Source organism: Acomys minous, assembly GCF_964271855.1.
Source record: "Acomys minous genome assembly, chromosome: 5".
Classification (NCBI taxonomy): domain Eukaryota; kingdom Metazoa; phylum Chordata; class Mammalia; order Rodentia; family Muridae; genus Acomys; species Acomys minous.
In genome coordinates, this window is record NC_140494.1 from 87262329 (window position 1) to 87334417 (window position 72089).

Here is a 72089-nt window from a genome sequence, read left to right on the forward strand (position 1 = left end):
AGAGAGACAGAGACAGAGAAAGAAAGACAGACAAAGAGAGAGAGAGAGAGAGAGAGAGAGAGAGAGAGAGAGAGAGCGCTACTTCCACCCATTTTTAAAATGGAAACTTTTATTGTCACATCCTGAGGCAGCTGTGAGATCGGAAGAGATGACAGAAGGGATCCACAGGCTAAGACCTTATTCTTATTTTGTTCCGGGCAGGTAAAATGACTCCTGAGGCCTGGCCTTTGAATGGCAGGGAATTCCCAGAGGAAGGAGGCTGATCAGAAGGTTCCAAATGTTTCTCAGGCCACTTGTCTCCTTCCTGGAGGACCCCTGAGTGTCTAGATGTCTGGAGCCTTGTTCGCTGGCCCTGTCAAGTCTGACTGGAGTCTGCGAGCCAGTGCGGCAGTGTTTGTGGAGCCAAAGTGCAGATTAAGTCATGTTTCAGAGGTGACCTCTGTCCACCCCTCCCCTTCGGGCCTCCCTCTCCAGCAGATCCCACCTACAAGCTACTGCCCTTAGCGAGCCCACCCCTACCCCTCAAGACCAACAGTCACCCTACCCCCATCCATCCTGTGTCACTTTCTTCTCAAATGGACCTGGTCTTTGTTGTTCTAATTAGATTATCTGGCCTTGGGGACCTAACGGACAGTCCCTAGCAGCCTGGGCTGGAAAGGCAGGTCACATAATCCCTGTTATCAAGAGCCTTGTCATTTAGCATGTAGATCAACTAATTCTTTCGATACCAGGGGAGCAATTGTGCATCTTAATATCGATTTTTTTTCCTGAGATACAATCGCCCGCAATCCTGAGTCAGACTCACTTACGGAAGCTAAAAGGCTCTGCTGACTATATAATGCAGCCGCCCTTCCCCCATCACACTTGCCACTTGGATGTAATGGTACATCGCTGGACAAGCCCAAAGGCCTTTGTGTTTTTCCACTTGGTCTAATTTCAGAGTAAGCCTCCAGTTGATGAGAAACAGGAAAACAACGGTGGCTATTTTCAGAGCAAGGGCATCCACCAAACCTGCCCACACTTCTCCTTCCCCTGCCCCCATGACCCATGCTGCAGAACTCAGTGGAATTGGACTCCTGATTGAATGAGTCCAGCCTATGAGCTTTGTAAATTTTGTGATGAGTGAGTAGCTTGGGCTTTCGATTCAGGCCAGGGTTATTTTCTTATCAAACAAACTTAATGGGAGTGGGAGGCAGAAGAGTAAACATTTGAACTCTGGCAATAAGACAAAAATAAAAGCGGGGTGGATTCAGAGTAAAAATACATTGAGTTCTGGGTCAGGCAGAGGTGGTAGTTCTGTATTCATGATGGCTGGACACAAGAACAAACTCCCATTCTCCTCGCTTTTCTCCGTATTAGCCAACAGAACGCTGTGCTCTTTTCTGAGAATGTGCCATGTTTGGCACCAGGGGAAGAGCATTTGTTCAGTCCTTACACGCATTGCTGTCTGCTCCTCACAGTCAGTCATGTTCTGTTCATGATTCCTACTTGACAGGCAAAACTGCAAGGCCCAGAGAAATTGTAGGTTTGCTATCATCTCAAGGCAGGAAGTTGCTGGGCTTTTCCCAGCATCCCTCGGTTCCTACCTGCTGCAGAGCATGGCTGGTATACCCTGCCCCTTATCCTGAACTTTCCAGTGCAGGGGTAGGGGCTTCCACTCCCTTCTTTCACTATATACAATCTAGACGTTTTTGCGTCCCCTCTCTTTCTTTCTGTGCATGCTTCTCCATACACATCCTCTGCCTCCCCTACACCCCCACCATGGTAGCCAAGAGCTGCTTCCAATAAACCTGCATTTATGTACTTTAACCTGGTAATTCATATTGCTGCTTCAGAAGGTTTATCATCTGGTGCCTGTGACTCAGTGGAGTTGAGCCTTGCCCAGCCCTGCAGGCCAGGCCAATCCAGACACACGGGGCCACTCCTGGACCTCATCTTTCTCTCTGCTTGGACTTGCTCTGCCAAGTGGTGGCCACACCAGAGCCAGCCCATCTGGAAGAAAGAATGGGTCTTTGTACTGGGGGAGCCTTTCGATACAGAACCATCTCTTCAGAGGTAACCCTTCAAAAACTGTCCAATCCCAGAGTATTGAGTGGGATTCCACTTCCATATCCTTGAGATCTCTGGCAAAGGCTGAGAAGATGAGTGTCACTGGGTCTAAACCTCAGTTCTCAGACATCCTCAGCGTGTCTGCCAGAATCTTTCCAAAATACATTTGTCCAAGTTTTTTTGGAACTTCTCTCTTGCCTCTTCCCCTTCTCCACTTCAGCAGCTGCCCTCTATACGCAAAGCTCCAATTCCTGCCTAGTTCCATCCTCTCTACTCCACCTCCTTCCCATCTGTGCATGGGCACTGCCAGCAGCACTGGGGTGACAGTGTTTTAAATCACCCACTGCAGATCCTTAGAACGCATGGGTGGTCACCATGTTGACTTTGGGATGAAGAGGGTGGAAACATACTTTCACTGCCATCTTGACTAAGGACAGTCACATGACTGGCAGCCATCTTTGTTGTGCCATCTTAACTAAGGGCTACCAAATGACATTCGGTACCTTGCTGACTGACCATCAAATATATCGTCCGTCTTTTAAGCTTTGGCTGTGTGGACACACCAGGCCATGCAGAAAACTACAATAATCTGCAATGATCCAATATGGTAGGATCAGCAGGTTGCCAGTTTCTCTATGAACTGTATCTAGGATTTACCATTTTGCTTTGATACAAGTATGATCAAATTCTTTAATATGTTCATGTACTCCTGTTTTATATTTTCAATTTGGAGCAGATAACTAGACCCACGCAAGGATTGCTTAACTCAGATATGCTTAATAGGTGTTGCCCCTCAAGCCTGTCAGACATGTTGAATATGGCATTTGAATGTTTAATGAAAAGGCTTACTATTGACAAAGACCTCAGCTTCTAGCGGTGACCCCAAGGCCTCCAAGAAGACATGGGCACAATGACAGAGGACTCCGCCTGATTGTGATAATGGATAAGACTGCCCTAATGGTTCACCTACTGCTCAGGCCCTGCTCAAACTCTGGACAAACAGGACACCTAGAGAGTTGACTGCCCTGTTTTGCCTAGACAAAGTAAGGTCAGTCGTCTCCCAAGTTCCTCCTCCAGAGAAAGGCCTCTTGGATTTGCTGGGCCTGGCAGCCAGAGACTGGTGCTGCCCTGGGACCTATGTCTCCAAGAGCCATCAAAACCACAGGAGGCTAGTCTAAATAATGGGTAAGCCTCCATCATATTAATTGATACATAGGCCATTTGGATTATACTTCCTGTGGCCATTCATCTTTCTCAGATCTGTGATGTGTTTGAAGGTCAGTTTAACAGTAGAAACCAAGGCTTCTGAAGAGTGTAAAGTTTATGTAAGGTCTGAGGATGTAAAACAGTGTTTAAGTATCTAAGCAGAAGACGTTTTAAGGTTTGTAGATGAAAGTTATGAAGGACAGCTTCTAAAAAAGTGTTTGAGGGTCTAAGAAGACATTATAAGGTCAGTAAATGCCAATTATGAAGCTTGAAGGATGTAAAGCTTCAATAGTAATAAGTGATTTAAGATATATAAAAAAATGAAAACATGCTTCAGATTTTCTCCCCATTCTATGCTATTGTTGTATTAAGACTTTTCAGAGCTTTAATGTTGATCAGATTTTAAATTTATCTCTTTTTGTAAACTTAAAAAGATTCTTGTAAGTGTCAGAGAAAACACATCTCACAGGACAAATGGACTCCAGGTAAATACTGTCAATCAAGAGCAGGTTCAGCTGAAGGTGGGATCTATTCCCCTGTCTGTAGTCCCACCCCTCTCCAACTACCAAGACCATGGCCCTAAAAACCTCAAACGCATATTCTGCCCTAATATGTATGTATGTTCCAGCCTCCTCCCAGGTCCAGGTGTTTCCTCAAGAGCTGCATCTGGAATACAGGTGCCCCGGCCTAGCCTCACAGACTGCTTCAACTGGGTGTGCACTTCCCTAGCCACAGATGGTCTCATAGATCCTTGACAGCAACTAGGACAGCCTGCTCTTTCAGGGCACGGCCAACGTTCCAGCTTTTTGCCCGCCCTCTCCCCACTATCAATGCCCTAATGTCACCAGGAAGCAGTCATCCCTTATTCATTTATTATCAACAAAGGGCTGGGATGTTGGGCTTCTCCCTGTATCCCTTGGGCCCTACCTGCTGTAGGGTGTGGCTGGCATGCCCTGTCCCCTACTTGGAACTTTCCAGGCCTGGGGCAGGAGCTTCCCCTTCCCCTTTGTCACCATATAATCCAGACATTTTGGTTCCCCTGTCTCTTCTCTTATGCATCTCTCTCTCCCTCTCCCTCTCTCTCTCTATCTTTCTTTCTCTCTCCTTCTCTCCCTCTCTCACTTTCTTTTTTCCTGAGCATGCTCTTTTCTCTCTCCCTCTCTTCCTCTTCTCTTTATCCTCTACCTTTACATGCTTTTCTTGCTCGCTCTCTTTGTCCTTCCCCCTGCATGTTGGCCTAGAGCTGCTTCCAGTAAACCTTCATTTATATACTTTAACTTGTCTTGCATTAGCTCAAATCACTGCTTCACGGGGTTTATCAGAAGTGGCAGAGCGACATATCAACACCACATTGCCCAACCCACTCCTAAACATTATCCATAACTAACAAAACCCAATCTTCCCTCTGCATTGTTGTCTCAGCCCATTTGTCTTATTTCGTATATTTCAGTATGCCTGAATTTATTCTGGGGTGACTGAGCATTTCCCAGGGCCTAGGTGCCCAAGATAGGAAAGAACATACAGTGCGTGGAAGGAAGTCAATAAATGCTACTCAACAAGTATAGTGGTCCCACCTCCTGGAAGGGGGTATGTGAATGCAGTGGGAACATTAGGTTCAGATGTTAAAGTCAGTACATGTTCTGTCTTGATAAGAGCCCTAAGTGATTAGATGAATATGAGGACATGACTGAGTTAAGGAAAAATTTCATTAAAAATCTATTCCATATAAAAATGGAAGAAGCCACACCCACCCCTTTGGTATTCATGAGAAATCTTCTAGATAGGAACTGAAGTGTGTCTGCTTTACCAAGTCAAGTCCAACAGTCTTCTCCCAGAAGGACAGATAACTGAACTCCAGAGCTCCTACTGGGGAAGTCAGCACCTGCTGAGGAGGAAACACTGATCAACGCATGCCTGCTATAGTCTAGTCAAGAAGGGAAGAGTAGTGTGGAATTGTTATTATGTCATTTGCATTCAGAGTGTGGCTGAGCAAACATGTGCATTTCTGTCGCAGACTCTCTGTGCAGCCAACACTGCAGCTGTGGGTAGATACCCTAATTACAAATAATTCTCTCTTCCATTGCCTTTGTTACGTATTTGGTTACAGTAACAAAAAAGGAGAGTGTATCTGGCTGTACTGTAATTTACTGGAATGGTTCCAACTATTCCAGTTCTCCTGTCCCCGAAAGTCATCAAAAAACAGCTTTAGTGTTTGAGGCCTCATCTGCAGAGTCTTTTCTGCTACTTCCCCATTTTATTCTTTGAGACCCCCATATACCAAATTATGCCGTTAAAGACATCAGGGCACAAGGTCACATTCTGAAGCCCCAAGGAAATGGGTCTTTAAAATGTAAAGGGGGCTCAGCCCCCAATACCTGGGTTTATCAAAATTGTATAAATGACAGTGTGATTTTGAGAAGCCACTTTTAAAAGCTATCATGCTTTTGTTTCATTTGTTATGAATCTTTTCATTGCTTTTGTTTTGTTTTGTTTTGTTTTGTTTTGTTTTGTTTTTCAAGACAGAGTTTCTCTGTGTAGCCTTGGCTATCCTGGACTTGCTGTGTAAACCAGACTGGCCTCAAACTCATAGAGATCCACCTGCCTCTGCCTCCCTGAGTGCTGGGATCACAGGCTTGGCCTGGCTTGGCATAAGTCTTAATAACAAAATTCAACTTGTTATCATATAGAAATTTTAAACCTGACCTGGTGACACATCCTGTAATCTCAGTACTCCACATGCTGAGGCAGGAGTTCAACTAGGCCTGGGTTAAATAAGGACTTGCAGGTCAACCTAGGCTACAGTGTAACCCTGTAAACAGTTTTGGAAAAAAAAAAAAGATAGAACCTGCACTCCTCCACACCAGGCAAGAAAGCAGATATGCTGTCTTCTGATCTCCAACTCCTTCTTTTCCTCCAAATTCAATCCCCCAATGCCACCCCCAGCTCTGCAGCAGAGCACCTGTGGTGATCACCCGCCCTTCCTGCCCCCATCTCCAGCTGGAGATTTCTCCTCCAAATTTATGCAGTTGTCCCATCCCCCAACTCCAGCAGGCATTGCCTGGGAACCTGTTACCCAAGTTTGTCAGAGAAGCAAGTAGGCCAGCAGAGCAGGTAGGCAAGCTTCAAAATTTCTCTCTCCTTAGCCCCATCCAATCCCCCAGTTTCATCCCCAGCTCTATAGCAGGCTACCTGCTGTGGCTTTGGCCTCATTCCCAGGGGACTAAGCAAATCCTGATGGAGCACCCCATTTTCCTCCCTAGTGGGCACCCTCAGCCCCTCCCTCTTCCAGCCCATCCCCGTTCCTAAGTGTCAGCTTCCAATACCTACAAACATATTCTACCAGGAACCCCAAGCCAAACCTGGCAGGATCCCAGAACTCCTTACCAAGCATCAAATAGCCCCCATACTTTTTTAAGGACCCATGGCTAACAGAAATCAAGGAAGAAAACACCCACCCAACAAAGACATGATAAGTGCCTAGAATGACAGTGATCCCACATCCAGATGCCTAGATGGCAGTGTGGAAACAAAATCAGTAACAGCCAGGACATGTCTCCACTAGAGACCAGCAGCACGGCCTGGCCCTGAGAACTGCAATACAGCTAAAGCACAAGGCGAGAACCTTAAAATAGCTTTTTATGAGTGTGATAAAGGTCTTAAAGAGGAAATGAACAGATACCTTAAAGAAAACTATGGAAACAGAAACAAGCAATGAAAGAAAGTGAATAAAAAAATTTAAGACCTGAAAGTATAAATTTAATAATAATAATAATAATAATAATAATAATAATAATAATAATAATAATAATAATAATAACCCTAATCTGAGTGAACTCTGATAATGAAAACTTTAGGAACTTGAAAAGGCACCTCAAGGGGATGCCTTACCAGAATACAAGAGATGGAAGAGAGACCCTCAAGCACTGAAGTTAACACAGAAGAAATGGATACCTCAGTAAAAGAAAATATTGAACCTGCAAAACTCTAGGCACCAAACATCCAGAAAATCTGGGACACTCTGAAAAACCCAAATTGATGAATAACAGGGAAAAAGGAAGGAAAAGAAACAAGGTCAAAAGCACAAAAAATATTTTCAACAAAATCATAGAAGAAAATTTTCCTAACCTAAAGGAGAGGCTTATCTAGGCACAAGAAAAATAAAGAACACCAAATAGACTAGACTAGAAAAGAAATTGCACTCCACACTTAATAATAAAAACACCAAAAAACAAAGAACAAACATCAAAAGATTCAAAGGAAATAAACAAAGTGACAAATAAAGTAAAAATTATTAAAATAACACCTGGCTTTTCAATGGTACTCTAAAAGCCAGAAAGGCCTGGACACATTCTAAGAGACCACAGATGCCAGCTCAGACTACTATACCCAGTAAAACATTCAATCACAAAATATGGAACAAATAATATACCCTATAAGAAAACAGATTTTAAGAAAGATGTATTTACAGAAGGGGCTAAAAGGAACAATCCAACCTGAAGAAGTTAAACACACCCAAGAAAACACAAGAAATAAATAACCACAGACTCGCAAAACAAAAGGGGTGGCGGCGGGGGGGGGGGGGGGGAATCATACATTATCACAACAAAATAACAGGAATAAACAAACACTACTCATTGATAAATCTCGACATCAACGGTCTCAATTCTCCAATTAAAAACAGAGACTCATAGATTGAATCTGAAAACAGGATACATCCTTCTGTACTATCTAAGAAATTTAATTAAACACAAAGAATCGACATCACCCCAGGCTAAAAGGATGGAGACATATATTCCAAGAAAATGGACATAAGAAACAAGCCAATATAGATATTTTAATATCTGACAGAATAAACTTCAAACCAAAACTAATCAGAGGAGACAGGGAAGGACACTACATACTCATCAAAGGAAAAATATGCCAAGAAAAGATTTTCATTCTTAACATTTGTACACCAAACATAAGGGCACCCAAGTTCATGAAAGAAACACTACTAGAGCTAAAATTTTATATATATATATATATATATATATATATATATATATATATAGAGAGAGAGAGAGAGAGAGAGAGAGAGAGAGAGAGAGAGAGAGAGAGAGTAACTTCAATACCCTACTCTCACCAATAGGCTGGTCATCCTAAACAAAAACTAAACAGAAATGCTGAAGATAACCTAACAGATACATGCAGAGCATTTCACTCAAGCACAACAGAATAGACCTCACAGAACTTTCTCCAAAGTTGGTCACATACTGAGAAACAAAGCAAATCTCAACAAATACAAGAAATTGAAATAACACCCTGCTGCCTATATGGCCAGCACAGATTAAAGCTGGGTATATACAACAACAAAAAGTTTTCCATTTCATGAAAACTGAACAGCTAGCTACTGATTTCAAAATGGGTCAAGACAGAAGTTAGGAAAGAAATGAAAGACTTTCTAGAATTGAATGAAAATACAAACACAACATACCCAAACTTATAGAACACAGTGACTGTAGTTCTGAGACAAGTTCATAGCACTAAGTGGCTACTTTAAAACAATGGAGAGAGCTCACACTAGTAATTTAAGAGCACACTTGAAAGCTCTAGAACACAAAAAAGAAATGACACCCAAAAGGAGTAGAGGGTGAGAAATAATCAAGCTCAGGGATGAAATCAATAAAGTAGAAACAAAGGAAAAAACCCACAAGGAATCAATGAAACAAAGATTTGGTTCTCTGAGAAAAAAAATCAATAAAATTGACGACCTGTTAGCCAAATTAACTAAAAGGCAGAGAGAGAAGATGCAAATTAACAAAATTAGAGATAACATGTGTGGGTTGGGGCTAGGGGAAGAATAATAACATACACTGAGAAAATGCAGAAATTATAAGGATAGTCTTTGAAAACCTGTACTTTACCAAATTGGAAATTCTAAAAGAAATGACTATTTTCACAATACATACCAATTACCAAAGCTATGTCAAGAGTAAATAAGCAGTGTAAATGACCTTTACTCCTAGTGAATTAGAAGTAGCAATTAAGTCTTTTTACCCAAAAGAGCTCAGGGCCAGATGATGTTAGTGCAAAATTCTACCAGACTTTCAAAGAAGATCTAATGCCAATACTCCTCAAATTATTCCACAAAGTAGAAACTAAGCAACATTGCCCAATTTATTTTATGAGGCTACAGTCATCCTGATACCTTAGTCATGTAAAAACACAACAAAGAAAGAGAATGATAGACCATTTTCTCTTATGAACATAGATGCAAAAATAAAATTCTCAATAAAATACTTGTAAACCAGATCCAAGAACATATAAAAAAGAATATTCACCATGATCAAGTAGGCTGCATCCCAGAAATTCAGGTATGGTCCAACATATGAAAACTGATAAACAAAATTCACCAAATACACAATATGAAAGTAAAAAAAACAAATAATCATCTTAGATAAAGAAAAGACCTTTGACAAAAGCCAGCATCCCTTTGTGATGCAGGTACTGGTGAGATTAGAGATACAAAGGTCGTACATCAACATGATAAAGGTGCTTACAGCAAGCTCAGAGCCATCATCAACTTAAATGGAGAGAAACTGAATTCCACTAAAACCAGGAACAAGGTTGTCCACTCTCTCCGTGCCTACTCAGTATAGTACTGGAAGTCTCCGCTGAAGGACATCAAGAGGATACAAATTAGAAATGAAAAAAATCAAAGTATCCTTATTTACAGATGATATAACAATATGCATAAGTGACCCTAAAATTTTTACCGAAAAACTCCTACAGGTGATAAGAACACTTTCAGCAAAGTAGCTGAATACAAAATTAACACACAAAAATCAGTAGCCTTCCTGTGTTCAAATGACAGACAGTCTGAAAAGGAAATAAGGGAATCAATATCCTTCACACTAACCTAAAATATATAATATATATTGGAGTAACTCTAAACTGGTGGGTGAAAGACTTGTATGAAAAAGCACCAACAAATTAAATAACATATCAGAAGATGGAAAAAAATCTCCCATGCTCCAGTCTAAGAATGGATAAAGAAACTGTGGTACATTTACAATATGGAATACTACTCAGCTATTAAAAACAAGGAAATCCAGAAATTTATGGACAAATGGATGGAACTAGAAATGATCATACTGAGTGAGTTAACCCAGAAGCAGAAAGACTCACATGGTGTATACTCACTTATAATTGGACACCAGCCCAAGAGGCATGTCACACGATAGTCTTCACTTACCAGGAGATTGGAATAGTTGTGAGAACATTCTGTTGGGATTCTAGGTGGGAGAAGTATGGGAGAATGGGGAAACAGAAGGATCCAGAGGGTCCTAGAAACTTACAAGAAGAACATCATGATGGGCAGATCTGGGCCCAGGGGTTCTTCTCAAACACTACACCAACCAAGGACAATACTTGTAGTAAACATTGAACCTCTCCTCAGATCTAGCCAATGGACAAGACATTCTCCACAGTTGAGTGGAGAGCAGGGACTGACTTGGATGTGAACTCTGGTGCCCCATATTTGACCACTTCCCCGTGGTGGGGAGGCCTGGTAGCACTCAGAGAAAGAATAAGCAGGCTACCAAGATAAGACTTGATAGCCTATGACCATATAGTGGAGGAGGAGGTCCCTCTTGGTTACAGACATAGGGCAGGGGAATAGGGTGAAAGCGAAGGGAGGGAGGAATGGGAGGAAACAAGGGATGGGATAACAATTGAGATGTAATCTGAATAATTTAATTAAATAAAAAGGGAAAACAAAACAAAACAAAAACCAAACAAACAAACAAAAAATCTCCCATGCTTGTGGACTGGCAGGATTAACATAGAAAATGACCATCTTACCAAAAGCAATCTACAGATTCAATGCAATCCCCATCAAAATTGCAACACAATTATTTTTGGTTTTTTTTTTTTAACAATTAATTAATTTATTCACTTTACATCCCAATCATACAGCCCCCTCCAGCCTCTCCTCCCAGTCTCACTCTCTCTCCTCTTCCCCTTGTCTCCCCTACCCTACCCCTCAGAAAAATGGGAGAATCCCCCCACAAACACACCTATCCATCACAGCACTTCAAGTTGCATCAGTACTGAATGCACTCTCTACCACAGTGGCCTGGCAAAGCAGCCCCACCAGAAGGAAGTGATTGAAAAGCATGCAAGAAAGTCCTTGTAAGAGACAGTCCCCACTCCCCTTACCAGGGAACTCAATATCAAGCTGCCCATCAAGTACATATGTGTATGGGGCCTGGGTCTAGTCCATACATGGTCCTTGGTTGGTGTTTCAGTCTCTGTAAGGTTAGTTGGTTCTGTTGGTCTTCTTGTGGAGCTACTGCTTTCTCCAGATTCTTCTATCCTTCCATGCACCTTCCACAAGGCTCTCTGCTCTCTGCCCAATGTTTGGCTATAAGTCTAAGCATCTGTTTCAATCCTTTGCTGGGTGGATCCTCTCAGAGGACAGCTATGCTAGTCTTCTGTCTGAAAGTATAACAAAGTGTTATGGGTTGGTTTTCTTGCATACCCAACACAATTCTTTATAGACTTTGAAAGAACAATACTCAACTTTATATGGAAAACAACAACAACAACAGCAACAACAAAAACTCAAGATAGCTAAAAAACAATCCTGAATAATAAAAGAACTTCTGGAGGAGGTAACACCATCCTCAATCTCAAATTGTACTACAGAGCTATAGTAATAAAAACAGCATGGTTTTGGATTAAAAACAAAAACATCGATCAACAGAACTGCATTGAACACCCAAACATAAATCTGCACACAAATGGACATCTGATTTTAAAGAAGAAGAAGGAGGAGGAGGAGGAGGAGGAGGAGGAGGAGGAGGAGGAGGAGGAGGAGGAGGAAGAAGAAGAAGAAGAAGAAGAAGAAGAAGAAGAAGAAGAAGAAGAAGAAGAAGAAGAAGAAGCTAGAAATAGACATTGGGGGGACGGGGAAGTCAGCATCTCCAACAAATGGTCCTAGTCAAACAGGATGACCTCATATAGAAGAATCCAATAGATCCATACTTATCATCCTGAACAAAAGTAAACTCCAAAACAAATCATAGACCTCATCGTAAAGCCAGATTCACTGAACATGATTGAAGAGAAAGATGTGAATAGCCTTGAACTCATTGGCATAGGAGAAGACTTTCTGAGCAGAACACCATGGCACAGGCACTAAAATCAACAATTAATAGATGAGACTTCTTAAAACTAAAAGGCTTCTGCATGGCAAAGGACACCATCATTTACCCAAAGTGCCAGCCTAGAGAATACGAAAAGATTTTTATCAACCACACATCCAATCGCGGGCTAATATTCAAAATGTATAAAGAACACTAAACACATGATATCAAGAAAACCAATAGCTCAATTAAAAAATGGGGTACAATCTAAGCATAGAATTCTCCAAAGAAGTGGCTAAGAAACACTTAAGAAATATACAACATCATTAGTTGTCAGGGGAATGTAAATAAAAAACTAGTTTGAGATTTCATCTTACACCATCAGAATAGACAAGATCAATAAAGCAAATGGCAGCTCAGCTGGTGAGAATGTCAATTAAAGGGAATACTCCTCTATTGCTGGCGGGAGTGCAAACCTGCACAGCCACTATAGAAATCAGTGTGATGGTTCTTTAGGAAAATAGGAATCACTCTACCTCAAGATCCAGCTATACCACTCTTGAGCATATACCCAAAGGATGCTTCATCCTACCACGGAGACACTGCTCACCCATGATTTTTGCTGCTCCATCCATAATAGCCAGTAATTGGAAACAACCTAGAGTTTTCTCAACAGATGAATGCATGTAGAAAATGGGGAACATTTACACAATGGAATTTTAACCAGCTATTCAAAAATGAAATAATGAAATTCTCAGGTAAGTGAACGGGATTAGAAAAAAAAATTATCCCGAAAGAGGTAGCTCAGACCTATAAAGACATTAAATATAATATGTATTATATATGAATATTAGCTGGTAAGTCAATTGTAAGCAAGCTATAATCCTTAGAACCACAGGTGTTAGTTATAAAGTAAGTGACTGGGGGGTGGAGGCATCAGATTGATATCCCCAGAAAGGGAAATACAATAGATTATTATAGATGAACAGGGGGGAAGGGACTGGAATGGGGAATCAAGCAGAGCAGGGGATGGATGATGGAAGCTAGGGAGGGAAGATGAGGGAAATCTGAAGTGAAGGGCCGTGTGAGTGCTAATATGGGAACCTAATACAGCAGAAACTTCCTAAAATGTGAACATATACGCAGGTGATCTAAATGAAATTGCCAAATATCAGGGAATACGGAGTTCCATGGGACATCTTTCTGCCACCAAATGAAGCTTCCTGTGCCAGAATTTGGTTACGTCTAATTGAGGTGTTGGCCAAAGGTGTTCCATGGGCACCCCCAAACAACCCAAGCTGAGGCCAACATAATAAGATGCTCTCCCCTAATTGACAGTAAGTCCCTGGTGCTGAGGACTACACCTACACAACTCACTGGGTGCCTACCTAAAGCCTTCCCCTATACAGGCTAGTGTTCCTACATGCTACCAAAGGAGAAACATAAACACCAACCCAGCCACAGACCCTTCCATCTACAATGCTGTCCTGCCTGCCAGATATGCTAGAGCAACGGGGATACAAAGCTTGTGGTAGTAACCAACCAATATCTGATTATACTCCATGAGAGAAAATCCATACTCATCACTGCTTGGGTGCCGACGTACCTGAGACTAGATTGTCTAGGGACCTAGGGTAAAACCAAACAGTACGGTTCTACCAAAGGAATGACTTCTTTGGTACAGGAGTATGATGACTCCTGGTGATGTTCTGCTATACTCAGAGATCAGTGCCTTGCTCAGCCATCTTCAGAGAAGTTTCCTCCTGCAGCAGATAGGGAAAAATACAAAGACTCACAACCAGACAGTATGCAGAGTGAGAGATCTCAGAACACTCAGCTCTGACAGGCTATGCCATCGAATCCCTCTTCTCAGAGATCAGTGAGCCGTGCAGAAGAGGAGGCAGAAAGAATGTAAGAGCCAGAGTGGATGGAGAACACCCAGGAAACAAGGTCCCCTAAATCAAGAGTATTGATGCACGTATGAACTCACAGAGACTGAGGCAGCATGCACAGGGCCTGCACAGGTCTGCAGCAGATGGGATCCTCCTAAAGCTAAAAGGAGAAGTGAACACACGCCCCCATCCCTAACCCAGAGGCAACCTCCAATTGCAAATGATAAGTTAGCCTTCCACATGGGAGCCTCACTGAGGGTAAGTCATGTGCCCAGCAGTAGATGATCAACAGAAAATGAACTCAACCGCACCTTTGAAGGTTGCTTTTCTCATAAAGCCATGCCAGGGCTTTTTCTTGCCCTTCCCTTTTTTCTTATCTTTTCTTTAACCTTAAAAAAAATATATAATTATTCCCCCCTCTCTCCCTACAAGTCCTGCCCTTTGAATTTTTATTTTGGCTTCCAGTTTGTGTTTTTATGGGCATGTGAACTAGTTTCTTGTGCCTTTTCTTGGGCTCTCTTCCTTCTGTTTGTTTTGTTCTATTCTGGTGTGTTTCTTTTCATCTTACATCGTTATATTTTAATTTATTATCCTTCAAATCCTCGTTGTTTTCTAATGAGAGACAGAAGGGGATGTATCTAGATAGGAGGGGAGTTGGGGAGGAACATGGGAGGGGAAACCATAATCAGGATATATTATATGAAAAAAATCTATTTTCAGTAAAAAGTAAGTAAAAGGAAATCCACTTCAGAAGGACACTTGCTGCTCCCAGGCCCTCCATCCACTACCACTCAAACACTTGGTGGAAACTGAGCAGATTCAGAGCCTGGTCTCTTCCACTAAAATCCCACTCTCCCCGTGGTGGTTCTTCTGACCTCCCACTGGAAGAACTTTCTCGACTTTCCAAATCCTGAGAGCTCATTGGCAGGTTCCTTGGATTAGCATTACCTACCCACACACCTGATCCTCCCACACCTACTCTCAAAGTGCCTCCAGAGTAGCTCTGACTCGCCTGTGGTAACCCGTGGTCTAGAAAGGAGCTAGAGGAGTGTACACGCTCCCTCCTGAGGCCTGAGTTGGAAAGGGCTTTTACAATGTTAAATCTTAAAATACCCTCTCTGCAGAGATATAGCCAGATCTGAACATAGGATCCTGTTCTTTTGTGGGGGGGGGGGGGAAGATTTATTTATTTTATTTTTAACAATGTGTATGTGTGGAAGGAGGGTGTATGCACATGTGTGTGCAGGTGTCCAAAGAGTTCAGAAGAAGATAGCAAATCCCCTGTAACTGGGGTATGGGGAGCTAAACTTGGGTACTCGAACCAAACTTGGGTCATACGCTAGAGCAATATGCACTCTTAATCCCAGAGTTATCTCTCCAACCCAGTGTTGCCTTTCTTGTCTCTACTAAATTACTGACACCACCTTCATTTTATTTTCTTGGTCTTTCTCTTTCTTCCAACCCAATAATTCTCATCTGCATAACTGAGACCCACAATCGACTGGACATGTCCTTCTGTGTTTATTTCTCAATCCTGGCCTCTTTGCTAAGCTCTCTGAGTTGGTTGGGGTGTCGGTTCAACCATGAGGCTGGACAACTCCATGCTGTGTTTAACTTTGGCCAGACCTGCCTTTCCCTTTAGAATCTTTGGGCTGAACAAACATTTGGAGGCTCGCAGAGACCCCACCCACCGTGTGGCTTATCCACAGCATGTGTATAAACATGGGGTCAAGAGATGAGAGGGAAAGAGAAGTGGGATGGCTTGGTTCACTGTGAAGAGAAGCAGATCCAGAGAGGTGAGAGTGGAGAGGAACCGTCTGACGTAAGTAGCTGCAGTGCCACCGGAAGCCATGGTAAATCCCTACCCTATGCTGCCTGTGAGGGTCATGTGTGGGTCTGTGGCCATGCAGCAACACGAGTCTGTGTTGATGTTTGTGGCTAACAGTACTACCAAAGGCCATGTGGATATCCATGGTCTGACTGCCACCTGGGACCATGTTGATATCCAAGGACAGCATAGAGCGGGCCCTGCCCTGCCCTGCACTGGTGACAACACTGCTGTTTTCAGTACTTGGGAGAGTGGGCAGCACAGTAGAGCTGGCCCTCGTGGTGGAGACCAGGGCAAGACGCCCCCAAGGGTATGAGTGAGAGGAAGCAGACCCTGCCCTTCATCAGCTGTGTGGTAGCACGAGCAAGGAAGAGGTTCCCTATCCCCCTTACCCCTTGACATCTGTGTCAGGTGAGACAGCTGGCCCCAAAGTCATGAGAGCAAGAGTTGGCTCCACCCCTCATTTGTTGCAGCATTTTGGAAAACAGGCCAGCACCTCCTCTGGGCAGCACAGGTCTGGCCGCTGGTGGTATGTGTGCATGGGTGAACCTCTCCCAGGGCATGAAAGCAGGAGAACTGGCCCTGCCTCTTGCTGGCTGTGGCACTGGGAGGGCTAACTGAGGCAGTGCTGGAGAGCTTGCTCTGATGGTGAGGGTACAAGAGACCTGGCAAGCTGACCAACTCAGCTACCACCTAGGCCCAGATCCAGGGCTCTGAGTTCACCCACCCCAACATCTATGCCATCTGTGTGTTGCTGGAGCCCATAAAGGGGCCAGTTCTACAGACGCAAAGCTGCAGGATTTCCATGACGTAGGGAGTCCCAGTGAGGATCCAGTACTGGTAGTTTAGCAGAAGCCAGAGACCTCGAACCAAACCAGTGACTCATGACAATGAACATTTGCAAGTAAAGAAGTAGTGTTGTGTGACACGCTACAGCTTCTACAATGAGATTTTTTTTTTTCTGTTTTTCTTTGGGAGGTTGTAAAGGCAGAGTGTGGGTAAAAAGGTTTTTTGTTTTTCTAGAAAAGGAGCTGAATATCAATGACATAAACTGAGTTTGTGATTCTTCTAACTTGCTTTACCCCGTCTATTTCTCACCAGCTCTGTGGTAACTGTGGAGACCACTAACCCATAATCTTGGTGGAAATGAACCACTTTTCAGTTACCACAGAGACAGAAGAGGTACAGAGTGTCACTATCACAGAGACAGAAGAGGGGTAGAGTGTCTTCAGAGTTTCTTCTCAGGGGTGATATCAGTGAAAATGACAGAGTGAGGACCTCAAGCAATTCTCTCTTCCATAAAAACATTAAAAAAGAAACTTGGCCAAGAAAAATATCAATAATACATTTTCAGATCTCTTAAAAATTAGCTAAAATCTTGCAGCTAATTCAGTAATTCAATTTTTCATTTAGCGTATCAAGTCAAAGAGAACAGCTGAACTTGGGTAAAACCAACATACTAGTAATGATCCCCTCACCGCTATGCTGGAAAACTGACAGGATCATCTTAAGTGGGGAGAGGTTTATTTTGGCTTCGGTTTAGAGAGTGCAGTCCCTCCTGAAAGGGGGGATGGAGAAGCCCAAGCTATGGCAGTAGAAGACTGTGATTTCTAGTCAGCACTGCTGCTAAGAGGAGGAAGTAAACCACAGGGCCAGAAGCAGGACTGGACTATAATTGACAAGTTCTGCCCACAGGACCCACCTCCTTCACCACCTCTCCAAACAGCTCTGCCTATGAACTGAGAGGTCAATCATCTTGGTCTGTGGGGACACTTCACAGTCAACTCATAATAAATAGCAAGATTCAGGACATTTCAAGTCATCCTTGTCTCACTTCCCTCTGCTCCACCGTAGCTTGTAAAATAACAACCTGTAGTCATTATAGACATTAACATCGGCTTAGCATTGGCTTATTGTCACAGAAACAATAGAGATTTTTCAAAGCATGATTTACATAAAATGGTTATTAATACACATGTCTGGCAAGTGAAAGAGTCAGTACATTTGAATTTGAAGAGCAGAAAGAAAAAAATGCACAGAGCTTCAGAGACACCATCAAGTAAGCCAATATATATGCCATGAGGAAAGAGCGAAAAGGACGGTAGATAATATTTGAATAAATAATGGCTAAATACTTCCTAAAAATGATAATACATTAACACATTCAGGAAGTTCAGTGAGCACCAAATAGAGAAAACACAAAGATCTACATCTAGATAGCCATAATCACTACTAACAGACAAAGAAAATCTTGAAAGAAACAAACAGAAATGACTTCATCATATACACAAGGAATCCTCCACGAGACTAACAGTTGACATTTCTTCACAAGCCATAGAGTCCAAAAGTCAGTGGAACAATTCTTAGCTTTTAGAGAGCAAGACTATCAAACAAGAACTCAATCTTCACAAAACATCCTTCCAAAGCCAAGGAGAAGATGGAAACACTGCCAGGTGAACAAAAACTGACAGACGTGGCTACCAGAAAACTAGCTTCACAGAGGGAGACATTCAAACTGTAAGACCTACACTGAAAAAAATAGAAAAGAATTCTAGTCAAATTTGGTGTCAGAGCTGCAATGTCAGCACTATGGAGGTAGAGCCAAGGGGACCAGAAGGTCAAGGGCAGCCTGATCTACACAACAAGTTCAAAGTCAGCCTAGCATACCTGAGCCCCTATATCAAAAACAGAATAAAACATAGAATACAAATAAACACAACAGCGTGGTGATTCAACAGGGCTCGTTATGGAAGCAGAGAGTCTGTAGGTAACATAAGGAAAGACTGGGAAGCATGTCATTCTATTGCACAGCAGCTTCCTAACGTCATAGAAACAGTTTCATTCAACAACATGGGCACTAAAATCATGTGTACAATTTGACTAGTACAAGTGAGAGACTCTTTGTCTTAACCCTTAGTACACTAATCCTACACCCTTAGATTCAGCCAATGGTAGATTGAAAAATACAGTATTTTTTATTATTTTTGTACAGTAACGAAGTAATTGAAAATATATTCTTTAAAATGTATATACATTAAACATGTATAGATTTTTCTCTTGTCATGATTCCCATAAACAATACAATGTAAAAATCACTTATATAGTATTTACAATGTAGTGGGTAATATCTAATTAATAAAGTATCTGGAAGGCAAGTCTTGGATTACATACAAATATTACACTGTTTTATATAAGGAGCACAAGCGTCCATAGATGTTAGTACGTTTGGGTGTGTCTGGCACCATCTCCTGTGTGCACTAAAGATCAACTATATTGAATTTCAATTTGCTTTAATTTCAGGATCCATACATGGCGTCCATCTCCTGTTTTATGCAACACCGCATTAGATCTTTCTCTGTGGTGAAGGCTGGTGAAGAAGGCAGCAGGGGGCTCAGAGAAAGGTGCCTACGAACTGGAAAAGATGAAGAATAACTTGAAATCTACCAGAAAGGTGAGGACCTGTGTCCATCTCTCAGCACTCCCAACCTTGATGACCCAGGAGGAACTGCAGAAGACAGTAATCTTTGCCTCAGAACTGTACACACCCCTGGCCAAGACCCAGGGAAGCTGCAGAGGTATCAGAAGCTGGAGCCTTGGCCATACTGAGTGTTGCTCTGCTCCAACAACGTGAAACACCCGTCGCCAGCAAGGTACACGAGCTGCCTGTGAGCCAGCAAGATGCCGTGTCTTCTTGGCCCACCCGAACTCAGATACACACAGGGAAAGGAATCCTTGGGAATTTTGTATGGAATCCACTGGCCTGCCTGGCTCCCCAAAGGACTATGTCAACTTTTATTTCTGCCCTCCCCAGGCTCTCCTCAACGCCAGGAAAGGCAGCCTGGTCTCACCAGTTAGTGGTCTAGTTAGAAATGCAAAGCTAAAGCTAAAGCAGAGAATTTACACCCCTTGTTCATCCAACTAAGAATTAGAGGTCTTAATTTCTGACAGTAAGGGGAAATCAGATGAGTGAATCACACACGTTTGGTCTGACTTCCTTCCCCCTGGCTTTGCACCTGTTGTCAGTTTTGCACCTATGGCAAAGTTTAAGTGACAGACTGTCCTTTGAGAATAGTCACCATACGCCACAGTTTACTCCCCAGAAGCTGTCAGAATTGTTCAGCACTAGATATACCCTAATACTTACAGGAGGAAAAAAAGCACAATTATCTATAATCCCATTTTCACATCTTATCAGAAAGCCTGTGCGTGGGTCTGAGCCAAGGCCAACTGTTTTTATTAATGCCACAACCGGACACATGAGATGATAACACGTGTTTGCTTTGCAAGAGAGCGTGGATTTCACACTTCCACTTAGTTGTGACAATCTGGATTTATCCATTCCTAACAAGAGCTCGATAAACTCAGGGTCTTCCTAAAATAACAATGATTATTTTTCACCAGCGAGGCACAAACAAAGCCCACATTTAAAAAAAATGGGCAGATTGATTATTTTCTATCCTGTGTGCCTTACACGACGCTTCAGTTTTAGACCTCGTACGCCAACACCATCGGATATGTTGATTCATTAGAACAAGCTTATCAACTTTTTGAAAGTCTTGCAAGAAAATATGAAGTAATTCAAAGGTTCAGACCAGTCTAGTGTTTCCTAGTGGATGAAGGGACTGTGAGAAAATAAGCTACAGAAAAGTAAAAATGCAAATTAAAAAAATTGTGATTCCAATCTGTGCTTGGCGACTGTCCTCCCTCAGGCCACTAAGGCTTGGTGCCATCGGATGCATTAATGCTGAGGCACTGGTTACAGGGTGGGGGAGCTGTGGATGAGTAGATCCGGAGAGGAACCGCTTATGAGCCTGAAATGCATTCAGCGGATGCATCAGGCACCAGCTGCTGAAAAACGCAGAGCAATGAGCATCCTTTAGCATTGGCCTGACTGGAGGGGATAAACATGGCAACATGCTGAGTTACTTAAACAATGGAGACCTGCATGATGTCAGAATCCCACAGGGCTGCGCTGTGGTCCTGGGCTGGGGCTGGGTTTCCATGGCACTGTCATCAGGCAGTGGAGTTTCTGATTGAATGGTCCAAGAGAAGCAGACCTCCGCGACCCTTAACGCCACCCCTTCATTGTAGGAAGAGCAGATTTCCTTCTATTCTGGGTGATGATGAAGAATGACCCTCAAGGACTGATACAGGTCATTAGAGCTGGTGGCACACTGCAGTCAGAAGGCAGAGCAAGTGTGGACAGAAGCTGAGATGGCATCTGTACCAGGAAATGGCTCCGGATACAACTGCTTACATAGAAGACTCTAGTGCTATGGATGAAAAAGGACATAGTGGTGCACACCCAAAATGTAGGACCTCATGGCCTGTGCTTGGATTTGGAGATCTTGTAAGAGCAGTGGATTCCAGAGCCAAGTCCCCTTAGCAGATACGCACTTGCTCCTCCATAGTCATCTCCTCTTATGAAAAGTGACTAAACCTCTTGGAGTCTCAGTTTCCCCATCTACAAACTGGTAGTAATCACTGAGACTAAATTAAGACTAAGTTGGTCTGTAACCTTTAGCTAACTGGTGTTTAGCTATATAGACAATGATTTCCCCCTCATGTAAACATCAATTCAGACCTGGCATGGAACCTTCACATCAGGAAGATGTGCCATTTACCTGTGCTTCCCTTGTGGTCTTAGTCTCATCCTCAGCCCAGCCCCCACACACGACCCACACAGAGGAAGCAGGGAAAGAGATGAGAGTAGTGACCTTCACCTTCACAGCCTTGTCCCCAAGTTGCCCAACACCTCTTTCCTTTGCCTTGAGCTCAATCCATGACCACACGTAGCTGCAAAAGAGCCAAGGTATAGTTTGCCTAGATGCAACTCCTCACAGGATGATCAGTTAGGCTAGACAGTTAACTTGGCTACTGTGGCTGGGGACTAAGCTAGAGCACTTGCCTTCCTGGCTATTAACTAAGCTAAGAATGAGTAAGTACCTTTCACAAGGCAAGCTGGAAGACATGCTCCAGGGGTGGGTGGGATGCTGCCCTCCCTCAGCCCATGGCATCAGTGCTTGTGTCTGCATTATCAGGCATCACCAGGCAGCAAAAACAGAACATCCAGATATAATGCTTTCTGTGGAACATGGACGGTTCAGCGTGCTGTGAGGGAGCAGGGACTGGAGAGAGAGCTGAAGCATTTGTCATAGGTGCAAATTTAAAGACAGTCCAAGGAACACAGTACTCTAGAAAAACATATGCTAACGCATTTAAAAGTTCAAAATTAATTAAAACCTAGGATGTACAAAATTTTATATACTGACAGTTCCTGATCCTGTTTTGTAGGGCTCTCCTCAGTCTCTCTCTCTCCCCTAATGCAGACCCTAGCAGGTCCTCCCTGTCCTGAGAGATGTAACGCAGTGTTGAAAAGGGCTAGCCTTAGAACAGAAGTGGCACCATTAATGATACATCAAAACTCAAAAAAAATACGAGCTCTAAGGTGCGTGAACATCCTCCAGTTATACATCAGCTTTAGTGGAAACAATACTCTTATAAAAATTACAAAATCCACGCCATCTAAATCACAAGGAAGAGAGGAAAAGCTTCTAGAACTGTGCCATAAAACCAAGCCTTCTTTGATATTCCAGCTTCTGCCTTTCTCAAATTTTATGTACATGTGTATCTTAAAAACCAATTAGTCAGTATAAAGTACAAATCGCATTTCCATTTAATGCATTTCTCTGTTACTAAACATCCTCCTATCATTTCCTAAGCACCACTACTTGTTTGTGCCCCGAGCTGCTGGGGCAAATATCCTTGTAGATAAGGTGTTTTTGTAATCAGCTGTGTGTTTCCTTGCTACAAATTACTACAGGAGACTCACTAGGCACTGGCCCCGCTCTCCCAATGCACACTCCTTCCAGAAGCATGCCAGTGCCTTACCATTCTCCTGACAAAAATGAGCATAATGTAGTTTTGAGAAACTCTCTACTGGTTTAAATCATAAAAACTTAAAACATTTTCACCCATATTTGATTGCTAATGAAGATCAGTATTTATCTTAGCTCCTTTTTCACTTGCTGATATAAAATACCCCAAATAGCAATTGAAAGGAGAAAGGCTTTTGGCTTTCAGGTCAGGGTGCTAAACTTGATGGAAGGGGGGGGGAAAAGGCAGGGAGAGCCTGAAGCAACTGGTCGCATCATACAGGCACTCAAAAGCAGAAAGCAAAGAACACAGTCCGGGATCCCAGCCGTGGGTAGTCCCACCACAGTGGGGGGATTGTCAGTGAAAGCGGTGAAGGTGATCCCCCACAGGCAGGGCCAGAGCCTCGTCTCCATGGTGATGCTAGAGTCCGCTGGCTGACAGCTAACCATCACCGTCACAATATTTTTTTTCACTACCAGTATTTGCATTTGTGTGTGGTGTACACACAAGTGTGCATAGGGACAGATGCACCTAAGTGAGGTGGGGAGGCCAGAGATCAACACTGAATGTGTTTCCATCTTAGTCTGTGACCCCGGATCTTTTACTGAACAGAACATGAAGTTCACTAACTGGCTAGACCATCTGGCCAAAGAGCCCAGGATTGTCTTGTGTCCACCTCCTCAGCGCTGGTCACAAGCACATGACTCCACACCTGACTTTTTATGTGGGTACTGGGGATCTGAACTCAGGACTTCACGTTTGCACCCACTGAACCAGCTTCCCAGTCAGTATTTACAGGTTCTTTTTTCTTAGTTGCCTGAGGTACTCAACTCCATCGTGGGTGTGATTCATATCCTCATGTTCGTCTGATATTCCAGGACCTCAGCCCAGCCTGGCAATGTGCTCATTGAGTCCTGGATACGTAAAATTGTTCAGCCACTCAGGAAAGATCTTCATATATCAAGGGATTAGTATTTTTCAAGGATTTATCTTTTTTTTAGTTTATCACATATCTTTGTTTTATTTACTGTCCTCTCATACAGGACTAAAACATCAAAGTAGTATTTTCCCTTGTGTTAGAACTAACAAAGTTATACACATCCAAATTTGTGTGTCTCTGTGTGTGCATGCATCGGTATGTATGTCGGTTTGTATCTGTGTGTGTATTTATGTGTGTGTGTGTCTGTGCGTGTATGTATGTATGTGTCTGTGTATCTGTGTGTGTGTTTGTGTGTGTGCTTTTTTGCCTGTACAGTGCATTCATTTTCTATGTATACTTTTTAAATCTTTTGGATTTAAAAAAATGTATGACTTTTAAAACCACATGAACTCCAAATGTGAACCAGAAAACATTATTTTATTCTATATAGTTGATAATATTTGCTTAAAAGAATTCATAGAATTATTTTCCCTTTCTTAATCAAATGTTTTTGATAGTAGAATTAGTAATTCCTTTCTCATTACACATCTTTTAAAAAAATGTCAGTTGGAGAAGGTAGGATGGCTCATCCAATAAAGGCATTAGCTGCCAATCCCAAAGACCTGAGTTTGACCCTGGAACCCACATGGTGGAAAGAAAAAACCAACATCCACCGTCGCCTCTGACGAAAATTACGCAAAGACACCACCCCATAAAAACACTTGATTCTTGCTTATTCTCCAATTTTACTATTTCATGGATGAATGGGAGTCAAATGATTTATTAAGAATTCCATTACAGTTTTATTTGATACTGTGCAGTTTTGTTAGCCCATTTTGGTGACAATGTAATTTTTAATAAAAAATCATCTTCACAGGAATGTCTCCAGAACTGAAGAAATTTTAGATTCTTCAAGATACCTTTAGTGCTTTCCACTGTATTAATTTTGGGGTACTTTATATTTTAAGATATCATTGAAGTAGAAAAGATCTTTCTTTCTCTTTGTTTTCTTAATTGTTACTGTTATAACACGGACAAATTACTCTGTGCATTATGTTTTATTAATATTTCTGGATATAATCTCTTCTGATAAAAATTTTAATTTTTTATTAATTTTTATACCACTTATTTTGTCTCCTTACTCCCTGCCGTTCTTTAAGCCTCTCGGACGACTGTCAATAATAATGATTACTACAAATGTTCTTATCTCACTTAGAGGAAAATACTTCTATTTTGAGATATTCCTTTTAAGATATGAATTTTATTTTTAAGGCCCCCGTCCTCCTCCCCTCCCAGTCCTGCTCTTATATCTCCCTCCCTCCCTTCCCCTTCCCCTTCTTTTCAGAGAAAGGGCCCCCCACCTCATGGCGCAATACCACCCTGGCACGTCAAGACAAGACGCAGCAGGAGTAAGCACATCCTCTCTCAGTCAGGTCAGACAAGGAAGCCCAGACAGGGGAAAGGGACGCAAAGGCAGGCCACAGAGTCAGGGACAGCCCCCACTCCAATTGTCAGGGGACCCACATGATGACCACATCTGCTACATCCATGTAGGGGGCCTTGGTCCAGCCTATGCATGCTCTTTGGTTGGTGGTTCAGTCTCTGTGAGCCTACTCTTTAGGTCTTCTTGTGGTAACTTTGACCCCTCAGGGCCCCTCTATTTTTCCTCCCACTCTTCCACAAGTCTCCCTGAGCTCTGCCCACTGTTTGGCTGTGGGTCTCTGCATCTGTTTCCATCAGCTGCTGGATGTTTTCAGTATTCTTAACAAGATTAATTAACTTTATATTTTTCTGTCTACTGATTAAAAATAGAGATTAGATATTAGATTTTATTTGATAAAATCTTTTTTTCTCATTCTAGTGATATGATTGAGCACATTTGTAATAACCTAATTAAGTCACCGCATATTTCAGTAATAAGCTTACTTGGTTATAGGTTATACATACAATTCACAAAAGCTGGAGCTATGATTTGCCTACATATTGCATAGGATGATTGCATTTACATAGATTTCCATTTTATCTGTAGTTGTCTCCCTTATGAATTCTAATGTGTAAAATTTTGGTGTAGGCTTATGTCCATTTTCTAAACTGAATTGTTAAGATTTTAGTTCATTTCTTTATCTGTAATAAAATCACTTAAATAGCATGGGAATAGTGTGTTTCTTCATGATACAGAGTAATTTCTCTATAAATTTCTCTGCATCAAGACTATTCGTAATAGATCTTCAACTGTATTTTCTACATTTCCTGAACCTGTTATTAAATTTTTTTACGGAATTTGACCAATTGCATGTAGATTTCTTTATATTCTTGATTTACCTGAAGTATTAAAATGTATCTAGAGATGTTCATTGAATTTTAATTTTTTAACAAGTTTTGTAGCATTGCTCCAATCCACTTCTCATTATTAATATTTTCTTTATAACATTTTTGGTTTTGAATTTGTTTTGGTTACATTTGTAGAGTATGCCAGGGTAATTGGCCCTTTTCAAAGAATTATTTGGATTTACTGTGATGTCTCCACTTCTCTAATTAATTATGTCTGCTTGGACAGAGATTTCTTCATTGACCCTTAGTAACAAAGATATGAAAGGGGCTGATGACACATGCATATGGGGCAGGGGGCTGGGGAGCCGTGGATATGGGGGCTGAAGACACAGATATGGGGGCTGAAGACACAGATATGGGGGTGAAGACACAGATATGGGGGCTGAAGACACGGATATGGGGGCTGAAGACACAGATATGGGGGTGAAGACACAGATATGGGGGCTGAAGACACAGATATGGGGGTGAAGACACGGATATGGGGGCTGAAGACACAGATATGGGGGTGAAGACACAGATATGGGGGCTGAAGACACAGATATGGGGGTGAAGACACGGATATGGGGGCTGAAGACACGGATATGGGGGCTGAAGACACAGATATGGGGGTGAAGACACAGATATGGGGGCTGAAGACACAGATATGGGGGTGAAGACACGGATATGGGGGTGAAGACACGGATATGGGGGTGAAGACACAGATATGGGGGATGAAGACACAGATATGGGGGTGAAGACACGGATATGGGGGCTGAAGACACAGATATGGGGGCTGAAGACACAGATATGGGGGCTGAAGACACAGATATGGGGGCTGAAGACACGATATGGGGGTGAAGACACAGATATGGGGGTGAAGACACAGATATGGGGGCTGAAGACACGGATATGGGGGCTGAAGACACGGATATGGGGGTGAAGACACGGATATGGGGGTGAAGACACAGATATGGGGGATGAAGACACAGATATGGGGGTGAAGACACGGATATGGGGGTGAAGACACAGATATGGGGGCTGAAGACACAGATATGGGGGTGAAGACACAGATATGGGGGTGAAGACACAGATATGGGGGCTGAAGACACGGATATGGGGGCTGAAGACACAGATATGGGGGTGAAGACACAGATATGGGGGCTGAAGACACGGATATGGGGGCTGAAGACACGGATATGGGGGTGAAGACACAGATATGGGGGCTGAAGACACAGATATGGGGGTGAAGACACAGATATGGGGGCTGAAGACACAGATATGGGGGTGAAGACACGGATATGGGGGCTGAAGACACAGATATGGGGGCTGAAGACACGGATATGGGGGCTGAAGACACAGATATGGGGGCTGAAGACACAGATATGGGGGTGAAGACACAGATATGGGGGCTGAAGACACAGATATGGGGCTGAAGACACAGATATGGGGGCTGAAGACACAGATATGGGGGCTGAAGACACAGATATGGGGGCTGAAGACACAGATATGGGGGTGAAGACACAGATATGGGGGCTGAAGACACGGATATGGGGGCTGAAGACACGGATATGGGGGTGAAGACACAGATATGGGGGCTGAAGACACAGATATGGGGGTGAAGACACAGATATGGGGGCTGAAGACACGGATATGGGGGTGAAGACACGGATATGGGGGCTGAAGACACGGATATGGGGGATGAAGACACAGATATGGGGGCTGAAGACACGGATATGGGGGCTGAAGACACGGATATGGGGGTGAAGACACAGATATGGGGGCTGAAGACACAGATATGGGGGTGAAGACACAGATATGGGGGCTGAAGACACAGATATGGGGGTGAAGACACGGATATGGGGGCTGAAGACACGGATATGGGGGCTGAAGACACAGATATGGGGGCTGAAGACACAGATATGGGGGTGAAGACACAGATATGGGGGCTGAAGACACAGATATGGGGGTGAAGACACAGATATGGGGGTGAAGACACGGATATGGGGGTGAAGACACAGATATGGGGGTGAAGACACAGATATGGGGGCTGAAGACACAGATATGGGGGCTGAAGACACAGATATGGGGGTGAAGACACAGATATGGGGGTGAAGACACAGATATGGGGGTGAAGACACAGATATGGGGGTGAAGACACAGATATGGGGGCTGAAGACACAGATATGGGGGCTGAAGACACAGATATGGGGGCTGAAGACACGGATATGGGGGCTGAAGACACGGATATGGGGGCTGAAGACACAGATATGGGGGCTGAAGATGCGTGAATATACGGATTCCTATTGCAGGAAGAGGACAAAGCATGGAAAGAATAGTGGAATCTCCCATGAGACTTTGGTAACACTGTTTTTGTTTTTGTTTATTTGTTTTGAAAGGCAAATGCTTGAACTGCCATTTTAAAACAGTCTGAAACTATAATTTTTGATATTTTTGATATTGTAATATAATTACATTTATTTCTTCCTTTTCTTCTCTCCAAACCCTCTCCTCCTACACATTTATAGTTTCTATTTTTTACCAACTGTTATTGCATGCATATATACCTACATACATACTACACATGCACACATACACACACATGCACACATACACACACATGCACACACACACACACACACATATATATATCAGATTGTTTTAGGAATAAATAATCACCTGTGATTTTTAACATTTTTGTTTAGCCTTTTTAGGAATTTGCTTTTAATTTTTACTACTGAAACATAGCTTATGTAATTTCTACTCTTTGATATGAGTGTCATGAGTGAATATGTGTGTATGTATATATGTATGAGTTAATAAGCAATTAGATTATAAAAATATTCTTTTGACATGAAAAATACTTTTTCAATCTCAATTTTTCCAATAGATTTATTAAGCAAAGATTATTGAGTATCTTATATAGGTTCTCTGTGTCCTTACTTTTTTTTTTTTTGATGTCTTGTTTGGTTGACAGTTGTGCTGAATGTATTGACATTGCACAGTAGTGAACACTTCATTCTTCCCACTTGTTACACAGTAGTGAACACTCACACTTCCCATATGTTACACAGTAGTGGACACTTCACTTTTCTGACACATTACACAGTAGTGAACACTCATTTTTCCCACATGTTACACGGTAGTGAACACTCACACTTCCCACTTGTTACACGGTATTGAACACTTCACTCTTCCGACCCGTTACACAGTAGTGAACACTTCACTCTTCCGACACGTTACACAGTAGTGAACACTTCGCTCTTCCCAAATATCTCTTAGCAGCCTTTACTTAAAGGTTTTGATACATGCTCAAAATTTAAAAGTCATAAAAATGACTCTAGGTGTGGCCTTATTACCACACAGCTGGCAGTCACAGTCACACTGATGCAGCAACACCTGCCCACCAGGTGGGTCTACAAGCTACACCTCAGTATTCACAACAGCAGCACGACATCATTTCTAATGTTCTATGAAATAAGTTCTTGGTTGACCCAACTTCCCCTTGGACTTTTTTTGTCTCATATTAGTACTGCCAATACTATTCTTTTTGCAGACATATTATTTCAAAATTCTGTGTCACTTAAAATATATCATAAGCAAAGTACATACTATTTCTAACTAAATATAGCTACCTTCACATTTTGTAATAAGAATTTTAAAATCATCAGTATCTGTGCATTTAATATTGTTCTTCAAGGTGTGTTGGGTTTTGCTGTACATATACAGCATACATGCTTTTCCATGTCTTTTAAGTCATCTTACTGTTTGCAGATACACATGGCTGCCCTTTACATATCTTTGCTCAGCTTTGGAGACATATTTAGGAAAACTAACTTCACCTGAAATGCCAAGATTTCGTGAAAATGATAGACCATTGCTGGTGTTAAAGCAACATTATATTTAAAAAAATTTTTAAACTATAATTTTTGAAAATAAATAAGAGGCATTCTCGCTGAGCCTTGGCTTTGAATGAAAGAGACAGAGACCAGAAGGCAGAGCTGGCTCCATGCAGGAATCTGAACCAGATTCACAGGTTCTGCCTATGTGAAGTGTCCCTTGGCAGCTTAGCCGCATTTCCTCTACTACTCCCTACAAGCTACTGCTCCTTGGGGCTTGGATCCATTGTGTGCCAGGTGACTTGGATTTGGTGGTTTGAAGAAGGGAAGAGCCCACTCAGAAAGGCTATAAAAATGGCAGGTGCATTCCCCCGAACCTCCCCACCTGTTTCTTGAGTTGGGATGCACTGCCTGGCACCTAACCATGGGCAGAGCTGACAGCTTGTGCCTTGCTCCATGTTGCCCTTGTTCGGACTCTCACTATTTACAATGAATGTGTCTGCATTCGGCAGAGCAAGCAAAGCCTGGATGAAGCCGATGGTGCATGCTGCTACAGAAGGAAAATGACCAGCCAGGCCCAAAGGTGAGAAATGGCTTTCTGTCTGTTGGAGAAAACAGCGGGCAAGGCTGAAGCAGAAGGATCCGAGGAAGTTCCAGGGCTGCAGGAAGTGGACAGTTATTCAACTATCTGATAAAATGCCACATCAAAATTTATTATTCAAAACAGTTAGTTACCACAGTGCACAAAACTAGTTAGTGTCCAAAAGGGAAATAAAATGTGATGGGTAGAACAATCTGTTCTATATCCACTGGATAAAATCCACTTGTTTTGCTACAGTCAATAATTATTTGTATTAAAATTAAGGTTTTCTTCAATTTCCCTTCTGCTCTTGTGGTTGTGAAATAGCTTAATCAATAAAAAACCATCTAAAAGATACACTTTTTGGACAATACCCAGCATACTTCTAAGAGCACATGCAATAATCTCTTCTGCCCAACTTCAAGTTTTGAACAAATTTTCCTAACATTTTTTTTCAAATTCTGAAAAAGTAGTTTAATATCAGTTTCCAACAAAGTAATTAAGTATATTAAGGTGACCAAATACCTGTGAGTATATTTCAAGACTTTTCAATACGTGTCTTGACTTTCTTGTCTAGAATCGGGTCTGGCCTGAATTATTTTAATAATCTGTCCTGCGTGTCCCAGGAAGGTCACCCGGGTTTACTCTAGCTATCAAGGGTAACACATTCAGCAAATTCTTAAGCTCTTGTCATCTCCCTGGCAGCCTTTTGTGGCCCTTTTAACAGTCGGCTGGGCCGAGGAGGAAGAGACAGGCTGCCCTGGGCAGTGTTGGACAGCACAGCTCTTTGTCTCTTGTTGTCAGCCAGCTCTGTCACTACATTGTTCGTCTGGCGGGTGCCTTTGATGGGTTATCTACAACCCTGTCTCAACACTCCTAGCAGCATTTGGAGAAATAGCAGCCGGCGCTGTTCGTTCTGGTAAAGAACAAGCCGTTAGCCCACACATTCGATGAGCACGCGGGGCAGGAAACCCCAGAGATGGAGCACTCTCTCCTTTCCTGAAAGAGTTAGCCAAGTGCGGCAAGACGCAGTGCTGCACGCCCGGAGCAAATGGTTGCTTTCAACTGCTGCTGCGATAACACTACGATCAAGAGCGACTTGGAGAGAAAGGGGTTTATGTCATCTTATGGGTCCATCACCCAGAGAAGCAGAGACATGGACACAAGACAGGAGCCTGAAGCAGAAATCACTGAGCAACACCGCCTACTTGACTTGTTCAAAGGCTCAAGCTCCCTTATCTTTTCTCCCTAAAAGATCATTACTTATTGATGCAGGGTTGAATCACCAATAAAATCCTTACATTTTTAAAACTTTGTTGCTGTTGTTTGTTTTGCATTTATATTTACTGAGACTCTGCTATATACTAGGCAAAAGGAGCATTACTCTTTGCTCTTTGAACAGGGCCCGAGTCCTTACTCCAAAAAAAAAAAAGCCCATTCTGCCGAGTTTGCCTCCACCAATTCTTTGGTTAACCTTCCGGCACAGTTCTGCCCTGTGTTCTCTCACTTAGAGCAGCAGTTATCACCCTGTGGCTCCAGAGCCCTTCAGCAAACCTCTATCTCCAAAAACACTTATATTACAATTCGTAACAGTATAGCAAAATTACAATTATGGAGTAGCAACAAAAATAATTTTATAATGGGGGGGGCACAGCAACGTGAGGAACTGTACTGAATAAAGGGCCACAACATTAGGGAAGTTGAGAATCACCGATTTGAAGCATAGTGGTATAAGCCGTGAAACACTCTAACTACTGTCTGAAGGAGCCGAGGGACAGCCATTGCTTCCATCCCAGTTTGACAAAGGAGTAACCGACGGAGTGCAACTCTGCCCTTGGGTGGCACTGGAAGAGAATGATGCTTGACTGCCAACCACCCATCTTTATAAAATCCCAAAGCATTGGGATATGAAACACCACACACTTAGGCAACCAGTGAGCTCAGAACAGTTTTCCTCCCTTATGTTACCGGAATGGGAAACACCAGTCACAGGAGCTTGTAACAACTTTAGACAGAAATGCAAGTGTAGCCAAGAATGTGTAGGTCTGCAAAGCTTTGTACTGAACATCGAAACTGTTTCTGAAAATGAAGCTTGCCAGTAATTAGGACAAACCTAGCTGCTCTAAAGGTTAAGTTCCATGAGTAGCAAAGTCTTTTCTAAAGCATTCAAACTCCTTTTCTATGGTTTTGGTGAATGTTGGTCTTCTGAATTTTGCATTTCCCAGAGACGGAATCAGGTGGCCATGTTGCCATCTTGGTGTCCTGGCATGTTTCCCTATCCCACACCCATGCCACAGCAGTGTCTCCCAATTCATTCCAAGCCTCTGGATCTGACTCAGCCATCTTGCTCAAAGGATTTGAACTTTGCCTACTAATGTTTTGTAGCATAGTAGCTTCCCCCTTTTTATTACTTCTTTTATTTTGGGTGGGTTATAATAGAGTTACATCATTTACACAATTCCTTTCCTCCCACCAAAGCATCCCATATACTGTTCCTTTTGCTCTTTGAAATTCCGTAGATGTAGTTTCAGGTGTCTACATATGCATGTGTGTGTGTGTGTGTGTGTGTGTGTGTGTGTGTGTGTGTGTGTGTGTGTGTGTATATATATATATATATATATATATTCCTAAAATACAGCCTGCTCAGCCTATATAATGTTGATTATATGCATGTTTTCAGGGACAACCATGTGGTATTGAATAAGCAGTTGGCATTATCTTCCCCACCCGCCCAGGATCACTATTGTTCACTGTGGTTTGGGCCCTACCATGTCAGTCAGCGATGAAGAAAATCCCCCCACAGACTTGCGCATAGGCTAACCTGGTGGAAGCACCTCTCAGCCAATGCTCCCTCTTCCTCCAAGTGTCAAGTTGACAACCAAGCTTTCCATGACAGGTAGCCAGAAAGTACCAAAGGGGGAACTGAGTCCTGTACTACCCTCGTACATCTGTCATCTCAGATGGTTATTATCAAGCATCATCACCCAGTAGTTTATTTGTTTATGATTTAGTGCTGAGGATCATATCTACCTAGGACCTCATGCCTGCTAGCCAGGCAGTCTAACACTGAAGCTACATCCAGAAACACGTTAATTACTCCTTAGCATCTTCATGTAATTTCTATAACCCATGAAATCTGTCCACTGTAGTCATACAGTTATATCTGTAAAAGTAATTTTAGTCAATTTATAGAGTTGTGCAGCCTCACCTCAATCCAGTCTTAGAACACGTCTATCAACCTAAAGCATTGCTGCTCTCCCAAGAACATGTCCAGGAAGTCCCCATTTTTACCTTAACTTCTCACAACTGCTGACTTGTGTTTAGTTTCTATAAATTTATCTTTTCTAGACCACTTGGTATAATTTTCCTTAGCATGATGGTTTGGACCCCCATTCATGTTATAACATGTGTTATCATGTATTTATTCCTTTTGATGACTGAATCATGCGGTGGATGTTTGGGGTATTTTAGTTTTAGTCTATTATGAATGAAATTTGGGGCACATTAACATATAAATTTTTGTCTTGACATGGTTTCACTTATCTTGGGTAGATATGCTATCTATTAAGAACATAGTAAGTAAAAAAAAAAAAAGAACATAGTAAGTATCTACCTAAATTTTAAAGAAACTGCCAAGCACTTTTCATACATAGTTTTGTCATTTACTATTTCCATAAGCAATTTCACATTTGTGTCAACACTTATTTTTGTCTATTTGATAACATCAATCCTGGAGAGCAAGTGATATCTCATTGTGATTTTCAGATGCATTTTCTTAATGGTTGGTGATGCTGGACATACTCTCATTGTTAACATCTCCTTGGGGCAAAATATTAATTCAAATCTGTCCCATCTTAAATTAGAATATCTCTCTCCTTACTAATGCCTTGTAAGAGTTGTTAGTGTGTTTCAGTTAAGTTCCAGATTAGAAATAGGTTTTGCAAATATTTTCTCCAGCTTAGTTTGTCTTTTCATTTTATTACTGGATAAATTATTTAATATAAATAACTTTTGTTACTTAAGTAATGTGGAGAAGTTTGAATATTTACTCTCAACATTATTGTATGACTAAAATAGGCTGATTGTACGAAAGGTACTTAGAACAGGGCTGGAAATCAAGCTTCCTGAAGAACCAGAACATCAGAAAATGAATGAAAAGTGCATTCTTTAGTAAGTGAAGAAGAAAAAAAGCTATGAATCAAAGCCCCATAGTGGGAATAAAACACTGAGACACAAAGGAAGAATGAAAACTGAGCGTGGAGAGATGTCCCAGTGGCAAGTGTGAGCCCAGCTAGTGAGGGCAAGAGAGGGAACCAGCATCCTACAGGGTGAAGGCAGAAGTACCCTCTTGCTTCATTGGAAGCCTAACAGCTAAGCACAAAGTAGAAAGACCATGTAACAACAGACAATTTGTTATACAACGTGGAGAAATCAAAGTCATAGAAAAAAAAGACTATAGCTGATGCAATATGCCACCAGCACTGAAGAAAAACGCATGAATATTTGATGGATGGGCATGGGGCAGGTGCCCATGCATGTTCATGTATATGAGTACACATACATGTATATGAGTAGACGCACATGCATGTGCTTGTGGAGGTCAGAGGTCAACCTTGAGAGTCACTATTCAGATATCCATCTTATTTTTTTCAGACAGAGTAAAGAGGACCCGGGGTTCGTGGATTAGACTTGGGTAGCTAGCCAGCAAGCTCTAGGCTTCCTTCTGTCTCCAATTCCCTGGTACTGGCGTTATACATGGATGACACCAAACCTGGCTTTCCACATGGATTCTGGGGCTTAAACTCAGGCTTCCTGCTTGCACAACAAACACTTTGCTAACAGAACTATCCTCCCAGCCTGAAAACTGCAAACATATTGGAGGTGGGAGTGCCTGACGGGTGTGGGGAGTACACGGAACCCAGACATAAGCAGTGCCGGGATGCTGGGACATTCAGTTGTGGACAACTGGGATGTGTGAGAGAGGTGTTCTAGAGTCTTTTTCTAATGTTCTTAAATTAATTTTAATTATGTGTATATGTCTAGGTAGTATATGCTATATATGTGTATGTCTATATATGTGTGGATTGGTATGTGAGCATCAGCTCAGCTACCCCCAGAGTCTAGAAGAGGCTGTAAGAGACCATGCATGACACTGGACTTATAGGTGCTTCTGAGCCACCCAGTGTGGAAGCCGTGAACCCAGCTCCAGTCCTCCAGAGCAGCGTGTGTTCTTAAGGACTCAGCCATCTCTGCAGCTCCCATTACCAACTCTTATGACCTGTAACCAGGTTTTAAACTAAAGCCATTTTGTCAGGGAATCAGCATCAAAACAGTTGGGGGGCCAATACCACTAAATGAGGAACACCACTGGGTCTCATGAAAGGAAGGAAAGCCCCAATGGGCAGAAAACATTAGCAGCTAATATTTGAGCTTCGGCGCAGGAGGAGTAGGGTGGCTTTGTGCAGGAGCTCTCTCATACACGGTTTGCTATTCCCAGTTAAGCAGGTTGTATACAGAAGAAGGAAGCATCAAGACTCAAAGAGGTCAAGCCGCTTGGCAGGGCTGGAAGTTGATCTGGATGAGACCTTGCTCTGAATCCCTGAAGTATCCAAGCCTGGATCATCTTAATGGCAGGAACCATGGCCTGATCCCTCAAGAGGCAGCAGAGGGCCTGGCAGGGTGACAGTTCATGGTGGTGTGGCAAGCAGGAATGGCAGGGACCAAAGTCTTCACAATACACAATGGAGCCCAATCTACCTAAAGAATGATGAAGACACTTACCAAGCACACCGAGCGGGAAGTGGGATGGGGGAGCAGATGGCTAAGAAACAGTAAGAGCTCTAAAGCATCAAAGCCATGTACTTTGAAACACAGGTCCAAGCTTTTCTCTCTGGGGTAATATCTTCATCGAGCATCTCCTTATCGCACACCTTGTTATGTTATTACTTATTGAGCTTATGCCCTAACTGGTCCTCAGGGCTGATGCATGGCCTAGTGTCTATGACATGAAAGGCCTCAGCAAACAAGCATCACGCTTGTGCTACCCTGCTTAGGACAGGTGGAAGCTGCACCCTCAGCCCTTCAGGTTGGGGTGGAGCTCCCTAGCCTCGGTGTCACCCAACAGAAAATAGAAATACTGATCCCTTCTACTCCGGATGTCTGACTAGGGAGCAACCCAGGGACTGGCATTTGGGAGAGGTTCATAGAGCGTGATGGTTTTACTTTCTTGCGTGCTTGCTCTGATGCTCGTATCATAGAAACGTCTCACTCCAAAGATGTCACGACACTCCTGCGTGGTGTAGTGGCAAGCTCTGATATGCGGCCGGGCTGACTCTCGCCCTTCTTATCCTGTCCTGACTCTTTGAAGATATGACACCCTTAATTCTCACCCTTCCTCAGGCACTCTCTACTCTCCCCTCTCCCCACCCTCCCCGCCTCCTTTCAGCCAGTACACAAAAAAAAGGAGAGTTCTGGCATCTCACCAAACTTAGCAGGAAGTTATGAATGAAGATTGCACAGGACACTTGGCTCTCAAGCAAGACAGATTCTGAATTAATCCTGAAAAATGGTCAATGTTCCCAAGGAGCCCGGAGTCATGAGACTACCAAATCGCTATCTTGCACTGACAGGCAAACAATAGCCTGTCACTGTTCCACTGAAGGTCTGGCTGGTACTACTAGTCATGGAATAACTGAGGTCAACCTCTGGGAACATTCATGGTGCTCAGAAGCTGGCTTCTGCTGCCTCATATGGGACTGAGATCCCCACATGAGTCTGAGGAATGACATAGCAATTGTCCGACAGTTGTTGATGCCCAACTAGTGTTTCGCAAACCAGGGCTGTGTTGAGTGTCAGTGCCTAAACTGTCCTAATTAGGATCCTATTTAAAAAACCATAAAAGGGGCATTATATAAAAAGATACTAACCCAGAGACTATAGAATACACATAGGTGTTCTCTGTCCCTTTGCCAAGCTCAGTAAATGCCGTCTGGCATTACCATACCTTCCACAGGGGGAATAGCTCTGTTCTCTTTGTGTGTCTGAACACTTGCTGGATTGTGGATGGCGCTCCTTGTGACCATTTCCTATACTTCATATTTTTCATAATATAAATCTGAAAAGGCAACATCAACCAGAGCACAATACAGCCTCATGACAGTACGCCTGCTATAACAGTGCTTGACCACCTAAGCAGATCTCTGGGCATTTATTACTAGGATGAAGGTCCAAAGTTGGACAGCGAAGGCACTGATGCCTCTGGAAAGTCCTAAAAAGTTTAAATTGGGCTAAATAATATCTCAAATCTCTTATGCCCATCAGGCCCTGTATAGAAAATATGGGTGAGTTGGTTGCCTTTGTCTCAGCAGTGATTGTTTGAAAGTTAAGTGGTCCAGCTTTTAATTCTGTGATGAGAATGATCTCCATTTCATAATAAGAGCATTGGAGACTCAGAGTAGTGAAATTAGGGCAGTTTATTCCCCAAACTTGCAAAGTTGAGCATCAATGTGAAGAAAAGACAAAAGGGTGGCTGGTGTGCTGATCTGGCAGAAAACAGTGGTTTTTAATATCCCCAGCTTTATTTGCTTATGCCCTGGGTTGGCTGGATCTTCAGTGAGATACAATCGTCCAGAAGTCCAGTGTTGTCCCTGCAGGATTTCCATTTTACTGGCTCCAGCACATTCTCGGGCTTGGGACTCCCTCCTTTTCTGATAGTGAGCTCAGACAGGTCACAGAGTGTAACCTTTCAACCCTAGGATGAGCTGGGGTCATCTAGACAAGCCGCTGCCCACTCAGGAAGACAGGGGCCTAGTGGCCCTGCTTATCTGAGATTCTCTGACGCACTCTAAATGTTCTCCATCCTAAAAATAGATCATCATGACTTATTCCTTCAGTACTGATCTAGCAAAGGAAAATTTCCTGACTCTCTTCCATGTGTTGGGGACAAATACTGTTTTTATCTCATTTAGTACTTCCCGTCTTCTGATGGCAAAAATCAAAGTTCAGAGCGCTGAAATGGTCTCCTCAAGACCACAGGGTGAATAAGAGGCCTTGTCAGGATTTGAACCTGGGTCATACAAGTACAAAGCACAGATGTTTAATCTCTACTTTCTATCAGTCTGGAGTTGCTTTTGATTATCTACAGTTTGCATGCCACAACCAAGGTTTAATGTGCTGAAATTAGATAACAATTGTGAACTATTAAGGAGGTGGAAAGTGGGAGCTGGTGAGCTGGGCCAGTGCTTAAGGACACTTACTGCTTTTGCAGAGGACACAGGGTCCAGTTCCCAGCACCTACATGAAAGCTCACAACCATCTGTAACTCCAGCTCCAGGGAGTTAGATGCCCTTCTCTGTGGTATATGGGCACTGCATGAATATGGCACACACACATACACTCAGGTACACAGACACACAGACACATACACACACACACAGAGTACTTTTTAAATTTAAAAAATCAGAAAGTGATTCCTACTGTGGTATTTAAAAGTGAGGGCCTTTGAGAGATAGTTGAGGATGGAGCCCCACCCCCACCCCCTGTGCCAACTTAATCTTAGTGTCTTTATAAGAAAAAGAGAGAGATCAGACAGATGTGTGCATTCCCTGTCTCTGGCCATGCCATGGCTGCCTTCCTTTCAAGACTCTACAGTAAGGAAGTCATCACCACATTTATCCTCTAAGTCTTTCCCCTCTAGAATCAAAATCCGAAATAAATATTTTTCTTTATAAAGTATCTTGTTTTAACCATTTCCTTGTGAAAACAAAAAATCCACACATATAGGAGTTAGCACAGACTTTTAGCAACCCCTTAAGAATATGATAAAATCCATTGCTCCCGAAAACAACTTGGCTGCCTGTGTCCTGGTCATTGGTAGAGCGAGGAAAGAACACTGAAAACCATGCTCCCCAAGATGGAGGGCATCCATTCTGACCCCTCCAAAGCCCAGAGCTTTCCTACACTCATGTTTTTCTCTGCTGATCAGATAGCATTGTAGAGTTTTCGGGAAGTTGCACAAGTCTACGACAGGCAATGCCTTTGTGAATAGGATTGTCAGCTGACCTCTGCCAGCTGACCTTAAAAGTCCTCGGGTTTTAAGTAGAGGCTGAAACAGAGCACTTTCAGGGTGTCTGTGGACAGTGGAGGGCCAGGGAGTGGACAGCAAGACCACCACACAAGGTGAAGCTGAAGACACTGTCCGCCCAGCATCAGGAAACAGCTTTTTACTTTGTTTAGTAATTGGCTCCAGTGTGAGAGACTCCAGTAAACAGTTTTGACATGAACACCTCATGGGGGCTGTATTCTGTCCCTGTGTCCATCTGCTGGTGCCTGGAAAGACTATAATGACAATCGTTTTTTCAATTTAATTTGTTGCTAACATTTCTGCTGCATCCCCAACAACTGTTAAATAAACCCTATAGATTAAAAAGAAAGAAGATGATAAACCCTATTGCTTTAGGTGTCAAATTTAACAGGTCTCAATTTTAACATATTGAGGTCTCAATTCGTAATAAAGACCATGTTTCTGAGTTTCTGGGTAGACTGTTAGGGCTGTTTGTGGATGGACTATGTGGGACAGGTGGCCGGGCCTGGCAAGCCGACTGAAGAACATTGTGGGAGCCGAGACTCAATGACCATCGTCAAATAGAAACCAACCACACAGCTGGCATCCAGTTCTGAAGACCTAGCCAAAAGCAGGAATGGAGCCACCAGATGGAACCAGAGCTACAGGTGGGAGACACACCTGGGAGACACGACAATTGAGTGGGACATCTGAGCCTGGGGTAGCAGCATGGGCTCCTCCAGGGTCCTGGCTGAAAGCCCAGCAGTCTGTGACAGGCTCATCCTACAACTTACCACTTCATTCAACGCCAACTGCCCCACCACCATCCCCTGAACTACAGGCCCCCTCACAGGTAATCTAGGTTTTATTCCACGGAACTTGATACATGTTCACGTTGGAGTCTCAGACTCTCTCTAGGCCATAAGTTTTCAAACAGTACTCCAACAGTGCCTGGGCAGCCACTCCAGGGTACTTCTGTTTCCTAAAGGGACAAATAATGTGAGGTGTTGCTAAGATACTGCTTCATGTGCCTGCTTCTAAACTTTCTGAATAATTTATCAACAATGTAAAAACAAATGTTCATAATTACATATAGACCATGTTGTTTCCAGTTTGCATGAATTTGATACTTTCATTCTAAGAGGCAAATTTGAGTATAACATTAAAATTCCAAATTTTCTGCATGATATGTATTGCTTATAGTTTATTCTGATGTTTTCTTTTTCATTCCATACAAGGCTTGGGAAGAACTTACAGGTTGCATTGCTTGCACAGGACAAAAATAGCACATGTAGGGCTGGAGAGATGGCTCAGAGGCTAAGAGCACTGACTGCTCTTCCAGAGATCCTGAGTTCAATTCCCAGCAACCACATGGTGGCTCACAACCACCTATAATGAGATCTGGTGTCCTCTTCTGGTGTGCAGGTGTACTTGCATACAAAACCACTGTATACATAATCAATAAATTTTTTAAAACTTAAAAACAAAACAAAATAAATTCCAACATCCCATAAAAAGAAATAGCACATGAGCTAAGTACATAGCATGGACATGCAAAGCTACTTCCAGGTCATGATTATGTTCAGCCTGAGGACCTGAGACACCAGCTGTCAGGCCTGAGACTCACTATGTAACACAGGCTAGCCTGCTGGGAACCTATCTAAGCCAGACACTAAGAGGAAAATGGTTTATTGTCTTCTACGGTCTGGATATGCTGTGTCTTCCAAAAGCTGGTGGGGTAAAGGTTCAGCTACAAAACTGTATAGTCTTTAAGCAATGAAGCCCAATGATCCCTTTAGATCATTTAGCGATCACCCTCAAAGGGCACTGTGGCACTCTGCTTTCTTCTCTTCCTATCTTTTACTTCTTAAATATGATGTACTACCCCGCCCAAGGATAGAAACAATGGGACCAATAAGCACTGCTAGTCCAGCTGAAGCTTACAAGTTAGTTACCCCTCATATTTGCTATGGTAATCAATAGCTGGCCAGAACACTTCCCCTCCAGAAACAGCAACCGACAATCATAGGTGGCAAGAAAGCCAGAGGAACGATGGAAGCTAAGCCAGGTGTAGAGGCCGAACATTAAGGCCCGCTAAGTCTTCATTAGACTAAAGTTCTGTGTGTGTGTGTGTGTGTGTGTGTGTGTGTGTGTGTGTGTGTGTGTGTGTAAATGTTATCCTTCTTCTCTGTAAAACACAGATTGTCTGAATGGCTGATCTGGAAAGATATGTCTGTAGGTGTGTAATGGCGGTATAAATGTTAAAGGGTTAACCAACTGCTTTTGTGTTAGATTTAAGGCCTCCCTACAGGAAGAAACACGTGCTTGATACTGTAAATATGGCCAAGAGCCCATGGCTGAGGAGATGACAGGCCCCAGGTTTGAAGCCACTATTATGATTATTCTGCTAAACAAACATAGAATCCATCTGCCTCAAAATTTGTATCTCTATATTATATTAATTAGTAAAAGTCTCAGGCTTCATCAAAGAAGGTTCTTTGTGGCAGACAACAGTTAATGCAGAAGCTTACAACTAGTGAAAAATGCAGAGAATAAGTGTTAATGGGATGCTTCTCTGCAAATGGAACCATCACAGAAGAGTAAGGGCTGGGAAGATTGTAAAAGCCAGAGGTTGGGGAAGAACAGAGCAGAACTGTGTTTTCTGGACCTGACAGGACTGCTATACTCATGAGCTCACATCAGTTGACGCCGCCTGCACAAGACATGCACAAGATCAAGCCAGTCAACGTTGTGGCACAGCTCAGGGAGGGGCTCACAGGCCATCATTCCTAATAAGCAGGTGCTGACAGCTGATGGCTTCTAGGAGAGGGAGAATTAGTTTTCTTTAAGAGTGTAGTCACTGGCATGTGGACCACGCTCCAGTAGATGGCCCCATACCCATGAGTGTAGGGGTATCACAAATTGGAGTAGTGGCTTATTAAATAATAATAATAATAATAATAATAATAATAATAATAATAATAGAAGATAGGAAATTATGAGCAGGTGGGAGGTGGGAAGGGAGATCTTGGAGGATCTAGAAGAAGGAATGATAGAGTGGTAAATAAAATCAATTCATTACATGAGCTTCCAAAAAAATTAATAAAAAACATTAAATTTTTAAAAAGTAAAACACCTCACACATTTGTTTACAAGAACCTTCTGCTCAGGGGTAGGGAGGAATTGATACATGGTCACAGAGCTAGGAAGTGGAAAGGCAAGGTAACTTGGAAGTCAGTCCCCTGGTTAACAAGTAAGACTGAGAAGTTACCAGAATTAATCTGTGGAAGACTTGGAAGGGCAGGTATAGCTATTGGTGCCTTAATATTTGCTCAAAAGTCCGCATCATCACTGAGCACAGCCCAGTCAGTAAGCCCTTCTTCAGACAGCAGACCCTTGGTGGAAGAAAGAGAGTTCTTCTTATGTACTTAATGTCAGTACACACTCATGGCTTGCTTAGACCCGGGCAGCAAACAAAATCAAGACTGATTTCTTCCATACACTGACATGCTGTCTCAGACATCTACTGGAGCGTGGTCCACATGCCGGTGACTACACTCTTAAAGAAAACTAATTCTCCCTCCCCTAGAAGCCATCAGCTGTCAGGCCTGCTTATTAGGAATGATGGCCTGTGAGCCCCTCCCTGAGCTGTGCCACATTGACTGGCTTGATCTTGTGCATGTCTTGTGCAGGCGGCGTCAACTGATGTGAACTCATGAGTACAATAGTCCTGACAGGTCCAGAAAACCCAACTTCAGGGGTGTTATGATCGTGGACCTGAACCAGATGAAGCGTCTGCTAACATTTTATGATCTGTGGTGGTTTGAGTGAGAGTGACCCCATAGGCTCACCTATTTAAAGGTTTGGATCCCCGCTGGTGCACTTACTTAGGAAGGACTAAGGGTGTGACCTTGTTGGAAGAGGCCAGTCACTGGGGGTGAACTTTGAGATTTCAAAAGCCCATGCCAGGCCCCATCTCCTCCCTCTCCTGTCTTCTCTGTCTCTGTCTCTGCCTCTGTTTCTCTCCCTGTCTTCCTCTGCTCACTGCTTACAGATAACTGTTAGCTCTCAGCTACTGATCTGGCACCATGCTGACCTGCCTGCGCCATACTCCCTACTGACTCTCTGAAACCCTAAGCAAGCCCTCAATTAAATGTTTTCTTGTAGAAGTTGGCTTAGTCATGGCGTCACCCCACAGAAATAGAATTGTACCTAGGACATGACCCTAGACTACGAATTCAAGGACTTCCTGCCATCATCCCAACCTCACAACCTTTTCCTTTCCCTCAGCAACTGGGGCTGGGTTCCAGCTACATGCTACAGAAACACAAAGTATGTGTCTATAACTATATTGCTTACTTTTTTCGTTAGTGTGGAAAAAATCCTGATAAAAGCATCGAAATGGAAAGAAAGGTTTGTTTCTCTCTCAGTCTGAAGTAATCCATCATGGTAGGAGATGCTCAGGAGCAGGAGAACACAGCAGCTGAGAGACATGGCATATGGCTGCTCAGCTCGCTTTCTCCTTCCTATTTGGTCAGACATCCCAATCACTGGGTGGTACCACCCGCATTCAGAGTGAAGCTTCCTGCCTCAGGAAAACATTTCCAGAAAAAAAAATCCTACAGACACACCAAGGGGTGTGTTTCCATGGTGATTCTAAATCTAATCAAGTTGCAATGCTCATCTCAAGCAATAACTGCAGGTAGGACTTCCATCAGCTGGCACACAATCCACTTTATTCCTCACTATAGTCCTCAGGGATCGGGCAGAAAGACCACTTCCCATTTTACAGACAGAGAAGCCGAGGCATTGTGAAGTTGTATTATCTACCCAATGTCTTAAAGCTAAGGAATAATAACGCTGAGAGCATCTCTTCGGACTCCTGACACCTACACCTTTGATCTTCCTATTAACCTTTAATACAACAGAGACATAGGATTTAATTGGTTTGGGCTTTGAGACAGGGCCTCACTTTAGTTTAGGCTGGACTGGAACCCACTATGTAGTCCAAGCTGGACTGGAAATCTTCTTGAGGGATTTCTCAGGGGAACCCCATTCGACAGTGCCAAGTAGTGGTAGAACAGGGCCACTATCCCATTATAAGCCCACCTTCTAATAATCTCCCCTCCTTCCCCCAGACTTCCTCCTCTTCCGGGAGCCTGCCCTTGCCTGGTTCCCACTGATTACCTCAAGCTGCCTTAGCTAGCATTCCCTAGGACATGTCTGAAGGCCCACCCTTCTTGGGTTCCCCAGAAGGGACACACCTTGGAGATTTCCACCTCAGACACATCTTTCAAAGTTAAGAGAAATGGGGAAATAATGAGAAAAGGGAACATGTGGGTGCAGCAGCTGCCTTGGAAAGGGAGGGAGAGAGAGAGGGAGAGAGAGAGAGAGAGAGAGAGAGAGAGATTATTTTCTGCTTCTACAAACAACCCATCTCCGAAGAGAGACTTCCTTTGCATACACTTTGCAGGGACGACTTAAGTAAGTCTTGACGACTCTCTTTCCCTGGAGACTAGACTAAAAGTATTGTTTAGAAATCTAATATATGGTTTATTTACTCAATTTGTGCTGAGCTCCACAGTTCCTTCAGGCCAGCCTCACTCACCCATTACTCTATTAATGCTCCATTACTGAAATTAGTGCTGTAATTGAAGGGGGAAGGGCGACGGAAGGGGGCACTCCTTAAAGGCACAGGTCCTGGCTAATCACATCAAGAGAAGGGGCATGGAGAGCCGGTGTGGGGGACACATGAGCATTCCAAATGTTCTGTTCTGGCCCAAAGCAGTACCTTCGAAGCCAGGCATCACAGAGGGGACCGAAGGCAAGGTTGTGCTGGCCCATCTGAGTGTGGCTCAGGGACATCTGCAAGCCTTTCACAGCCGACCACACTGGTGCTATGCCTTCTGCAGGCCCAGACTGGCAACCAAAGTGGCCCACAGCTTCAGTTCTGCCTTCATCTTGGCAGTTTCAAACACACAGTATCAGCCTCCATTCTTGGCAGGTGAAGAGGTCAATGCCATTTGTCTTCAGCTTCCTTGGCTACCCTCATTACTGCAATGTGCCAGGGTGCTTTCACTTCTCCTTTTTGGCTTGTCCTAGTCCAGTCCCTGTACCTTCAGCCCGCCCAGCCATCATCTTTTAAAAACCATCCCGTGGACCTTCCACCGTCACCATCTCCATGGTTGCCTCACTTCCTGCTTCTCCTCTGTGAGGGCAAAATGTACTAGCACTCCTGAGTCCCCAGCACATAGCCTCCTCTTAAAAACTGAATGTATATTTTTATGAGCTTGGTCAGCACTCACGCTCTAGCCCACGATGCCCACTGGGTTTTTGATTCTTAAGCATCTGAGTTGCACCATCTCTTGCCTGCTGGACCAACTGTCTTAACAGTCTCCAGCCATCTATTTCTCAAGTCTTACTCTTTGCCAAGCACCCTATTTCTGGAGTGATATCGCCTCCGTGTCTCTACAAAATACGGTCTTCGTGGGGTTCTTTTCTCTTCTCTCTGACAGAATATTTTCTTTCTATTGTTGCAATTCTAACACTGCTTTAAAGTCAAAGGAATGTTGGGGATCCCAATACAATACACAAACACATACCCACAAGCCATTCACAGCTGCTGTGAAATCTAAGTTCTGGGTAACACCCTCTGCTCTTTTCTTTGATGATTTCAGAAGTTCCAACTCTTAAATTCATGTGTATTATAGCAACTTCCACATCCAAGCCTCCAGCCTGAGCCTTTTAAGCAATTCTGTAACTGTATTTTCAGCACTCTGAGGAGCATGCCATAAGCCTGTTAAAGGTGCCTTCCTCATTACATCTCTACCTCTGTTCATGAGCTGGCCACCTGAGATTTGACATTTCTTAAAGTCTGTTTCACCTTAGAGTCAATTTTGTTTAGCACAGGATAATTAAACAATGTTTTAAAGTATTAAAAAAAAAAACCCAACCCCCACATCGCCTTTGCCTAATTTCCCAATGCTTGGCACCCTGATCAGAGCCCAGAGACGATGTGGTGGCCTCGTGCAAAAATGGAGAAAACTGAAATGATTCAACACCACTTTTCCTCCACGTGCAACTTAAATACAACTCACACTGACTTCCCCCAAGAAGCCTGGATTATTTTAAGGGTGTGCAGGCGAAATACACTTAGCAGCTCGATTACCTTTACCCTTTGGTCCTGCTGAAGCCAGGGCCAGAGGTGCTAAGATCTAGTTGAAAAGGCTGGTCCCAGGACACCCCTAGACAAATCAGACTTAGAAGGATGAGAAATCCCTCTCGGTTGCTCACAGGAGGCTGAAGGGTAGATTGAAGATGCTGGAAAAGCAACTGCCCTTCAGAAAACCTTCTGGGGCTGGGGACAACTGTGCTCACATCTGCTTGGAGCAATGCGACAACTCTTATTTTACCAGAAAGATGGCCCTGCTAATGATTTTTCTAAGTGATCTGCACTGTGCTACAGAGGGAGCGCACCCCTGGGATGGTGGAGGGCTGTGTTTAGCAAGGACGGAGTGAGACTGTACTGAAGTGCCACATACAATGAGAGCTGCAAGATGACTCCTCGGTGCAGGGTGGACTCCAGTAACTGCTGTCGGACTAGCTGTGGCGTGATCAAATGATCATACTCTGGCCCTGGAAATCAAGACAGTATAATCAGTATAGTACAAATCGAATCTAAGTGCTTTATCTTAACTGACATATTTCACAGCCTGTAAAATATAAGCTTCAGAGTTTCTCAAATCCCTCTGTTGATAGGGCAGACTGTTCAGCTCATGTGACTGTGAGTTTAAAATGATCTTGAGGTTTCTCTATAGTCAAACGGTTAATTAACTAAAATACTGTTAGGAACCTTTCTGTTCCTTATCTTGACTAGTCTTGGTGACCTTTTACAATATTGTGTTATATGTTATAGAGTGGTCAAACATGCTCATGGTTGAACAACGGTCTCTGCCGGGGAAAGATGAGTTCTGTAGCCTGAAGATACTAGGGAATCGCTCATTCTACTGTAAGAGTAAGTATCTCCTCTCCCTCTCCCCTTCTCCCCTTCTCCTCTTCTGCCTATTCCCCCCTCTCCCTCCCCCTCTCACTCTCTCCCTTTCCCTCTCCCTCTATCTCCCTCCCTCCCTCCCTCCCTCCCTCTCCCTCTCTCTCTCTCCCCCCTACCCCTCTGCCTCTTTCTCTCTCTCTCCCTCCCTCTCTCTCTCTCCGTTCCCCCCCCCCCCCCGCCACGTGCTTTCATTCACTCCAAAAGATGTCTGGGCTGGCATTTTTCTGGTGAACTAGTGCAAGCATTGTAAGTAGTATGAATACCAAGTGGGGAAAAAAAAAGCAGTATGTAAGCATGAACTGACTGAGTTAGGCCAGGGAAGTTCCTCTGCTGTTTGTTCCGTGTCACACAAATCTAGAGCTTCACTGGGAGACGTCAGAGCTGACACCCTGACATCAGCCTCCATGTGAGGTCCTGAGGTTCCACAGCCACATACTCATCATTAATCACCTCGCTGAGCCCACCCTCACTGCCCACCACGCCCCTGTCAACCCATGAACGTAGGAGATAGTGAAAGAACCATCCTTGATCTGGTCATGAGTGGATCAAGGGCTCTGGCTCCTCCACACAGTGAAGCTAAGCGCCTGTTTCTGCAAAGGTTTCAGAATTAAGATCTGAGCACCACTGTAGGATGGAGGACCCATGGATTCCACAGACCCAGGTACATGGGAGACTGGACTGCAGGAGGAACAGAAGGGGAAAGCAGAACTTCTGAGCAAAGCAAGGACCACCTTCAGCGGAAGTAGAGAGGGCCAAGGAATAGTTTTCATAGTTACTGATTTTGCTGACCTAAAATCATAGTACTACTTGAAAACCACATGACAAACTAAAAACTTGGACAGAGGGAAAAAATATATATATATACATTCTTGAAAAATCTGACCAGACATGAAACATAAGAGTGTTAGATTTAATCAAACACTGAAATGCATATATTGGTATACTATTTTTAATAATTGGTATCTTTTTAGTAATTGGTATAATAAAAGCTTTTTTGTTTTTAATCTGCTTTTTTGGTTACTGAGTTACTCTCTTTGTTAGGAATTTCATAGCTATGCTAACAAACTCTACATTTCTTAGCCCTGGTTTCTCTATTACAGATCACGTTCACTGTTCTGTGAAATACAATGTGCTGGTGTTTCAGTGTTTAAGGTTCCATCATGAAGTCGAAGCTTTTCTGGTTTGCTGCATGTTCTCAAGGCTAGCAGTCTGTCATCCATCATCAGTCTCATCTTATGACTATGCTCTCCCATGTTTGGGGGCCTTTGCTTCAGCTCCCCCTCCTTATTCCTGAAATAATTCCCTGTGGTGTTCACTACTTTCCTTCTCCTCTTCAATTGGACTAAACTCTTCCTAAGTACCTAGAACTGCCTTGCATGGTTTTGTTTTTTGTTTGTTTGTTTGTTTTTTGTTTTGTTTTGGTTTAGTTTTTTTGTTTTTTTTTTAAGTCAGATAGACATTTCTACATAATGACTGCATCACACAAACTGTTCTTTTTTTGCAGCTTCCTGTTCCTATTTCATAAAAGGCATATTCGTCTCTTTATGCTGCACACAACAAGAAAGCGTCCTGTTGCATTCTTTCTCTGATTAATGGCTTAGGGGCCATGAATCGACATGGCAAAAAGTCTTCTTTCCCCAGAATTTGCATTATCCTTTTTTAGGTCATTTTAATCTATTTTGTCATCCCTGAGAAAAGAGAGCCCTATTTAGCCCTGGACTTTGTAGAAGCCCTCCCATGACACTTCTGGAGTTAGTGCTACCATTGTAAGATGAGGAGCAGCTGACAATCAGTCACTCCTGTCAATCAGTACCAGCCCTTGTCTTGGCTTCGCTGCAATCAGGCTTGAGGTTTGGAGTTCCCTTTCCCCGCTATCAGGAAATCCTAAGATGGGGTTTTGTCTTCTGGCCAATCTGGACCCAGTCTCCACATCTCTGCATAAGCACACGAACGAGTGAGCAGGGTCCCTGGATCTAGGCTGTTGCCTCTTTCCAACGCTTCTCTGGTTGTTTGGTTCATGTTAGTTCTTAGTTCGGTTTCAGCAAAGTAGGCACAGGTAAACTGACAAGAAGAGGGTGCCTGCCAGCCAGCTCCGCATCAGGAGAGAAAAGGTCCCATAAACTGAGTAAATAGGAACTATTAGTGCCTAAGTGAGTAACACCAGTCAAGGAGAGAAGATGACCACCCAAGGCTAGTAACTACAGAATGTTGAACCAAAAAGTGAAATCTATAGGTGTGGGCGTGGAAACAGGAAACAACCAGGTGTCATGCTGAGGGTTGCTGGCAGCAGTGGGACAAGGCCACCATCTCTGAAGTATAAACGAACGAGGAGAAACATTGGTTCCATAATAGTCGGTTTGCTATTAGGCAAAAGCTTCTATACTGCCATTAAAAAATATGAGCAGTGCTAAAACATGTGCAGTTTATATTTTGAACCCTTGCTTTTAGCAGTGAGGTGGCATCTATTAAATTGGTGAGAATTAATTAAGCATCAGAAGAGGTCTGAGGGGAGTACCTTCTGGGACTTCTGTTAGGGATATGCCTGTGAACAGAGGCCAAGTATGTGCCCGTGCTCATGGAGGGGGCAATTACATGTCCTTGTTTGGCTCAGGGCTGAAGCCCAGCCTGGCTGGAAGGCAGCTTGGCTTCGGCCCAGCATTACTGCATGCCTGCCCTCTTGGGCCCCACTTCTAGGAGGTCACCAGATCTGTGTTGCCACCTAGGAACATTTGAGAGAGCTGTGAGCCTCAGAAGGTGAGGCGCTGGGGCGGGGCGGGGCGGGGGCGGGGGGAGGGGGGGTTGGGGGTAGGGAAGGCCAGCCAGGCAGGGTGGCTGGAGAGTTTTGACAGCCTAGAGAAGAGCCCCCGGGATCCCATTCCTGCAGACGTGAGCCCCCCAGCCAGGCGCCGGGTGGATAAGCGTGTAGACAGCCCGGCCAGGCCGGCCCGTGACGCTTGCCAGCACCTGCAGATAGCAGGGAAATAATTGGCACATGTTTAAAAAAAAATTAAAAACCTCTTGGATGTGAGTATTTTCTAACAGCATCTGGCGGGAGTGCCTGGAAGGAATTTAATCAGCGAGAGTTGTTTAAACCCGGGCTCCAAACTCGGCCCCAGCGAGGCTCCTAATGAACTCGGTATCATGTGCCACCCCAGCCTGCTGAGGACATTCAATTTGTTAATTCTGCAGCTGGTGAGAGAGGTCAGATAGGAAAGTGACGATTGTTTTCTGACGTCCCAACCCCTGCTCACATCTTCCTAATTAATCCTTTTAGGAGACATGGGAAGATTAAGAAAGAGAAAAGGTGAGAGAAACAAGCATGAGAGAATTTGATGGAAAGTCGGGGCTGCCTTCCCAGATGGGACCGACCTGGGGAGCTGGGGGTGGGGAGGAATGGAGAGCTGGGAAGGCTGCTAGCGGCTCTTCCCACACAAAGGAAAAACAACTACTCTGAAGAGGTGGCCCCCTTGATACCTCCTATTCGTGACTTTTCTGAACAGAAAGGGAGGGGGCGTGGTATTGGATAGAACTTCAGGCATCATAGGTATGAGGTGTCCCAGGCAGTGAAGGCCGGGCGGAGTAACCTGCGTCAAAGGGCCTCAGTCGGTGAAGTTTTATGAGAATACCAATCTGGAAGGCAGCAGGCCTAGGGGTTCGCCAGCCCTTTAGTCCTGTGCCCCGTACCTTTTCCTAGGCCTTCTGGATCCATTTTCCCTTCTGCTGGACCTGCTGTTTGTCAAGCTGTCAGAACCCTGTGGCCTTCCGCCATAAGTCCCCCTGTCCTCCAAGTCTGGGGGTCCCAGCTATGGGAGGGAGAGTAGCCTCGGCTGCCTTGCATTCTCTCTTCTCCTAAGCATCCTTGTCACTTCTAACCACTTTCAAACAAATGTAGCCCGAATTACCTTGATGGAGACCACATCTTCCCAGTCAGATATTGACACTAGCTTGTGGGGGACAAGACCCACTTGCGTTTGTATCTGGCCCCTACTTATAGGAAGGGCACAGGAAGTTAACATCTCCGAGCCTGAGTTTGCTCATAAAATGAGGACAATAATACTAAAGCAAAGCTTGTGAAATAACCCAGATTGGACACCTAATAGTCGCCAGGTGGATATTCAGAATGACGAAGATGAGTAAAGAGTGTGAAATAACCGAACACGGTGATCAGTTGAATCATCATCAAACTGAATATATTTGACACGGTTTCTGACAGTGTTGGCCTAAGCAGGTGGTACTAGTTGATGGCTCCTCTGCCCGGGTTCGAAGACAGCCCTGCTCTTTTCTGTGCATCGGTGGCAGGCACTGGGCATGGAGCATGCATGTCAGCCTACATCACCACCAAGCCTCACACCATGCCATACTTTCACTAATGCTTGGAAATACTCGCCATCCAAATGTTTCCTAGATCACCTTCTCTACGTGACTCTGTCACTGTGGGGAACCAGAGATGATTCAGACGGTGTCGGACAGACTTTGAGGTTCTCAGTCTGAGGATGAAAAGCTCTATTGGAAGAGGGGATAGCAGAGGCAACATCTGGAAGGCAGGGACACCTGCTGGTTGGTGATTATGGTTGGTACGAGAAGTCCAAGGTAGTGAGAGCAGGGGTGGGAAGCCTGGGAGGGCAGGGGCAGGAGGGCAGAGTGTAAGGGTGGGAGTCAGGCAGCGCAGAGGTGAGTACGGAGGAGTCCACTGCTGATATAGCCTAACTTGGAAGGGAACAATGTGAGAGCTTAACCACGAGAGAAATGCCACTTTGATTTAAGGAGGCAAAGGAGTAGCAAGTGCTCTCTCTTTATTCCTAGTGTCTCAAGAAGAAAACATTGCCACAAAATGTGCATTCTCAGTCCTGATTGTAAGAGTCTGCTCCTTTGAACTGGCAGGAAATTGGCCCCCAGGCACCACAGTGGTTTCTCTAGCCAGAGCTCCCGTCAGGGATGTTGCCTGGTCCCAGAGTCTTGAACAGAGGAGAGGAACCCACAAAGTCATCTCCTGTAAATCTGGGCCCCTATCCAGAGGCCGACACAGGGTGGGAATGAATCCTGACCATAGGCTCCACTTCTCTTGTCTGTCTCTACCTTTAAGCTCCTTCTCTTCTGCCCTGTCTGACCAACATGCAGCCAATTCTGCCACAAGCTGCTATGAATTACAAAAGGAAGCATGGAGTTCATGAACTCTGTGTTCACTTTCTGTCCTACCAAAAAAAAAATCCTCAAGCTGTGGAGATCCCAAAGACCTGAAAATGTGCTTGGAATGTGAGTGAAGAGGAGAAAAAAGCAGTCAAGTCCATGAGGCATCCTAGCCAGCACATTTTAAAAAGCTTTTCCATTATTACATCTTAGAGCAGTCTGCCATCTCAGGTTGTGTCTGAGTACCACCTAGGTGATGTGGTCCCTTGAACACTGTGTGAAGCTAGGAATGGATTAGTAACAGTCACACTTGGAACAGCCTCAGTTAGAGAGTGAATTTCTCTGAAACAATATTGCTCATCGTAATGGCCTTAGTTTGAATTTATCTCTTACTCGTGTGACTGTGGACCAATCATCTGACTCCCCTATGCCCTAGTAAATTGAGACTACCCTTTCAGCCTTAGAAAGATCACAGTCCATAAAAGGTTCAGACATAAAGGAGACATTAAACAAAGGCAGTCAGGAGAGGTGGATCACACAGAGAGAGGGCCCATGACTGTCACAAGCTTTCTGCTTATGTGTGAAGTGTCAAATGTCTCAAAGTGTTATTGATATATGTTCGCAATTGTAGCACTACTGTGTGAAGTTGGCACCCTGGAATAACATCGGAGCCTTTGTGAACTCTCAGACCTTCTAAACTGCCATCTAAACGGGGGTCTGCCTTGCCTATGCGACACTGAGGAAGGAAGAGAGGAGAGGTGAGGGCTGGTCACCTCATTATCAAGTCTAAGAGCAACACATTCTCCCATTCATTAGCACCCACTTGTGTCTGCCAGGAGAAGGTCAACCAGCTGCCATTTACCTGGGCCTTCCAACACAGGAGGTGACCCAAGAGACAGAGGGTTGATTGTGCCCTGCAGTGGAGAAAGAAAATGCAGACTTGCTAGCCTCAGAACCTTCCCCTGAAGAGGCAAAGTTCTCATTCTCTGAGGCCCAACTGGCAAATTGTTGAAGCATTTAATCATACTAAAGTTGCTTTCAAGGGCAATGGCGAGCCACTGAAAGAGCAGGGGAGCAAGCCTACCCAACACAGAGGAAGCAAGTGGGGTAAGTTTTAGAAAAGCTTAGCATCTAGATATTCATGCTTAAACAAGTGCATGTGAAATCTCCCAAGCTTAAATATCAGTCTACTGACTATCATTTTCACATCTCTGAAACACTGTGTAGATTAAGCAAAGGTAGTTTAAAGGATCACAGTGGCCCTCAGACTGTCAGTTACAACACACACAAGAAAGTAGGTGGTGGGGGCAGTTCTAACAGATCCTGTCTGATTGGCATGAAGCAGTGTTCTAAGCATAATATTTTCCTCTGTAGCCTAACAAAACCCACTGCCTTATGTAGAGTAAGGCAATGGGTCCTATAGATCCTATAGACTGCATTAAACCCATCACCTCACATAGTGTGGCTATGGGTTCTGTACACCGGGTGAAATCGATCACCACATACACAGTAGGACTACGAGTCCTATAGACTGAGTGCAATGCATTGCCTCGTATACAGTAAGGCTGTAGTAGGGTTCTGTACAGTGGGCGGAATGCATTGCTTCTTATATAATAGGGCACTGGATCACCACTTTGCAGATAGTAATGAAAGTATGGCATAAAAATCACTTTCATGTATTTAAACTTCACCATTTTGTCACTTGCTGAGAATCTGTAGCAGGAAGTGAAATTGCAATTATATATATGGTTAAATGTATACTTCAAATGGCCTATGTCATGTGTCAGATACAGCCTGACATTGTTTCAAGACGTCTTTGATAAACACTTAGTAGACTTTCTTATATTCCCCACCCTCTTCTAATGAGTCTAGAGTTATGTGACTAGAAATAACCCTAAAGCCACTGGACCTAAGGGTCTTATACAGAACACTCCACCAACAGACCCCAACACACGTTTTCTCAAGTGCACTGGAAACATTCTCTAATACAGGCCATGTGGCACATCTTAGGCCATAATATGAGATATTCTAAAAGACTTAAATCATACAAAATAACTTGATCAACAGCAGAGGAAAAACAGAAAAAGTCACAAATCTGCAGAATTTTAAACTGTAGCTCAACAACCAATAGGTCAAAGACAAAACCATATGGGAGAGAAGGAAATGTCTTGTAATAAATAAAAATAAAATGCGTATACTGCAACCTACAGAATGGAGCAAAGCACTGCTAATTGGAGAACATATCTCTGTAAGTATCAAAAGGAAGACAGAAGGGTAGAGAGATGGCTCAGCAGTTAAGAGCACTGGCTGCTCCTACAAATGACCTAGGTTCTATTCTCGGCACCCACATGGTAGTTCACAACTCCAGACTCAGGGGGATCCAATGTTTTCTTTCTGTCCTCCTTGGGTGCCAGGCACACACATGGTACACAGACATACAGACAGACAAAACACTCATATGCATCAAATAAAATTTGTAAAATAATTTCTTTCATTTTTTTAAATATAATATTTGCAATACCCCTTTTCTTTCTTCCTTTCAAACCCACCCACAAATTCTTTTCTCTTTTGTCAAATGCATGGCCTCTTTTTTCACTAGTTGCTATTATACACACACACACACACACACACACACACACACACAGTTAATGTCGTTTTTACTGGAGAAGGCTATTTCTCCCATTCTCGGCAATCCTTAATTGCCCATAGTTCTTAACATGTCTATTGTCATTGTCCTTGTTCACTTATCATTAGGCAGCATTGTTGGTGAGATCTTTATGGGTGTAGCTTCTGCCATTCCTAGGATATACAACCTTGCAGCAAGCACCCTCATCCTCTGACTCTTAAATCCTTCCGCCTGCGCATCTTCTATGATCTCTGAATCTGAGGAGTAGGAATTAGATTGTAAATGTATCCATTGGGACTGGGCTCTGTACCTTCGCATTTTGATTTGTAATGGTTTTCTATAATGGTCTCTGGCTATTGCAAAGAGAAATTTCCTTAACGAGAGGTGAAAACTATGCTTTTCTGTGGATATAAGGACAAATATTTATAATGTAGTTGGATTATGCTGGCTTAGTAAAATGGTGATTGTAGGTTCTCCACCAAGACCCATGACTTCACAAAATGGAAGGAGGGGGTTCTGTTTCTGCACAAGGAGGATAAACAAAGAAGAAGGAAAGAAAAGGGTAAAGTAACAGTAAGGACGTTTGAAAAGGTCATGATAAATCATATTATTATTATTAATACATATGTCATTATATGTGTGTGTGTTATTCCATTTATATATAGTTTAAATAAAAATTTTTCATCTGGGCTGACAATACTCGCTCTAAAATCCAAAAGGGGGGTGGGAGGAACCAACCCCAGATATGAGAAGCCCTCTTTTGAGTTGTTGGTCAGGACAGACTCCTAAAACTTACAGGCTACTGCTCTTGCCCTTGGTGGCTTCTCAGAGATGGAAGCTAAGTCCCTATTGCAAAAGATACCATGCACTTCAGATACAGGTGCCAGAGACCTCTGAGCTGAAATCCTCCTTCCTGAGGACTAGTGCTGATGGTATCAGAAGGTTCCCTAAGGGTGCAATAGTAGCCTGCAAGCCTATGTGGTAACCAACAGATCACTTAAAAAAGAGAGAGCTAGGGGTACAGCTCAGTGTTGAAATGTTAGAGTGCTTCTTGCAAACACAATACCCCGAGTTACACAAAAGGGGGAGAAGGGGACAAAGGACAAGTATCTCAAAGCAGAAGCCTGACTTTATGGTGTAAATAATTAGAAAAAGAAGCACAAAGAAACTTAGATGAAGCCGGGGGGGAGGGGGCGGCGGGGAGGAAAAGAACAACTCTATCAAAAGCTAGCCGAAGTAGAAAAAAGCAAGTCAAGTCAGTAAGAATTATATACAAAGTCATGGGCTACTAAATGAAAATCTCAGTGCTGGGGATATTGGGCAGAAATACCCCTTTCAGCCACACCCCTCAAATATAAGCAAATGCCACTTCTATTGGTTGTCCACCATAACTAGATTGTAAGGCAGTATGCTGAAAATGCCACATATTTTAGTCACATAATAAGACATAGATCTAAACTGAAACCAAGCTGGGTACTTCCTACTTTCATGCTAGCTCTTACAGTGTTAGAAGGTTCTATGCAGATTGCTGAGTAAAAAATTGTGATCAAATAGTCTTACAGCTATAAAAGATATGGACCCTGTGTGCTATACTACAGACCTGCCAAGCAAGCACAAATTTGGGTGAGTAGAGAAGGGAAGATGGATCTGGAAAGAGGAAGGGGATGAAAACATGTTGTGTAAAATTATCAAAGATTTAATAAAACCTAAAAGAAAAATGACTGGAAATCTGGAGAGGATCCAAGATGGCAGCACCAACCGACAGGACCCAAGCCGAAGGAGGGGGCTGGGAGTTACAGACCACAAGAACTAGAGTGCCTTGGGATTCACACTGTGTATAGCACAGGTGGATCTGGCCTTGGGCCATCCAGCTGGTCCATGGAGGAGTTCCTAGATCCCTGCAGGCTTGTGCCCAGTCCCCAGAGTCTGGACACATACTTGCCTGTGAGCTGCATCTGTGACTCTGTGTCTTGGACTGGATTGTGGGCTGCTGAGCACCAACATCTGGGTCTGCTAGGCCAGGGGAGAGCCAGGGGTGTGGAGCACCTGTGGACCTGACCTCTGATCACCCCATCAATCCACGGAAGGCCCTAGGGCCAAGGCAGGTACAGGCATGGGTGCCAAAGCCTAGCCACACGCTGGCCAGCATGCCACACTGGCACTCTTTCAAGCTAAACTGTGCTCTGCAGTATACCAGGGCCTGAGATTGCATGGGTGGATCTGACCTCAGGTCACTGGGCCAATCTAAGGTGAGTTCCTGGGTCCTAGCAGGCTCAGGCCAAGGCTCCAAAGCCTAGCCAGCCACAAATCAGGCTGCAAGCAGCACCCGTGCTGTGTGTTTCAGAAGGAACTATGGGCCACAAGGCAAATATGTTGGGTCTTAGAGCCCAGAGGAGACCTCACAGTGTAGAGCACAAGTGGATCTGACATCAGAACACATGGCCAATTCATGGAGAGTCCCCAGATCTGAAACCAGGTCACCCACCTGATCCACAGAAGGTTTCCCTGAGTCCCACAGGAGAGAAATGTGATTATATAGCTCCTCACCTGTGAGGTGCTCTCAACAGCAAATGAAGGACACCAGAGACTACCACTCAGTGCCAGAAATAGCAAAATAAATAAAGGCCAGCATAAAACACAAACAAAAATCAAAATGATATGGCATCTCTAGATCCCAGTTACCCCAAAGCAATCAGCCCTGGAAACTCAAACAAAACTGAAGCACAAGAAAATACCTCAAATCCTCATAATGAAGATGATAAGGGAGAAAATGGATAAAATCTGTAAACAAATACAGGAAAATAAAACCAAACAAATTGAGGACCTTAGAGAGGCCATGACACAGGTCTATAGAGAGGAAATGAAGAAATCACTGGAATAAATTCAGGAAAATGCAAACAATCAGGTGAAGGAAGTCAGTAAAATGGTTCAAGATTTAAAGATGAAAATGGAAACAATGATAAAAGCACAGATGGAAGAAAGCCAGGAATGAAAGAACTTAGAGAAGAAAGCAGGAAATGCAAAGGTAAGCTTCTCTAACAGAATTCAAGAGATGAAGGAAAGAATCTCTGGAGTAGAAGATACAATGGAAGAATCTGATGCAACCATCAAAGAAAATGTTAATTCTAAAAAATACCTGCCACAAAACATCCAAGAAATCAAGGACTCCATGAAAAGATGAAACCTAAGGATAATAGGAATTGAGGAAAGATAAGATACCCAGATCCAAGGCCCAGAAAACACTTTCAACAAAATTATAGAAAAAAACTGTCCAATTAAAAAAGAGAGATGTATATAAACATACAAGAGGCCTACAGAACACCACATAGAGTATACCAGAAAAGAAAATCCTCCTCCCACATAATAAAACATAAAATGTACAGAACAAATAAAAATTATTAAAAGCAGCAAGGCAAAAAAAAAATCAAGCAACATGTAATGGCAAACCTATCAGACTCACATCTGACTTTTCAGCAGAGACTGTAAAAAACAGAAGGTCCTGGCCAGAGGTCTTGCAAACTCTAAGAGAACACAGATGCCAGTCCAGAGTACTATACCAAGCAAAACTCTCAATAGCCATAGATGGAGAAAACAAGATATTCCATGACAAAAACAAGTTCAAACAGTACCTACCCACAAATTCATGTATACAAGAAGGAAAACTCCAGGCCAAAGAGGCTAATTACATCCAAGATAACAAAAGAAATAGATAGCTTCACTTTAGCAACACAAAAACCAGACAAGCACACAAAGACACTACCACAACCAACATGAAATCAAAGGACTTAACAGTCACTAGTCATTAATCTCATCCAACCAAAACACACAAATTAACAGAATGGATGCATAAACAAGACCCAACTTTCTGCTGCATTCAAGAAACACATCTCAGCCACAAAAATAGACATTACCTTGGGGTAAAAGGCTGGAAAAAGGTCTTCCAAGAAAATGGATACAAGAAACAAGGTGGAGTAGCCATTCTAATATACAATAAAACAGACTTTAAACCAAAATTAATCAAAAGAGATGAAGAAGGACACTTCATACTCACTAAAAGAAAATTCAACCAAGATGACATCACAATTATGAATATCTATGCCTCAAATACAAGGGTACTCACATTTCTAAAAGAAACACTAATAAAGCTTAAATTACACTTTAATCCTTATTTATTAATAGTGGGATACTTCAACACCCCCTTTCACCAAAGGATAGATCAACGAAAGAGAACCTAAACCAAGAAATAATAATACTAACCAATGTCATGAATCAAAAAGACCTAACAGATATCTACAGAACTTTTTACCCAAACACAAAAGGTTATACCTTCTTCTCAGCACCTCATGGAACCTTCTCCAAAATTGACCATATAGAACATCATAAAGCAAGCCTCAAAAGATACAAGAAGATTGAGATAATACCTTGTATCCTATTAGACCACCATGGACTAAAGCTGGACCACAACAGCAACAGAAATAACAAAAAGCCTATGCATACTTAGGAACTGAACAACTGTCTATTCAATGATACCTGATTCAGAGAAGAAAGAAAGAAAGAAATTACAGACTTCCTAAAAATTCAATGAAAATGGAGGTACAGCATACCCAAATTTATGGGACACATTGAAAGCAGTGCTAAGAGGAAAGTTCACAGCACTAAATGCTTTCATAAAGAGATTGGAAACATCTTATACAAGCAGCTTAACAACACATCTGGAAGCCCTAGGAAAAAAAAAGAAGCAGAAATACCCAAGAAGAGTATATGGCTGGAAATAATCAAATCAGGGCCAAAATCAGTACATTAGAAACAAAGAGGACAATTCCAAGAATCAACAAAACTAAGAGCTCTTTCTTTGAGAATGTCAACAAGATCGACAAACCCTTAGCCAAACTAACTAAAAAGCAAAGAGACACTATCGAAATCAACAAAACCATAAATGAAAAAGAAGAAATAACTACAGACACTGAAGAAATCCAAAGAATCACTAGGTCTTAGGACAAAAGCCTATATGCCACAAAATTTGAAAATCTAAAGGAAATGAGCATTATTCTCAATAGATTCTGCTTGCCAAAGTTGAATCAAGATCAGATAAACAAATTATATAGTCCTACTTTTCCTACAGAAATAGAAGCAGTCATCAAAAGACTACCAACTAGAAACAGCCCAGGGCCAGATGGTTTCAGCTCAGAATTCTACCAGAATGTCAAAGAAGAGCTAATACAGATACTTCACAAAATAGAAATGGAAGGAACATTACCAAACTCATTCTATGAGTCCACAGCCAACTTAATACCTAAACCTCAAAAAGACCCAACAAATAAAAGACCAATTTCTCTTATGAACATTGATGCAAAAAATGCTCAATAAAATACTAACAAACTGAATCCAAGAACATATAAAAGATATCATTCACCATAACCAAGTAGGCTTCATCCCAGGCATGCAGAGATGGTTCAATATATGGATATCCATCAATGTATTTCATTAAATAAGCAAACTGAAAGAAAAAACTCACATGATCATCTCCTTAGATGCAGAAAACACATTTGACAAAATCCAACATCCATTCATGTTTAAAGTCTTGGAGATATCAGGGATACAAGACACATACCTAAACACAGTAAAGGCAACAGTCAGCAAGCCAATAGGCAACATCAAATTAAATGGAGAGAAACTAAAAGAAATTCCACTAAAATCAGGGACTAGACAAAGCTATCCATATCTCTTCAATATAGTACTTTAAGTTCTAGCTAGAGCAATAAGATAACAAAAGGAGATCAAGTGGATCCATATCAGAAAGGAGGAAGTCAAAGTATCACTATTCACAGATCATATGTTAGTGTACATAAGTTACCCCCCCAAAAAAAATTCCACCAGATAACTCCTACAGATGATAAACACCTTCAGCAAAGTGGCTGGATACAAAATCAACTCAAAAAAGTCAACAGCCCTTCTGTAAACAAATGACAAATGGGATGAGAAAGAAATTAGGGAAACTACATCCTTCACAATAGCCACAAATAATAGAAAGTATCTTGGTGTAACTCTAACCAAGCAAGTGAAAGACTTATATGAAAAAAACTTCAAGTCTCTGAAGAAGGAAACTGAAGAGGATATCAGCAGATGGAAAGATCTCCCATGCTCGTGGATTGGGAGAAACAACATGGTGAAAATGGCTGTCTGACCAAAAGCAACTTAAAGATTCAATGCAATCCCTATCAAAATACCTACACAACATTTTTAAAGACTTTGAAAGATCAATTCTTAGCTTTGTATGGAAATGCAAAAAAAAAAAAAAAAAAAAAAAAGACTCAGAATAGCTAAAACAATCCTGTATAATAAAAGATCTTCCAGAGGAATCTCCATCCCTGATCTCAAGCTGTATACTACAGAGCAACAGTAATTAAAGCAGAATAATACTGGTCTAGAAATAGGCTGGTTGCTCAATGGAATCAAATCAAAGACCCAGAAGCAAATCCACACACCTATGGATATAGGCCTTGAACTTTTTCAAACCTACTTTATTTGGGGTTCTTTAGTGCTTATACCTCCCTTTCAACCCACGTACCTCAAATAGGAGACAAAAGAGGTTAATGGAAACAGGAGAGAAAGAACATTTTATACTCAGTTCCTTGGAACAATTCCACTGGTGTAGTTGGCAGGATTCCAGCAGACCCGTTAAACAGCAAACCAACAATTCAACAAAAGTGACTGCTGGTGCAACCACTGGAACCCAGAGCAGCAGCTGGAACCCAGAACCTTGAAGCATTCACTGGAGTGCTTCTCAGTAGAAGTATGTCAATGTGGCGTGATGAACACCCAAGACCAAAAGGCCCTCCTCTTCTTCTGGGCGCATATATATCCTCTCAGAGTCCATACTAGGATGCTTATCAGTTGGCAAAGACCATGCCCACTCAATAGGCACTTCCTTTTCCAGTGGACAAACACACCTAGTCTCCCTCAAGTCCGTTTTTAGCAGAAAAACACCTCTATTTCACAAGTCTATTTCATATCTCACTCTCAGGGTCAAAATAAAAACATGTTTACATCCACTACATATGAACAGTTGATTTTTTACAAAGAAGCCAAATCCATACAATGGAAAAAAGATAGCATCTTCAACAAATGGTGCTGGTCTAACTGGATGTCTACATGTACAAAATGCAAGTAGATCTATATTTATCACCCTGAACAAAACTAAAGCCCAAGTGGATTAAAGAACGCAACATAAAACCTGACACACTAAATCTATTAGGAGAAGAAGTGGGGAAGAACCTTGAATTCATTAGCACAGGAGGCAACTTCCTGAACAGAACACCAACAGCTCAGGCTCTAAGATCAACAATTAATAAATGGGACCTCATGGAACTAAAGAGCTTCTCTAAGGCAGAGGACGCTGTCAACAGAACAAAACAACATAAAGACTGGGAGAAGGTCTGACAAAGACCTAATGTCCGAAATATATAAATAGCTCAAGAAATTAAACACCACCAAACCAAATAACCCAATTAAAAATGGGGTTCAGAGCTAAACAGAGAATTTTCAACAGAGGATTATCGAATAGCTGAGAAGCACTTAAAGAAATGTTCAACATCCCTAGTCATTAGGGAAATGCAAATCTAAGCAACTCTGAGATTCCATCGTACACCCATCAAAATGGCTAAGGTAAAAATCTCAATTAACAGCACATGTTGGCGAGGATGTGGAGAAAGGGGAACATGCCTTCATTGCTGGTGGGAGTGCAAACTATACAACCACTTTGAAAATCAATCTGGTGCTTTCTCAGGAAATTGGGAATAATGCTACCTAAAGACCCAGCTATTCCACTCCTGGGCATATATCTGAAAGATGCTCCACCAGACAACAAGGACATTTGCTCAACTGTGTTCATATCAGCTTTATTCACAATAGACAGAATCTGTAAAAACAACAACAACAACAAAAAACCCCAAAACTAGATGTCCCTCAACTGAAGAATGGATAAAGAAACTCTGGTACATTTACACAATGGAATACTATTCAGCTATCAAAAACAAGGAAAATTTTGAAATTTGCAGGCAAATGGATGGAATGAGAAAAGATCATCATGAATGAGGTAACCCAGACTCAGAAAGACATGCATGGTATGTACTCACTAATAAGTGGATATTAGCCCAACATAGATATTTTCTGAGAGACTCTACACAAGAGAGGATTGGAACAGATCCTGGGACTTGCAGCCTGGACTCTTGGAAAAGAGCTGCAAGTTGTATGAAAGAGTAGATGGAATGGAAGGATTGGGGGCGGGAGGTGTGCAGAGAATGGCAGTTCCTCCACAAGGAGACTATCAATCAAGGTTTGCAGATTTGGACCCAGGCAGGCCTGTACAAACTTATACACCAACCATGGATGTTGTAGACAGGGGACCTAGACCCCCTGTTCAGATGTAGCCAATGGACAGCTCATTCTCCACATGGGGAAGGGGATGAGGGAGCAGGGGACTGCCTCCGACAAGAACTCTGGTCCTGTGATTTGATCACTGCCCCTCAGCCGAAAGGCCCTGTGGGAAGATGGAGGAAGGAGATGCAGGCTATCCAGATGAGACATGATAGGCTGTGGTCACATGGTAGGGGAGAAGGACCCCACCTGTCAGAGCCCTAGGGGAGGGGAATAGAGCAGAAGGGGGAGGGGGAAACAGGAAGATAAGAGTGAGGGCTTCCAATCGGGATGTAATATGAATAAATTATAAAATAACATTTTTAAAATGTTTGGTGCTTCAATTAAGGTAAATGGGTCATTTGAAAAGAAATTGTGGCCAAGCCGCTAAAAGCCTCAGAGATCAAAATGGCTGGTGTGCTAAATGCTGACAGATGCAGTACTTCCTGCAGGAGAAGGAAAGGAGCCATTTCTGACAACACTGGACTCTCAGCAAGAGTGCCTAAGCTTCCTGGGGTTTGTAGACACTGTGGTAAAAGGCATCATTGGACCAGTGAATGCATGTCCAAGAGGGACATAGGAGGTAACTTCCTGTCATTACGAAGCAACTCTGGAGTCCTAGCTCGCAGATCAGCAGCAATACAGCAAGCAGTTACAGACAAGAGTTACCAGGCTGTAGAAGAAACTGTTGATCCAAAAAGTGTTTGGTTCATTGATAATGTCCTTTTATGAAAGCAACAACAAGTCTCACTCTTATCAGAGAAAAAACCATTGTTTTAGACCAAAAGGGGGCAATGTAGTAGAAGTTTTAGTGTCTTCAAAAACTATTATGTAATGTAAACGTGTTTTTGTTTTACTCCTAACTGTAAGACATGAGGCTGCCCCAGATTGTCCACAGCAGCAGACTATTTGCCTCAGACAGGCTCTGAGAGAGAAGTGATCTTTGCCAGCTGCAGATTGTTTAGTTCTCAGGACGCTGGAGAGGGAATAAATGCCAGAGCCAGGAGAGAGAGGTGGGGATCGGGAAGCTCCCAGAAAGAATAATAATTCTGGTGCTCCCCACTGCTGCCCCTGGTTGCTGCTGCAGTTTGATGAGAAGTCAGAGATATTCTGGAATGAATATTGGACTTGCCTCAAGGAACCCTATGGCCCTAACTAACAGGAAGTAGCTAAAGAGAACTACAGCCCACTCTCCCCACTAACTTTCTTTTTCTTCTACCTGGTTTTGGGGTGTTGGAAGGGTTTAAGGTGTAGAACGGAGAAAGAAATACAAGAAACCAAATAAAATAAAATAGATTAAAATAAAAGACGTCTACAACTGAGGACTTGGTGTCTGGCAAGGGCATGCTTCCTTCATAGACAAATGTCAATCCTTTGTAGTCTTGCGTGGTGGAAGGAACAAACAAGTTTTCTTGACTAGAACACTACCTCATTCACAAAGCCTCCAAGCTCAGGGCCCAACTGCTTCGTAAAGCATGCTCCTTCTGCTCTCATCTTGAGTGCTGGGATTTCTACATGCGAATCTTGTGGTGAAACAAACATTCCACTCAGTGGGCCCACAAGATCTTCATGGCAAGGGCCGACTCTAATTGTTGGTTATGTCTCTGTCTGGGATGCACTTCTGGGTGGGAAGGAGCTACGCTATGCACATTCCTGTGATCATTTTTCACTATGCTGTCTCATTCAGTGCTCAGCCTCCTCCTCATGTTCCATCATCCAGAGAGATGCTCCTGATACCCTCCTAATATAGCCGTGAATGGCTCCCTCAGCTTGGTCATACTACCAAAGGAGACCGTGTCCCTAGTCTACGCTCCTATCATTACCCAGACCACTACCATAGCCTCTTGACGGCTGCCGTTCAGCCTTCTTTACGCCACAGCAGGGAAGATTACAACTTGATGTTGCTACTTTGTGGCCTAAACACCTTTGATGGCAAGACAAGATCTCAGGATAAGATTGCAGTCCTTTGCATAGCATGGTGGCACTGGAAATATTTCTAGCTCCATCTTTGTGCATTCTTTGCTTGCCATGTCCACATGTGAGGACATTGGAGAGGTCTCCCTTTCCTCAGCACTACACAAGGCTGCTTTGGCATATTTGGTCAGCACTCTCCACCTATGAGGTTTATACCAGTTGTGATGTGAGTAGTTACCTGTGCAAATGTTTGCTTGATGTCTTCCCCTCTCTCTGGATAGAGAAGCTAAACCTCTGTACTTCGCTGTCCTCCAGGTGAGACCAAAGTGGCAGGCTGACACATACTCACTTTTTTAGAAATAATCTCTGATTCAACAACTGTTTAGAATTCTCTGCACACCTCTGGAAGATTTTTTTCTCCTATTGGTTCTGGGGTAGTAGGACAAGGGAAAGTCCCCTTTTCTTCAGATAATATTAACATCAACCATAACAATGCTAGCTAAATTTTGGACATCTTCACATTAAATGCTTTCATCCATTGGTCTATAGACAATACTGTTGTGTAAGTATTTAATGACCCCATTTTACATATGAAATACTGAGAATCTAAGATAATTCCATTAGCAAGTGGTAGAGCTAACACTCATACTTCTGAAAGCACTAACCTCAGTTCCCTGGGTAGGATTCCATGGGACTCATGGCTCATCCCTCCTTCTTTCTCTTTTTCAATTGAAGAGCCACAGCTGAGCCTGACAGAGAGCCTGGAAGTCATCAGGCTACAGCATAGCAGTTGGATGAATGGAGAGTGTAGGAACCATGAAGGATACTTAGTCGGATGGATGGAGCACCTGAGAACCACGAAAGATGCTCAGCCGGATAGATGGAGAGCCAGGGAACCAGGAGGGATGCTTAGTCAGATGGATGGGCACCCAGGAACCATGAGGGATGCTGAGTCAGATGGATGGAGCACCTAAGAACTACAGGGATGCTCAGTCAGGTGGAAGGAACACCCAGGAACAATGAGGCATGCTCATTCAGATGGATATGGAGCACCCAGGAACCATGAGGGATCCTCAGTCAGATGATAGAGCACCCAGGAACCATGAGGGATGCTCAGTCAGATGATGGAGCACCCAGAAACTGTGAGGGATGCTCAGTCAGATGCTGGAGCACCCAGGAACTGTGAGGGATGCTCAGTCACATGATAGAGCACCCAGGAACCGTGAGGGATGCTCAGTCAGATGATGGAGCACCCAGGAATCATGAGGGATGCTCAGTGAAGACAGACGCTATACTTCCATATGCCATTTCAGAGTGTGCGGCATGGGCTTTGAAGTCATCCAAGATGACTTTTTCAATTATAAAAATTGTCTTTGTGACTTGGAAAAAGGTTGGGTCTAGCACTGAACATGATTTTACTTTTCTCCTAATTAATTTTGTTTTCTGCCAAAGAAATTGACTGTGTACCTTTAAACAGCACCAACCCAAAAACAAGATGCCCCTGGAGGGAATCATGGGATCAATTTTTCTGCCAGAGACTATGCAACTTGGCCTTACAGGCTTCGAGCTTTTAATTTGCTTATACATGGAGTGGCTTGAGCTCTATACATTACCAAATCAATGCAAATCAGTTTACTTGAAGCTGGTTCAATTCTAAAAGAATTTCATTAACCAGCAATAAAAGGCCTGCCTTAATATCATTACTATAGGATCTCAAGCTCATCAGGAGGGATTTTTTTTCTATAATGATCTTAATATTTATATTAAGGCATTTTCTAAGGGGAAAAAAGATAAATAGAAAGCATTCTAGAGAAAGATGCTGAAAATAATGCTTTTTATTCATAGAATCTGGTGTTGGACCTCCCATTAAATAAATTCTCCCAAATGACAAAAGCCTTGGGGAAGACACATGTTTCCTTGAACATCATGTGCTGACTCAGATGAGCTTGTCCCCATGACACATGCTCACTGGATCACCCAACCTGCACAGAATCATAACCACTGAAAAACAGGAGATACCTCAGTGGTGTTGGGTTAAACCATTTAATTTTACAGAAGAGGAGTCTGATGCCCCAAGACTGCAATGTCACTCAAAGATCAGCCATCTGGTTAGAGGGCATACACATCAGGCCTGGGCTCCCCGCTCCTTACTCCTCACTGCTGCCCACCGGCTTGTTGGCTCCACACCAATCAGTGAGAGGCTTCATGGGAAGTTACCTCCTAGGAGGGCTTTCAACAAAAAACGGTATTCCCAAAAAATTCAACTGTGCAGATAAATATGGAGGGCGCTGGACTAGGTGAAGTACATCATGCACAGTAGACAGATACTGGTCTACTTGACCAAGGTATCTAAAGTAGACAAACTCCCAGAAGAAGAAAGGTCAGCTGCTGCAGAGAGGAGGCAGGCATGGCTTTTCAATCATGAAAGGTCAGTGACCTCTAGAGATCTGAACGATACCGTGCCTGTTGTGCAGCACCATGTGGTGTAATTACTAACTTGCTAAGTCGGCAGATGGCATGTTACACGTTACTGTGTCCTAAGCACAGTAACACAAAAACGAAAACAGTTTTGGAAGGGGCCGTGAATTGCTTTTCTTGTTACTGTGACAAAACATCTGGTAGAAGCAGGTTAAGAGCAGGGAGATTTATTTTGACCCACAGTTCCAAAGAGTGCACATAGTCCATCATAGCATGGAGAGGCCACACGCAGTGCCTCGTGGTCTGGAAGGTATAATGGCTGCAGCTGATTGAGTCATAGCAGTGGGAACATGCTGTGTGGCTTGTTCATATTTAGTGGAATCAGGAAGCCAAGACCAAACCAGAATATTCTGGAGATGATGGTAGTGTTTTCTCATCTCATCAAGTGGATGGTTGATGTACACTCAGGCCAAATCTCAGCATCTTTATATGTGTGAGTTGGCCCCTCTGAGTCTTGGTTTTGGTCTGGCTAGCAGTTGTCACCTTGTCCAAGTTGGCTAGAAATCAAGAGAAATCACTAGGTGACATGCTTTAGTTAGGAACACTTAGGTCTGGTTTCTCTATTGCTCAGATGTTTGGTGCATGATAAATGCACATCTTCTCATTGAATTATCTCAAGTTGCATTTGACTCAGCATTATCTCTCTCTTACAGGTAAAGAAATATGTTGATGTAGTGTAAGAGAAAGAAGCAATGTCAGGAAGGAATATTAAGTTTTTTTAAACTATAGAAATACTTTAAAAGACTTGCTTACTTTTGTTTATGCATATCTGTGTGTGCCTTTGTGAGTCTCTGTGCATCATTTGTGTGCAGGTGAGGTGCCCATGGTCTCCAAAGAGGGAACCTGAGCCCCTGCACCTGCAGTTGCAGGTGCTTGTGAGCTGCTTGATGTGAGTACCAGGAACCAAACCCGGGTCCCCCATAAAAGTAGTAGGTACTCTTAACTGTGGAACCATCTGTCTAACTCATTACTATAGAAAAACTTAGAGTTGAAATGTTGTGTGGCCAAAGATATTCACCAAAAATAAATGTATATCTTTCAAATGATTCAGTGGGTTGTTGCTGTTGTTGTTGCTGTTGTTGTTGTTGTTGTTGTTGTTGTTGTCGCTGCTGCTGCTGCTGCTGCTTTAGCAAAGCCAGTTTTATAGGAAATATCTAGATGTGTATAAAAGATATGCAATTATTGGTGAGGTAACAGCAATTCCAGATGGTGAAATAGGAAGTCCTCTGAATCTAGGTTTAACAAAGACTTTGTGTCCTTTACAGAAAACCGAGTTAATATAATTGAAAAGTATATTAGAGTTCAAAGAGACACCCAGCCTTTCTAACACACAAATAGTTCAGGAGATGAATGTTTCTTAAGGATTATGATGAACATAATGATGGTGACAATGATGATGACAGTGGTTCAGAGGCAAAGCTGTTAGCTGTATGCACTTGGTTTATAGTAGAAACTCAGTTTGGTTTTACTTAGCCACATGGGAAAGGCTAGGAATATAACAGCTTTCATCTCTCTTGACTGGGCTCATGTTCAAATGCTACAAGATTTTGAGCTAAACACTGTAGCTTGTTCTGTAAGGGAGAGTCCAAAAACAGTCACAACGCGGTCAGCTCTTAAGATGCAACGGTCTTTGAGTGCCCCCCACCCCCCACATACCAGCACCAGTCTTTGGATTTCTCAGTCACCAGCACCATGCTTTGCTCCCAAGGACTCTATTCTGCAAGTAATTTGGAATCTATAACAACCCACCCACAAACAAGGGCTTCATAACCCTGAAGTTGCTGGTGCCCTCAATCTAAGGTGAGGTGCTAAAGCAGTGTGGCCTGGAATGGAGAACAGAGGTACCCCTAAATCACCTGGGGGGGGGGGGGCGGGACACACACTGAGAGCTGCTGCCTGCTCTCTGGGAAACCTTTAATGTTGTGCTAAGAAAATACTTAAACTTCAGAGAAATCATAGTAAATTAGATTTCTATAGCTCAGATGGCTTTACATTTCCCAAGGCTGTATTCACATTGTGGATGGGCTCTTGTCTGTAGCAAGGAGAGGAAGTGTGTAAGGCTAACACACTCAATAAGGAAGATCGCCTATAACAGCCCACTTAACTTCATTGATTCCTACTTAGCAGGTGGGAAAAGCCGCCACCACATAATGACATGTGTACCCCACATAAGGGTGTCTTGAAAGGATGGTCTTCCGCCATGAATGAATGTGGGCAGCACAGGGTAGTCCAATGTTTGTGCGTACTGCAGTGTGACGTCATCTTATTAGAGTTGTGGGAACTTGGCAAGGAACAGACTATTTAGCTATAAGGTATTTAGAGTTCATCAGACTATAATAAAAGATGATGTTAATTTATTTGATCTGGCAAACAAATCAATAACTTCTAATGCTGCTAATAAAATACTTTACAAACATCGTCACAGATGTGACTCATAATGAGATATCCTAGGAATATTATTATTGAAAATGATTCCATGAAACATGAGAAGGCAAATGCTTAAGAAAACAGATGAGTTGTCTGGAAGCTCTGTGGATATGAACTTGTGCTTTTAGAGAACTTGAGTTTAGTTCTCAGCATCCGTGCCAGGCTACTCACAACGGCTGGCAACTCTGCTGCCAGTGGACTTGACACCCACTTCTGAACTTCGTGGGCACATGCACAAACCCACCTAGGCATATATATATATATATATATATATATATATATATATATATATATATATACATGGTATATACTCACTTATATTTGGACACCAGCCCAAGGGACATGTCTCATGAAAGTCTTCACTTACCAGGAAACTAGAACAGAGGGGAGGACATCCTATTGGGACTCTAGATGAGAGAAGCATGGGAGAATGGGGAAATAGAAGGATCCAGAGGATCCTAGAAATCTACAAGAAGAACATTATGATAGGCAGATTTGGCCCCAGGGGTCCCACGCAAACTAAGGCACCAGCCAAGGACAATACAGGCGGTAAACTTCAAACCCCTACCCAGATCTAGTCAATGGACAGGACATTCTCCACAGTTGAGTGGAGAGTGGGGTATGACTTTCTCACATACTCTGGTGCCTCACATTTGACCATGTCCCCTGGATGGGGAGACCTGGTGGCACTCAGAGGAAGGACAGCAGGTTACCAAGAAGAGACTTGATACCCTATGAGCATATACAGGGGGAGGAAGTCCCCCTCAGTCACAGTCATAGAGGAGGGGAGTAAGGGGAAAGTGGGAGGATACAAGGGATGGAATAACCATGGAGATGTAATAAGAATAAATTAATAAAATAAAATTTAATTTTTTAAAACAAATTAAAAAATAAATAATAAATCTTATTTTAAAAGATGAACAACTGATGCCAGATCTAAACTGAATTGCTAAGCGTTCAAAATGAGATAATTTTACCCTCACCTGGGTCTCCTGGGTGAGATGAGCCCTGCATGTTGCCAGGTTCGCAGGTTCCACATTGCTCTACACGTTCTCCCTTCCCCAGCATGCCATATCATTGGCAACATCCCAGTGGTCTCCCTAGCCCACTTCACAAAAGTCAACCAAGTCTGAGTCGGGAGCAGAAGAATCAATATGGCTGTTTGTAACAGCTAAGGACTCAATGTTCCTTTTCTAGTAGTTTCAGAATCCCACTTTGGTTTATTATTCAGAGATGGTTCATCAGATCTTTGCAGGGGGCTTGTGAGCTGCTGTTAGTGGACAATGCTCACAAAGAGCCCTTTGACGTAGTTCAGTCTTTAAGCTGGAGCCGATGCAGACTTTTCCAGAATTCAAGACTTCAGTGGG